Source organism: Phyllobates terribilis, unplaced genomic scaffold (genome assembly GCF_046119375.1).
Source record: "Phyllobates terribilis strain yellow unplaced genomic scaffold, ASM4611937v1 Scaffold_3__8_contigs__length_932513732, whole genome shotgun sequence".
NCBI classification, from domain to species: Eukaryota; Metazoa; Chordata; class Amphibia; order Anura; family Dendrobatidae; genus Phyllobates; species Phyllobates terribilis.
In genome coordinates, this window is record NW_027362763.1 from 373318909 (window position 1) to 373390997 (window position 72089).

The 72089-nt window shown below is 43.3% G+C and overlaps 1 protein-coding gene across 1 annotated transcript; it reads right to left on the reverse strand.

Moving 5' to 3' along the window:
• Window positions 1-4075: 4075 nt before the first annotated feature.
• LOC141259433 (glutathione S-transferase 3-like) lies at window positions 4076-28767 on the reverse strand. Its single transcript, XM_073675399.1, has 7 exons — window positions 28664-28767; window positions 21789-21886; window positions 19890-19941; window positions 11132-11264; window positions 7592-7733; window positions 5469-5594; window positions 4076-4440 (listed from the first exon to the last, which is right to left on the reverse strand). The coding sequence occupies exons 2-7, from the start codon at window positions 21873-21875 to the stop codon at window positions 4318-4320; spliced, it is 663 nt and encodes a 220-aa protein (XP_073531500.1). The 5' UTR covers window positions 21876-21886; window positions 28664-28767; the 3' UTR covers window positions 4076-4317.
• Between the last annotated feature and the right edge of the window lie 43322 nt (window positions 28768-72089).

The following is a 72089-nucleotide window of genomic DNA, read 5'->3' on the forward strand; positions in this document are numbered from 1 at the left end:
GATGGAAGGAAAAGTTGTCAAAGCTACACCTTCCTATAAAACCAATGTAGTTGCTATAGAACAAGGACCCGTCATCCACCCCAGTCTCACTCTTATAGCAAAGTGCACTTTTACCACAATGGCTTAGACTTGGAAACTGATCAATATGAATCTGCTCTTTACTTTCCTGGTGCAATACCAAAATATACATGGGACACACAGCACATGTCAAAGAGCATACTTAGCTGGCAGGCCTAGGCCTACTTTTTTTTCAATGTGTAGGATTGCTTTTTAATGCAAGGGACACAACCTCTTAGCGAATACCTCTAACACACTGTAGACTCCAGACAAGATCTGAACAGAGCTCAAATTCTGTCTTTGAGAACAAAGACCAGGTGAATGCTCATCTTACTGACTCTCATAGCATGGCTGATTGAGCGATGATAAATACAGTTTCATCTCTAGGATTGCAAATGGCACAATGCCAGATACACATTTTCAGGGCAGTTATGAGATCGAATAAAGTGTGTACATTATGCAGTCAATCCTACTGATCTAATTCACATTGGAATTTAGTACAATTGTATCGTTTGCAGAAATGCGCTAAAAAGCTCTATTTTAATCTTATTGTAAGATGAGGCGGTGCGGTTTGTTTGATTGAAATTTGTAACCCTCGTTTCTCATAATATGCCAGAATTTTGGGCACCACTTTACAGGATAAAGTGGTGTCATGTGCAGCAATTTTTGTTAGTAGTACTATCCTGCATGAACTGTTACAGTACCTTTATGTGCCAGCTTTATTTTAGTATCAATATTAAAACATTCATAGAGCACATAATCTGGGTCAGGGACAAGAGTACAATGTCCCCCCCTAAGTAAATGAACCTTAAGGACTGACTGTAATTAGGAAGTGGAGTACTCCAAACCAGGAGAGGAACAGTCAGAGAAAAGGTCTAATAGAAACAAGTCACCAATTCTGCATTTATCACCCACTCCTGGTTTTGGCTCCCACTCCTGATAAACAATACTGACCAAATACTGGATAGTTGGGCCGTGGCCTAATAATCATACTCTTTCACCTATGGTTCATGGCCACTTGGCTTCTATAATGCTGTGTCTTGCACATTGTTTAAAAAGGCGAAATTCTCTTGGGTGTTGGATTGTATATTGGATTCTTGATGCTCCCCACTTCCTTTCCTCCTTGGTAGACCCATATGTATATAATGGTAATTCCTTTTTAAAGTAGATTTTTTCAATTAACTGTTTTAAATGACTGCCATTTTGATATATATATCGCTGTGTAAAAAGGCAGGCAAAGCTTATAAGTTGTAGTAATGGACACATGGTGATGGGAAGATCCTGACCCAGACACATACGGTCAGAATATAGCTTTTTAGGCCCCTTTCACGTATGTCTGAGTGTCCGCATTCAGTAGGCATATATGCATGAAAATTATGCACAACAGCACACATTGACACTGTCAGCACCATTATAGTCAACGGGCTCGTCGGTGCATACATCCAAATCCCGTTTTGTGGGGAGTTCAGATGGAAGCCCCAACAGGACAACTGAATGCAGGTAAGAACACAATGAAAAGGGAAAGGGCCTTATTCTAGCTTGGACATGTGAAATGCACCACTCTGGGTGACGTCACTTATGTGGTGGACCTATTAAGATGTAGTATTCAAAGGGCAGAGCGAGATGAAGCGTTGCACATGCCGACAGGCCTGTCGGGATACGGACATTAGAGAGACATTGTACTATAGTTGAACCAGCTGGGAGCCTGAAACAACAGACTACAAGTCCCTCCAAACTGAGAAGACTACTTTATCCCATTCAGTAAAGTTAACCTGCTTATCCTATTGTTATTGTCTAGGTCCCTGTTCTGATCCTGCAATACTCTGTCACTGTGCCTTTAGGAGTTTGACAAGTCATTCATGTGTATATGCCCAAACAGGACATAAGGCTGTAATAGACGGGGGGTCCTCTCGCAGGAGTCGCTTCTGTTTGCCAGATGACCTAGCTTGTCTGGGGTTTATACAGACATTCCACTGCGTTGAATGAGTTCTTTATAAATTACACTGACAAACAAAAACTATTTTAAAATGTTTCAATAGCACTCAGTCCTCCTGCTGGGTGGTACAGTATGTGCTCATGATCTTGGGGGTAATCTGGCATTCTTTGAGTCGCAGACACTTGAAAGAGGAATCCTGTGAATTTTATTTAATTTATTTTTAAAAGGGGTTGTTCGGTCACCATATTGAAGACTTATTCATGGGATACATTGCTAAAGGGAACTTGTCACGACCTAGTTACTATAATCACGGCCCCCATTGGTTTGTTAGTGCTGCAATGTGCATCACTAACAAGCTGTTTTCATGAAAATTGGTGGTAGTATAATGATTTTATGATGTTTTATATACTTTGTCCTACCAGCTTGTATTCAGTCTTTAGAATCACACCCCTAAGATTCAGTCATGGGCGGGCGCCGCATTCAGTCAGTGCTGGCGCTGCCCATGACATTTGAATACTGCTCCTCGCAAGTGCTAGGTTTGTGGGGCGCATGCACATTTGCACACGTCGGGCCGCTGGTCCGGCGTGTGCGCACTGAGGCTGTGTGATTACCAGCTTCAGTGCGCACATGCTGTGACCTGTGGCTCCCGGCGTGTGCGCAATGTATCGTGCGGTCACAGCGTGTGAGCACTGAAGCTGGTAATCACAACCTCAGTGCACACGCACCAAACCAGTGGCCCAACGTGTGCAAATGCAAATGCGCCCCACAAACGTCGCACTTGACAGGAGCAGTATTCAAATGTCATGGGCGGCGACAGCACTGACAATGTGGCGCCCACCCTTGACAATCTGAGAATCACACCCCTATGACTGAATATGAGCAGGTAGGATAAAGTACATAAAATGTTAGAAAAGCATCATAATACCACCAATTTTCATGAAAACAGCTTGTTAGTGATGCAATGTGCATCACTAACAAAGAAACGGGGCCAGTGTACATAGCAATTAGGAGCAATTAAATATGAGATTGTGGGGGGTCTGACAGTTAGATCAGCTGTTATTTGCTCCACCAGCAGTGGGACATAAACACATAACGGTTAAAGAGCATAGCTCCTTTTGATGTAGCAAATCACCTCCTATTCAAAGTGATAGCTCCTATATATTAAATAGGACTAGGTTCTGGAGTGCAATTTCAAGCATTTACATCCAATGGCCTCTGGAGGAAACAGCTGATCGGTAGGGTGTTAGTTGCCTGGCCCCTATTGCTCTATTGATGACCCACCCTATGGATAAGATCTAAATGGTGACTGGACAATGCCTGTAATAATTACTCTTGACTAAAAGTACAGTATCTGTTGTGTTACTTAAAAAAAAAAAAATGTGAAGTGTTTTTTCCACCATGGCCATTTATGTGATATTTACACCTATTTCTGCAACCCCTCTGGAGATGTGGCTGCCACATCAACATGGAGGACATGCACGCAGCTCTCTTCTCTTCATGGGAGAACCCATTCAACAGATGTGGGTGACTCAGATTGAACATATGCATCTGTAAATCTCTGAATAATGCAGGTTCCAAGGGAGACTAGACCTTTAAATTATACAATAAGGTCTTGTTTGTTTTGATTGTTCAGTTCATCCATCATGGCTGGTAATAGGTCTTCAGTTCACAATCTCACATATGAAAACAAAATTGCATCAAAGTTTCATCCAGAAAACTCAGGACAGTTTCTCACTTCACATCCATATGCACTGTTTTGTTTTACAGCAGCAGTTAATTTACAAGACCATTTACAGTTTCCTATGTTACAGAATTGCAATGCATCTGTAAAAAAAAAAAAAACACTGATGCGATACGATGGCACAGTATGGTATCAGATTTTTTTTTATATATTTTTTTTTTTTTGCACACCCATGGATTTGAATGAGTTTCAGCCAGATATGGCTTACACATTCTCTAATATAATTTCTGAATCCTATACCATTTTTCTACTCTACAGTGTAAGACATGTATAGATTGCATTGTAGAAATGGACAAATCATGATAATGGAATTTTATACTGAAAAACCATACAAACTACAATTTTTTTTTAATCAATTCTTTACTTGAAGGACTGATGGAGTACATTACATAATCCGATATTGCAGAGGGCAACATGTAAGAAGAAATAGCGATAAGTAATGTACATTAACAATAGCTTCTAAAAAGTAACAAACAGAAAATGTGGCTGCCCGAGATTGATCACGTGAAAAGACTTCCAGGGTGTAAACATAAAGTTCACATGGAGTAAGTCACAAGTTTTCATGCAACTGAACTGTAAGTCATTAACTGAAGACAAGTTCCTTTACGGTCTTTACATAGGTGGAATCAGCCGTTGGTTTCTTCTTACTTCCTGGCTCCAAGAATTTCTTTATATTTGGGATTTCACAGGTTCTCTTTTTAAAAGCCTGAATAACGAATACATAAATACATTAGAATTGCAACATTAAACCAAAGCTTCTGCACAACCAAATGCAGGCATGTTTGGAGCAGCCTGAAAAATATTAGCAAACTACAGCAGTAATATGTGTACACTGTGGCTGAAGGAACTGTATGGATGAGATGAGGACCATGATACTTGGAATTCTGACTGTAGAAGCACATTAAAAGGAATCAGTAAAAATTGCCCTAGGCAAGTAGAGATGTTAAGCAGCAGAGCCTTTGTCTCCACTGTCAATCATGAGCGTGGGAAGTAAAGATGAGCCGAGGACTGCAAGTGCACTGAACCGCCACCTGTGCACTTGCATAGCCAATTTGTATAGGAATGTAAAAGAATTTTCATAGCAATAGAAAATCAAGCAAAAAAAAAAAAATAATAATAATCTTGAAAAGAAAAAAAAAAATTAACTGCAGTACCTCTGCTTGCCTAGGGAAAACATTAGACGGATTCCATTTAATAAGGAGGTGAATCTACCGCTCAGCGGTTCGTTGGACTGTTAGGCTGTGTGCCCACTATGCGTTCAAGCGTTTTTGCTGCGGAATTTCCGCAGCATAAAAGTTTGTAAAATACTTGGTAATCCGTGCCCCATGATTCCCAATGAAAATCTGCATGTTCTGTGCCCATGCTGTGGAATTTTCCGCAGCGGATTTTTCTTGCGGAAAAATCCGCAGCATGTCCATTATTTGTGCGTTTCTGCATGTGGATTTGAGGTCCCAATGCATTTGAAAAAACGCAAGTCAAATCAGCATGTAAAAACGCGTCAAAAACGCGTGTAAAATCCGCAAGCATTTTTTTACTGCCAAGAACATGCAGAAACTTTCTGCTTCAATTCTGCATCGTGGGCACATACTCTTATGGGGGATTTCTCATGAGAGAGACTTTCCTACAATTTTCCTTGAAATAACATGAACTGAACATGATTGCTTCTCAATTCATTGCATTCTTTTTTTACATTATCTTATAAAATAGTTGTCTTTCATTCTGTTACACACTTACCTGTAAATTAGGAAAGTTCTGCAGGATGTCAGGATGAAAGTCTTCCAGTGATAAAATGGTATCCAATACATAAACATCTGCACAGCTGAGCTTGTTTCCAACTAAGAATTCCTTATCTTCGAGAGCCTAAAATATCAAGAGTCTAATGGTACATTTCCTTACAGATTATCTGTCAGTAGTCTGTGGCTGGACTTTTTATTTGAGAAAAGCATAGGCAGCCTCAAACTGGTGATTTTTAAAACTATCACCTATTAGCAAAAGTGGTCACAAGGGACCCTAATGCCCTCCTAAAGGAACAGACTTTCTAGCAAGTGTTGGGTCCAAACTTCCAGGTTGTGTGGTCCCTGCATGTAGGCTGGTATCCCACAACCCTTCGGTGCCTTCCTTGCTGTGAAACATGAATATCACACTTTGTACTAACCCAGCACTGCAATAAACTTGACTAAACGGTTACCTTATAAGAAGGTAGCATCACTAGAGCAGTTACAGTTTGGTAAATGCAAAGAGCCATCTCGCGCTTTCACAGTAAGGAAGGCCACACATGCTTGCGGGATCATGCTCTGCCTGTTGGAATCCCACAAACCGTGAAGTTCATACAAGACTTGTTACAAAGTCCAAGGCCTTTAGGACCCTGGTGACCACATCTGCAAATATGTGAGAAAATTCACCAGTCTGGGGCTGTTCACTCTTCCTAATTTGAGTAGTTATCATCTAGCTTCAAATTTTAAAGAGGTTGTCCATTACTCTGAATCCCTATGTGTCCTCTCAGTAAAGAGCAAGTAGACTCCACTCCAGTGCCACAATTGTTCCAGCAGTGTGTCTCCCAGGGTTCCCGTATGTCACAAGACCCTGGGGAAAGCCATTGCCAACACTGCTGAACAGCACCAGCACTGGAGGGGCGTATAAGTGTTATTATTTTACTGGGCGAAAACAGGGATTCAAGAGTTGGACGAGTAGTGGACAACCCTTTTAATTCTATCATACCCATTCTTGTAACAGTGCACAGAAATTTTTAATGTAGCTCCAGACAAAGTTGGTTACAACTTTGTCTTACATAAAGATTAGTGATGCGCGAACATGCTCGGATAAGGCGTTATTGGGTGCACGCTTGAGTACTAACCGAGTATGTTCGGCTTGCTCGTCAAATATGTTCGCATTGCCGCGGCTGTTAGGCAGCCGCAACACATGCAAAGATTGCCTAACAGCCTTAAGACATGGCGACGTGAACATATTATCTGAGCACGCTGAAGATATTTGGTTAGCACCCAACACCTTATCCGAGCAAGTTTACGCATCACTAATAAAGATGTGATTCTTCTCGTCTCCAATGAGAAATCAGAGAACAGCTATATAATCCATTTAGATTGGAGACCAGATTTCACAATGCAAACTGCATACATTAAGTGGATCTCTTAATCCTGATTATGCTGGTGTACTTACTTCATTCATGTCAGAATGGCTGTATAATCCTTATTGAAAGTCTAAACTCAGTCTCCATCCACCAGACCTTTTTAACAGTTCCTCCATCCTGCTGATGATCACATACTGCTCAGGACAAGCTGCAGCTGTCAATCAGGCTAGATGGGTGTAAACTGAATTTATTTAGGCTCATGAGCTCTTTCACTCCTGAGCTGGAATCATAAAATGGTAATTTTAATTTCAGGATTACAAAAGAGATTGCCATAATTTTTTAATTACAGTAAGTACAGGCATACAAGATCTATTGAATAATGTATGCAAGTTATATTGTCAAATCTGGGGAAGAGCCACTTTAAAGGCTTAACCCAAGACTTCGATGTTTTTCCCCCCAAAGCCAATTAACCGGTAATAAATGAGTAAAAGACGCTTCCAGCACCCTTCCACTGTTCACCACCAGTCCCTGACAGCCATGTGTATTGACTTAACCTCAATAACGTTGTGTCCAAAGTCATCACAGAGTCACTGCTGGCCTTATTGATGCAACATACCAGGGCAGCTTTACAGATTTCGATTGGTCTTTTGAGGAATGTCTAAATCATGCCCAAGCACTTTAAAAAAACTGACATCGACATGAAGGACAATGGGGTCCACAGGTCCTATAATAAAGTGTTAATAAAACTGGTAAAAAAAAGTGACTTTCTTACTTTACTGAACACGGGAAAGTATCTTTTATGTGCTCGGTCCTTCATTAGATTTACTTGTTTTTCCTTATCACAATCGGAGAGGAAGAAGTAGGACAAGACCAGTGTCATTAGATCAGTAGCTCCATCAACATACATGTCAATACTGGAAGGCAAGAAAGGGGAAACGATCTGTATATTATATAGATAAATATTCACATTACATAGTGGAGACATACAACTGCCCTCAATATGCACCAAGTTATATCCATATTTTTGGCACTTGAAACTTCAGATCCATCATTGTCATGGTGAAGACTCAACTAAGCATCACCACATTAACTGTGCAAGTGATTAATATGATGTAAAGGTAATTGAATTAAAAAAAAAAAAAAAAAAACACTTTAGTTAGTGAATGTTAAACGTGTGAAATACATTTCCTATGCCTTGTTTGGAGGCCGAGATAGGATCACATTTCCAATGCCTGAGGAGAAGATCTAATGATAGTAGGTCTTGCAAATGTCCTGTCGTGTAGAGATTTTGGCCCCAATTCATCAAGACCGGCGGCATCCAGAAGTCCTTGGTGCTCGATTCATTAAAGATGCACTCCCATTAAGTTTTTTATTCATTAAGTGTGTGTGCGCATGTAATATAGTGTGGTGTATTAATATATTCACCTACTGCTGCTCTATCTGGTGAGGTCACCTGAATTGCGACTAGCCGGCTCACTATGCGTGAGCTGGAAGGCTCTGTACAACGAATGCCTATGGTGCCTTGTTCTGATGCTCCATAGACTTGCATTGTATAAGCCACTTCTGGGTCACGCAGAGCGCAGCCGCAACGTCACTGAGAAGAGTAGAATGGACACCGGAGAGCAGCGTTAGGTGAATATGTATGTAACATACTCACTACATTACATGCACATACACGCATTTAATGAAAAAAAACGAACTTGGGAGTGCTTCATTAATAAATCGAGCACGTCTGATGTCCGTGATTTTTTTTTTTTTCTAAAAAAAAAAAAACCTGTCCTGGTGTCATGAGTGCTTTGGATCAGATTTTCATCAGTGTTTCAGTTTAACAGTGATTGTCATGCATGAAAATTTTTTTTACAAAGCTTCTCCTATCCATTACAATGTTACTCTTGAATAGCACATGCATTGAACACAGATCCATGTGCGGTCTGTGATTTTCACAGATCCATAGCCTTGTACAGGTAATTTTGATCTGAGATGCCAATCCAAGACGGACACACGGTCCGCAAAAACATTGGACATGTGAACAGCTCCAGAGACTAACAGGTATGTGTTCAGTCTGAAAACCACAGACGTCTGGATGAGGCCTAAGGGAATGGCATTAGGTATTAGCATTGCCCTTGATGCATATGACAGGACATTTTTTGCTCTCATCAAAATATCATCGTAAACTACAGTACTTCGTGCAGAGGCATATAATGAAAAGTGGCCACAGGGCTTATTACAATGGGGTGCTATAATATATGTCTATGCAGTGGCAGAGTTTTCCATTGGCAGCACAAGCCAGAAAAAGAAGGGTGAAACACTGAGTGAACCAAGCCGTGTGTATATATCGGGACCGCCAAGTATTTGATGATTGATCCACCTCATCTCCATACCAACGATGCAACAGAAGAGAATCCAGAAGAATCACTGCTGGCTTTGTCACATAACCTCAAGCAATGTCCACATGGAATTAAAGTATTAAGTGGTGGATTGACAGTTTTATTGCCTCGAAGGTTATGTTCACACCATGGTTTTTTCAGCTTTTTTATGCAAATATTCAGCTGCGTTTTACAGCAAAGTCTATGAGATTCCAGAAATCTCATGCACACATCATGGTTTGTTTGTTTTTTAATCAGGATTTTGTGGTTTGCATGTTTTTTTTGCAAAATAGAGCGTGTCACTTCTTTCAGCATTTTCACCCATTGGAAGTAATGGGTGGTGAAAAAAAACACACCAAAAACAAATGTTTCAGCGTTTTTGTGGCAAAACCAGAATAAGATTTGTTTGTCCACTGAACTATATGTACATGCATAAAAGACAAAAGGACAGTGAAAAAAAACGCACCAAAAAACAAGCAAAATCCTGAACAATCTCCTGGCAAGAGATCAGGTTTTGCTGCAGAAAAAAAAATTTAAAAAAATGAAAAAACGTGTGAACACAGCCTAACAGTGTCTTTAGCGTTTGTTTTTTTGAGGAGGTGGAATGTATGCGTGTGCCTTTAGGGATGATAGGGCTGCCTAAGGCCAGTTTCACACGTCTGTATATTTACGGTACCGGAGATATCCATGTCCCGTGTGTCCATGTGTGTCACACGTGTGGCAACCATGTGCCGCATCAGGATCACACGGAGCGGCGCCTGGGAATCAGCGCTACAGTTAGCGCTGTTGCCGGGTGCTGAACACTGCCCTCATCATGGTTCCTGCCGGTGCTGCAATTAGCACCAGCAGGGACCAAGATGAGGGTAGTAGTGTCTGCTCCTGCAGTATCCACAAGTAAAAATATGAATAAAATAAAATCCATATACTCATCTCTCCAAGGTGTCCCCCGCTGTAATCCTCTGACCACTGATGTAGAGGAGCTGGGGAGAATGAGCCGCTGCAGCGTGCAGGGACTGAGAACGGAGCTCAGAAGCAGTGTCCTGTCACTCCCTGAGTGCACCTCATTCTCCCTGGCTCTGCGGCGTCAGAGGATTACAGAGGGGAATATCTCTGGACAGGTGAGTATATGGATTTTATTAGTTTATTCTTATTTTTACAGGTGGACACTGTGGGAGAAGACTACCACTACCCTCATCATTGTCCCTGCAGGTGCTGATCGCAGTGCTGTCCAGGAACTATGATGAGGGCAGGGTTCAGCACCCGGCGCTTGGGAACAGCGCTAACTGTAGTGCTGATTCCCAGGTGCCGGTCCGTGTCACACTGATGACATATGGATGTCATCAGTGTGGGACGTTTTGCGTACAGTGTATCCGCAAAAAAAAAAAAAAAAAAAGTGGACATGTCAGCGTGTGGCACATATGTACACGGTCTGTGGAAACACTGACATGTGCACAGACCAATTCATTTGAATAGGTATGCGTGTGTCAGTGTCTCCAATACGTGTGGAAACTGGTCACCACACATACTGGAAACATGGACATGTGAAAGAGCCCTTAAAAGGGGAATATAAGTGTGGAAGTTATTCGACATCTTTGAGATTGGGGAAGTTTATCCCCAATCACTGGGAGTCTGACTACTGGGCCACCCCCCACCGATCCTGCCCATGTGAATGAAGTGGGGATAACAGTCAACCTTGACAATACCGCTTTAAACCTGACAAGGGGGAACTAGCTGGCACAATAAAGGGTTAATTTTGAAATAAATGGAAATAATAATGGATCAAACTATTAGGGCACAAGGAAACTGTCAGGGGGGAGGAATTGGGTGGAATACGACTGGCACTACAGGCTTAGAATATTGTCCACAGTAAATATCAGCCTCAATACAGAGATGATCATGTATAAGAAAAGGCAACCATCCAAGAGTTAGGAGGTGAATGTACTCACTAGGCTCGCTCTTTCAGGTCACTTCCAAACAGGTTATACTTTCCTGCTATGTAATTCAGAATGGCTTTAGTTTGGGTAAGTTTCAACCCATCTATTTCCAGCATTGGTATTTGGCCAAACATCAGATCTCCAGCTAAAAGGAAAAAAAAGGAATGCATTAGTATTCGCTTAGGAAAGAACAAGAGAGTAACCAGCAGGAGGGACATCTAGATATTGTGGCTCCCAAAAGGAGTGATCTACACACTAATAAGAATTTGCAATGTCATTGTACTGTGTATATTCTGATGCCGATTTCTGAGGCTTAAGGCATGTGCACACAGTAGTCTTTCAGACAAATTCCACCTGAAAACAGCAAGAGAGGGAAAAAAAAAAAACATACCAGAATATGTTTTTGAATTTTTTTTAATCGCTTCAGACTTAACGCCACAAAGCAGTTAAAAGAAGTGGCCAGTTCATTCTTCTGGTGGCTTCTGCTTGATGGCCACTCACTATTACGAGGGAAAAAAAAAAAAAAAGCTGCAAAAGCACCGCAAAAAAGGTCAGAAAAGACACCAAGAAAAACACCGCCAGTGTTCCTTTTGGAGGAAAAACTCAGCAGGTACGCTGGAATTTATAAGACACCATGTGCACATAGCCCAATGCCACAATCAGTATTTCACCTAGTATCTGTGAGGCCAAACCCAGGAGTGGGACAGAGGAAAAGTATAACAGAAACACGTCACCACTTCTGTATTTATCACCCGCTCCTGGTTTTGGCTTACAAATACTGAACGTTTACACAGGTCCAGAGCTGAGTCTCTACCACCGATCCAGATTGTTTGTATGCCAAAGCCAGGAGTGGATGTTAGAGAAAAACTAGATTTGAAACACTGACACCTGTTCTGTGTTTTGTCTCACTCCTGGTTGGCATACAAGTAAATGATCAAAAATACTGATGTGTGAATGAGGCCTTATTGTCAGCAGCCAATCAATGAGCTTGTGATGCAACTCTGGCAGTGCCACCCAGCTCGGGTATGGGCGGCAGCACTGCGGACATGGTATCAGCGCTGCAGACAACAGACACTGGGAGCAGCGGTGGAGGCTCAGTGCTGGACTCCTGGAAGAAGAGTAAAGTACAGTTTGATTTTTAAAAACAAATTACATCTGAAGATGAGTTTCCATTCTCCCCCCAAACCACAGAACCCCTTTAAATGAATAATAAGAGGCATCTTTTAGTGTCATTGCATTTAATAAAAAAAAGTTCTTCGTGGCTTTACAATCAAAATTAAAACACTATCCAGAGCAAAAAAAGCTAATACAATAGATTAATAAACTGTCACCAACACTAAATGAGACTAGCACAGGGCTTCTAATATAGCAAACTTCCAGATAGTCACCATGCCGAGATGCTGCAATGTGGAGTGAGCGTCTGCACACCTGTCTGATATTTCAGGAGAGCTTCTTCCTCAACCATTAAAGATCGGTAAGGAAAGGAAAACCCCAAAATATTGACTGAGATTCTGTGCTACACGCTGTATGTGATTGGGCTCCTAGGTTGCTTATTCTGGAAGGGTCCTTGTGCTCACCCCTACAATGCAGTGAATTCACGACTTGCTCCTTGTGACGTGATTGTTGGGAGCTGCTTTACACCCAACTGCCTGCAGCCATCAAACAGCTAACAAATCAGAACGTGTTCACATGAATACAACTCCCATCTGGAATAGCAAGAAATATCCAGAGGCCAGCAAAGCAATTTACCAGTTATGTATGATTAAAGGATCCTATACATTAGAACTCTTTCACACGTCAGTGTCTCCAGTACGTGTGGTTGTACACACATACACACGCAGACCCATTTAAATTAATGGGTCTGCACATCTCAGTGTTTCCACAGACAGTGTGTCTGTGGGCAAAACACGCTGACATGTCCGTTTTTTTACCCACTGCACAGGTCGCAAAACATTCCACACTGATGACATCCATGTGACATGTCCCAGTGTCTGGGAATTCGTGGTACAATTAGAGCTGTTCCCATGTGGCGGGTGCTGAACGCTGCCCTTATCATTGTCCCTTGCCAGCGCTGCGATCAGCACCAGCAGGGGACCATGATGAATGTAGTAGTCTGCTCCTGCTGAGCTCAGTGAGTGACAGGACACCGCTTGCTGCAGGAGTCATTCTCCCCGGCTCCTTGGTGTGAGTGGTCGCATGGATTACAGAGGGGGACACTTAGGACAGGCGAGTAAGGATTTATTTTATTTTTACAGTTGGAGAAAGCAGGAGCAGACTACTACTATCATGGTCCCCTGCTGGTGCTGATAGCAGCGCAGGCAGGGGACTATGAGGGCAGCATTCAGCACTAACTGTACCGCTGATTTCCAAGCGCCAGTACGTGTTATCCTGATGCGGCACACGGTTGCCATATAGGTGCACACAAATATCTGGACTTGTGAAGGAGGCCTTTTAGTAGGTGCAGGGCCAGAAAGGGTGATGAATGACTACGATTGGTAAGGTTATTTGTGCATGGCTCCCACTAACCCTATTCTTGGCTTATGACAGGTTTCAGAGGAGTATAAAAACAGAATTAAAAATAACTTTAAAAAATCCCACATGTTTTGGGGGTTCTGTTTAGCGTTCATTATGAGGGAAAATTGACCCAGCAAAATTGTTCTGCATGTCAGTACAATGAATGATAAAAAAAAATAAAAGTAGTGAAAAAATAAATAAGTTTCTCGTGCTGACATTTTCTAAGACCCATTTTTTATTTTTTTGGTCAATGGGGGCTCTGCCAGCTTATTATTCGTATGGCGAGCTGAGGTTTTTATTGACACCATTTTGGGGAAGATACGTTTTGATACGTTTATTGCACTTTTTTTCCAGTGTGGGGTGAACAAAACACACACACCCCACCTTTTTTATTCTTCCAGACACGAGAAAAGCAAGTGACGTTTTGACCTTTCCGGTCTTTATCAAGGAATGGACGCCACAAGACCTCTGAAGGTGTCCTGTGATGTCTGGCACTAAATATTAGCTGCAGATCCTATAAGCCCTGTAAGATGCGAGGTGGGGCCTCCATGGATTAGGCAGCTTGGTTTTTGTTTTTTGCACATTCCACTGACACTCAGATTTCATTTGGTCGCATTCCAACAGCCTGCAGCTGTGATGAAGCTATTGAGAAACAGCCACAAAGCAGAACATGTTCACATGAAGACAATTCCCCATCTTGAATAGCAGGAAACACCCATCTGACCCTACATAATGAAGACCGCAAAGTCATCTAAAATCTGCACAATTGTAGTTATAAAAAAAAAAAAAAAAAAAGTAATGTCGGGTGCAGACAGTTGTATTGTACGATCTGTATATGATCAATGTCTGGACTGACGACAGGACTCTTGACCCAAACTAGCAGCCTCTTAGGCACATCTAGGTTGTAATTTGGCTCGAGGTGCCAACAGCTAGTCTAGGCACTGGTGTCCATATGTGGACCATGAAATGCGGCCTTCTGAACCCGGGCGAAAATGTAGGTTTGTTTCCAGTTTTATGTAAAGATTTAAAGAGTTTATTTTCTAGGTGAAGGTCAGAATGCAATACCACCTTGTTTCCTTTTTTACAGAATGACACAAATCCCTTTACAAAACCAACATGTGCAACTTTGTAAAATAATTCTTCACCCAGTAGAAGCCAGGCAATTTGTACAGGTCTTATTAGAACTCAAATTCTGCTATTGAGAACTTCCAGGGATAGAGCCAGGCAGCCACCAGGGCTTTCCAGGGATGGAGCCAGGCAGCCAAGGGGGCTTACAGTTCTTATGGTCAACTGTTCTATCACTTCCAATCAACCGAGTTATTACAATCCTCAGGAATAAAAGTGTATTGTAAGGTGCCTATGAGGCAGTTAGGAGACCCACAGTTGGTCTGGGCTTTGCAGTCTGTATATGGACTGTGGAATATGTTCTTGTGAATTTAGCCCCAGTGCTATTTTTTTGATTGCCGTGACTGAAATGGTTTCCATCTCCTTTCAGTTATGATCAATTCTGATTTTTCATAAGAAAATGATATGGACGCTTGGAACTCCCATATGTGTGAGACAAATTAAGTTTCCTTTTTCCTGATCCAAGTCTGGTGCTGTTATGGTTTGCTCTGAAGGAGTGAGTATTACTGCACCTCTATTTAAAAGGAGCAGAACCCTTGCCTGGGTTTTATTTCTTTATAGAACGCAGTAGAAATCCCGACAGCAGTGATATCATTGTCATCTTTCCACAGCATTTCTTATGAATACATACGTATGAAGAACCTAGCCAAATATATGGGATGAACTACTTTATAAATCTCAAAATACAAAGTTCACAGTTGTAAAGGGAAAAAAAACTGCAGCTGTTAAAGTTAGTCAGGGTTAACCAATTTCAGTATAAACCATTCCAGCTATGTTGACCATAAAATGTAGAGACTTACCAGGTTTATTAACAGAAAAAAGGTATGTGCAGCAATACTGTAAAATGATACTTTTTTTCCTGTGGCAAAAACGCAGTATGTGAACAAGCCCAAAACATTTCACATGGGTAAAGCAGTAGTCATTGCACTGCAGTAACGCATCATCCAACATAAAGGGCCTGGTGGTCCTTTAACATTTGTATGGACGTACAATAAATTTACAATAAGATTTTAGATAAAAAATGCAAAGTACACCAATTTTATGTATACAAGGTAAAAATATAGGAGCAGATTCATCAAGAGGTGTAACACATGATCACGGTACACTAGTCGTGATTGAGTAGAAGAGACACCAAATTCATTAAGAGGCACACTCCACTATGAGTTTGGGGCTTTTTCTGAGTGGCGCCTCCATAGGCATTGCCTGAAATGTAACTACAGTCTTTAACCACTTCGCACCAGAGCCTGTTTTTGCCTTCGTGACCAGGCCAATTTTTTCAATTCTGACCACTGTCACTTTATGAGGTAATTACTCTGGAATGCTTCAACGTATTCCCCTGATTGTTTTTTCATGACATATTGTACTTCATGATAGTGGTAAAATTTCTTCGATATAACTTGCGTTTATTTGTGAAAAAAAATCGGAAATTTGGCAAAAATTTTGAAAATTTTGCAATTTTCAAAATTTGAATTTTCATGCCCTTAAATCAGAGAGATGTCACACAAAATAGTTAATAAATAACATTTCCCACATGTCTACTTTACATCAGCACAATTTTGGAACCAAAATGGTTTTTTGTTAGGGAGCTATAAGGGTTAAAAGTTGACCAGCGATTTCTCATTTTTCCAACAAAATTTACAAAAACATTTCTTTTTAGGGACCACAAAACATTTGAAGTCACTTTGAGAGGTCTTTATGACAGAAAATACCCAAAAGTGACACCATTCTAAAAACTGCGCCCCTCAAGATGCTCAAAACCACATTCAAGAACTTTATTAACCCTTCAGGTGCTTCACAGGAATTTTTGGAATGTGGAAGAAAAAAAATTAACATTTAACTTTTTTCACAAAAATGTTACTTTAGACCCAATTTTTTTTATTTTCACAGGGGTAACAGGAAAAAATGGACCCCAAATTTTTTTGTGCAATTTCTCTTGAGCGTGCTGATACCCCATATGTGAGGGAAAGCCACTGTTTGGGCGCACTGCAGGGTTCGGAAGGGAAGGAGCGCAATTAGACTTTTTGAATGTAAAATTTGTTTGAATAATTAGCGGACGCCATGTTGCGTTTGGAGAGCTCCTGATGTGCCTAAACAGTGGAAACCCCCCACAAGTGACACCATTTTGGAAACTAGACCCCTTAGAGAACTTATCTAGATGTGTGGTGAGCACCTTGCACCCCCAGCTGCTTCACAGAAGTTTATAATATTGAGCCGTGAAAATAAAATTTTCACATTTTTCCCATAAAAAAATGTTTTTCATACCCTTATGATAATGCAAAATTAGGGAAACAGGATAAATTGCACCATGAAATTTGTTGTACAATTTCTCCTGAGTACGCCGATACCCCATATGTGGGGGAAAACCACTGCTTTGGTGTACGGCAGGGTTCGGAAGAGAAAGGAGCGCTATGTTGGCTGGGATAGGTGGCAGACACCATGTCACATTTGAAGAGTCGCTGACATGCCGAAACAGCAGAAACCCCCACAAGTGACCCCATTTTGTAAACTACACCTCTCAAGGAATTCATCTAGGGAATTAGTGAGTATTTAATTTTTAAATTTATACCATTGGGCAGTGAAAAAAGCATAATTATATTTTACCACAAAAAAATGTTTTACCCTCAGATTTTACATTTTCACACAGGGCAATGGGTAAAAATGGTGCCGAAATGTGTCACACAATTTCTTCTAAAAGTGTCAATACCCCATATGTCGCTGTATCGTACTGCTTAGCCATACGGTGAGATCTGGGGGGGGGACAGAGTGCTATTTGACAATTGGAGAACAAATTATTGTAGAATAGGCATTTGGATTTGGGAGCACAAAATTTTCTGAATTTCTTTTGGGGGGCAAGGGTCATTTTGCTTTTCCAGAGCCTTTCTGCTACCAGTAACTTGGAAGTCCCTTATATTTTTAACAGATGACGGACCTGAGTGGGGACTAGCTTTTTTGAGGACTGAGTTGAAGCTTTTATTGGGAACATTTTACATAACATTTATCCGGCGCTCTAGGCTGAGCACTTACATCGGTGTTTCCATCTAAATTTCCAAGTGATGTAATTCAGATGAAACCCCTGCAGGATCCATTCACTGTAATGAGGCAGCAGAGTTACTCTGGACACCGTCTGGCCTCTGTTTAGCGGTGTCCTTTTTTTCAGAAGTGCACAAAACTGGCCAACCGCACTTTTATGCACGCCTAAAACAAATGACACCGTGGGATCCCAGGCTAGATGGCGTCCACAGTGGCCTATATCTGCCTCATTACAGGGAATCTTCCGTCATGGGTTCTGGCTGAATCACGTATTTCAGAGATTTACACGGAAACTCTGGTGTAAGTGCTCAGCGCAGAGCACAGGATAAATGTGGGCAGAGCCTTACTGGGATCTTTGGGGACATAAACAAATCAGTAGCAGGTGAAGAATAGGTTTTATTTATTTTTTACGCCGTTCCTAGTGTGATATAACTGATTAGATTACTTTATTCTTCGGGTCGGTGCGATTACAGAGATACCAGATTTATATCGGGTTTTTATGACTGACAGCTGTCACACACTAAAAGACGCTTTTTTTTTGCAAAATCTAGTTTTTGCATCACCATATTTTGAGAGCTATAATTTTTCCATATTTCGGCTGACAGTCATGTGACTGCTTGTTTTTTGCGGGACGAGTTGACATTTTTATTGGTACCATTTTTGGGTATGTGACATTTTTTGATCGCTTTCTATTCCGTTTTTTGGGAGGTAAAATTAACAAAAACAAACTTCAGGAATTGTTTTTTGAGGGTTTTTTTTATGCCGTTCTGCGTGTGGTAAAAGTGATCAGGCAGCGTTATTCTTCGGGTCAGTACGTTTACAGCGATACTACACTTACTGTATTTTTTTTTATGTTTTGGCGCTTTTACACAATAAAACAATTTTATAGAAAAAAATATTTTTTTTGCATTGCTTTATTCTGAGCGCTATAGCTTTTTTATTTTTCGGCTGATGGAACTGTATGGCGGCATTTTTTTTGCGTAACAAGATGACGTTTTCAGCGGTACCATTTTTATTTCTATTTTGTTTTTGATCGCATTTTTTTCCACTTTTTGTTTGGCGATATGATGAAAAAGCATTTTTTGCTCCGTTTTTTATTTATTTTTATTACGGTGTGCACAGAAGGAGTTAATTAGTGTGACAGTTTTATAGCTCGGGTTGTTTCGGACGCGGCGATACCAAATGTGTACTTTTTTTGGTTTTGTAAAAATATACGGATTTATTGGTTTAATATTTTATTTATTTATATTTATGTTGTGATTTTTTTTTAATAGTCTAAAAAAAATTTTTTTTACATTTTTTCTTAGTCCCTGTATGGGACATTAATTTTTATTTTTCTGATCACTGATCTCATGTAATGTAATAGACATGTATTACATTACATTACATTACATGAGATCTTCCCTGACTGTTTCAGTCAGAGTCTCCTGTCTGGCTACAGCTGCTGCTGAGCCAGACAGGACACCATATATGGCAGAGCTGGAGGCGGTCATGTGACCTCCAGCTGCCATAGCAACCCCAGGTCCTGGAAGGACTCGGAGGTCTTCGGAGAGGTAAGTTGACGACCCCCTCTCCTCCTGCTGTCTCCTATATGCTGCGATCACTATAGATCGCAGCATATAGAAGACAGCTAAGGGTTAACATCACTGGGACCTGATCTAATCAGGTCCCGATGATGTTCCCTGTCAGAGCTAACGCTCTGCACCGGAATCGCAGCGCTTGCAGGACCCTGGGGGTCCTGAGCGCTGCGAGACCACCCACCGTTTTTAAACGTCGGCGCTGCACAGAGCCCAGCAAGCGCCGACGTTTATCTACAGTGGGCGGTCGGGAACCGGTTAATTGTAGTAGCATTTCTCATGTAAAAAAACTGACACTTCATGAAAATCATGGGTGCCAAAGAACACGCCCTGTCTAGTCTCCTCCTCAACACCATACAAATTGGCGGAGCTGATGCAAGACGCTGCATTAAGCAAATTTTTGCAACTTTTCAAACCTTTTTACACCACTTATGTGGCATAAGAGCTTTGCTGAAATGGCCCCATAATGTTCCATTTACACTTTTATGATCTGTATCATGATACTGGAAAACAAAATACTTTACATTGAACCAGCTTGTTATATTCCTCCTTTGTTCTGTAAAATTTCTCGTCAAACTGTCAAAACAAAAGACAACGTATAATAGCAATTAGTTTCTTTATGGGTCTGTTCAACACAAGAGATTTTTTAGTTGGGATTTTAAGTGAATTCACTTCAAGACCCCTATGAAACATGTTTCAAACACTCTTTAATGGGAAATCCATAATGCTGCTCATACAGCAAGATTTTTGTAAGCTTTTTTCCAATATGCCCATCCTTTGATGCAGGTTCCTTGTGGAATCCACTTAAAACTTGATATTGTCAAGTCGAAAAGCTACAACAAAAATCATGCGAGAAAAGCCATCAAAAACCTCATTGAGACCGGGAGTGGATTTCTCTTAAACTATGCCGGATTTATAGGTCTCAAAAAATAAAATAAATAAAGCTGTGTGAATATATCCCAAATCTACGTTAGCAAGCAAAAACCTTCCAAGGGTATGTGCACACGACATTTTTTTCAGGAATTCTGTATTCCAAAAGAGTGTTAAAATAAAAAAAAATGCACTGCAATGTAAAGTGACTAGCAATGCACATTTCCTTTTTCTTATGCTTCTGTTAACCGCTTCAGATTTTTAAAAACAGGAATCAACTAAAAGTCAGCAATTCATTCACTTCAAAATCAGGAGTGGAGCAATCAGAGGAAAAGTATAATAGAAACAGTCACCACTTCTGTATTTATCACCCACTCCTGGTTTTGGCTTATAAATACTGATTAAATACTCAACATGTAAATGTGGACTTAGGGCAATGTTTCCCAAATCCCAGTCCTCAAGGCCCCCAAAACGTCATGTTTCCAGGATTTCCTTAGTATTGCACAGGTGATTGAATTATTATTAAGGCATCAAACTGCCACAGGGTCTCACCTGTGCAATACTAAGGAAATCCTGAAACCATGATGTGTTGGGGGCCGTGAGGATGGGGTTTGGGAAACACTACTTTAGTGTGTGCATACAACGTCTGAATTTTTCCATGAGGAAGACTTAAGAAAACGCATTTCTTTTTCATGGAGGAATTTTATCTAGCGGGGTTTTTTTGGTAGTTTCCTGAGCAATTTTTCAACTTTTGTGACTGCCTTTTTTGGATATTAGAAAAACTCCTATATATCAACTTATTTAATAGCATTTCCAATTTTTTTTTTTTTTTTTTTTTTTTTTTAACGACATTCAATAATCAACTAACATTTCTTTTTTCTTTATTACAACTAACATTTTTCAAGTAAAAATCCTCAAAGAATTCCAGGCATCTTTTGAGTCTTCCTATTGACTTCTATTATAAAAGTATGGAGTATATCTTCAGAAGACGCATGAAGAACGATCAGCTTGCCTCTTTTACCATTTGGCGTCTTTGGAAATCTCAAGTTGTTAAGAGACGCTCATAATACTGAACGCATTTACAGCTAATTGCCTTTACATAGAAACCCATATGTTCATTGTTTTGAGCATTTACCTCATGTTAGGCCACAGCCCCACTATCAGTATGTGGTCAGTATTTTTTCCTCCGGAGTGGGTGATAAATGCAGAATTGGTGACTTGTTTCTATTATACCTTTTTTCTGTTCCTCTCCTGGTTTTGGCTCCAACTCCTGAGAAAAAATACTGACCGAATACTGACATGTCAATTCTTTACGCAGCTGCGCTTTCGCGCTGCGTAAAATCACACAGTGTCTGAACGGCATGTCAAGGTATAGAAATGCATGTATTTCTGAGCATGGCAATCATACTTGATACTGAATGAATTGAGAGGTTTATTCATCATTTGCATATCATTAACATGTCTATCCATCCTGTGATTTCCATAATTCTATGACTCTTCCTTCTTGGTGTTATATACTCCTCAACATTGAAATGGTCAGTTCTGTTACAAACCTCTACACCAGCTGCCGCTAACAGCCACCTGATAGCTTCCGCTCTTCCACGTCCACAAAAGTAATGAAGTAATGGTTTATCAGCCATGATTAATTGTTCTAAAATGAAAACAAAAATAAAAGATAGAGGCAAGGATGAGATGTGGAGAATAGTCAGAACACAGCTGAAAAATTATATTAATATACATATATACAAGTTTTTTTAAATAAGTGTTATAGATGCTTGACAAGGTCTATTGTAATAAAACCAATTATATAGTATTTGGGGAGCATTTGATGTTGCAGATCCTCTGCACCCATTAAGTAAATAAGGTTACTTCTTTTTTATAATGTGTTCCCGCCACAGAAATGCACTAGAAACACCTGTGCATTTTTTTACCTGCGGCCTTTACACATCTAACGCAAGTCTATGGGAAAAATCTGCACGTACTTGCAAGAGAGATTGACATGTGGATTTGAAGCCCGTGCTGCAGGTCAGTTTACACTGAGTAAAATATTATATATATATATATATATATATATATATATATATATATATATATATATATATATATATATATATATATATATATATATATATATATATATATATATATATATATATATATATATATATCTCTATATCTCTATCTATATATCTGGCCAAAAGTATTGGCACCCCTGCAATTCTGTCAGATAATACTCAGTTTCTTCCTGAAAATGATTGCCATCACAAATTCTTTGGTATTATTATCTACATTTAATTTGTCTTCAATGAAAAAAAAAAAACACAAAAAGAATTGTCCTAAAGCCAAATTGGATATAATTCCACACCAAACCTAAAAAAGGGGGTGGACAAAAGTATTGACATCCTTGGAAAAATCATGTGATGCTTCTCTAATTTGTGTAATTAACAGCACCTGTAACTTACCTGTGGCACCTAACAAGTGTTGGCAATAACTAAATCACACTTGCAGCCAGTTAACATGGATTAAAGTTGACTCAACCTCTGTCCTGTGTCCTTGTGTGTACCACATTGAGCATGGAGAAAAGAAAGAAGACCAAAGAACTGTCTGAGGACTTGAGAAACCAAATTGTGAGGAAGCATGAGCAATCTCAAGGCTACAAGTCCATCTCCAAAGACCTGAATGTTCCTGTGTCTTCCGTGCGCAGTGTCATCAAGAAGTTTAAAGCCCATGGCACTGTGGCTAACCTCCCTAGATGTGGACGGAAAAGAAAAATTGACGAGAGATTTCAACGCAAGATTGTGCGGATGGTGGATAAAGAACCTCGACTAACATCCAAACAAGTTCAAGCTGCCCTGCAGTCCGAGGGTACAACAGTGTCAACCCGTACTATCCGTCGGCGTCTGAATGAAAAGGGACTGTATGGTAGGATACCCAAGAAGACCCCACTTCTTACCCCGAGACACAAAAAAGCCAGGCTGGAGTTTGCCAAAACTTACCTGAGAAAGCCTAAAACATTTTGGAAGAATGTTCTCTGGTCAGATGAGACAAAGGTAGAGCTTTTTGGGAAAAAGCAACAACATAGAGTGTACAGGAAAAAAAAAGAGGCATTCAAAGAAAAGAACACGGTCCCTACAGTCAAACATGGCAGAGGTTCCCTGATGTTTTGGGGATGCTTTGCGGCCTCTGGCACTGGACTGCTTGACCGTGTGCATGGCGTTATGAAGTCTGAAGACTACCAACAAATTTTGCAGCATAATGTAGGGCCCAGTGTGAGAAAGCTGGGTCTCCCTCAGAGGTCATGGGTCTTCCAGCTGAACAATGACCCAAAACACACTTCCAAAAGCACTATAAAATGGTTTGAGAGAAAGCACTGGAGACTTCTAAGGTGGCCAGCAATGAGTCCAGACCTGAATCCCATAGAACACCTGTGGAGAGATCTCAAAATGGCAGTTTGGAGAAGGCACCCTTCAAATATCAGGGACCTGGAGCAGTTTGCCAAAGAAGAATGCTCTGCTGGAATTGTAGACCATTGTAAGAAACTCATTGATGGTTAATGGAAGCGGTTGTTCGCAGTTATTTTGGCTAAAGGTTGTGCAACCAAGTATTAGGCTGAGGGTGCCAATACTTTTGTCCGGCCCTTTTTTGGAGTTGTGTGAAATGATCAATGATTTGATTTTTGCTTCATTCTCTTTTGTGTTTTTTTCCTTGCAAGCAAATTAAATGAAGATAATAATACCAAAGAATTTGTGATTGCAATCATTTTCAGGAAGAAACTGAGTATTATGGGACAGAATTGCAGGGGTGCCAACACTTTTGGCCACCACTGTATGCACACACACAGTGGGCAGGAGATTTCTATAAATCCCATCCACTTCCCTGTAACTGTAAGATGCTGCATTTTTGATGAAGCAAAAATTCACCAATAACTCATCGTGCGCACACAGCCTAAGGGACGGGATTGTGTTGCGGTACAGACAGATGTAAGGATAAATAAATGTGCAGCAGATTTGTTGCTGAATTTTCTATGACTGAAAATCAGTTCCAATAATCAGAATGGTTGTTTTGTTGGTGCAGTCACAATGCGTGATGTGAATTTTAAGATTCTGCTAATAGTTACCATACATGAACCGTTCAATAAAAAACTAAAGTTACTATTTATCGTAGTAGATAGTAAACAATTGGTGTCACCCTGGAATATTCAGTATACGCCTTAAAAAATTGCAAGTCACTATACACTGGCAGTTAGATATGGTTTTGGCTATCAATATGCAGACAATCGGACAAACCTAAACATACATATCACATACATACACATTACAACTGGACTTCGAGACCTTACATAGTATGTCAGTTATATACGGTTTTGGTCATCAGCATGAGCGCAGCATCCGGTCTGCTGTCTACTTAGACAAATAGTAATAAGCTGGCAGCAGAGCGGCACGGCTGCTGCCGGCTTATTACTATTCATCTATACAGGCAACAGAGTGGACGCTGTGCTCATCACACAGGGCGCTGGGGTAGACTACACTGGGGGTGAGACCATGCATAAAAGGGGATTAAAGACAAACTTACTAAAGATCACAGATGATTCAGTTTAGCTGGAGGGGAGGAGCTCCAATGCCCGTTCAGCGAACTTGACCCCTTGTTATAGAATATATACCTCCCGGCAATGAGTACTGACCCATCCTCGGCTGGGTCTTTTATGTCGAAGGGGGGGGGACCCCCCACACACCCCCTGTGATGACATCACATGGGCTGGGCTCCAGTCTTCATATTTTTATTAAAATCTCTAACTTCCAGGATAACTTATCGCTGGTTGATCGCAGAAGCTTGCAAGTGACGCCATATTCTTTATTACGAATTTACCTTTCCTCAGAGACTACACATGACATAGCTGTGGTCAGTTATTCTGGTACTTTTGCGCCACAGCTCACCGGAGGGGCTCACCGCTACGGAAAACTAGGCGTATTGTTTCTTAGCTAACCCTGCCGCTAAAAATATGTGTCCCATTCTTATTGGAATCATAGAACTTCCATATTTCATATCTGTGCCAGCAAGACTGCAGGCTTCTGTGGAGCCAACAGGGATGCCCTGGGGCGAGAATTCTTTTGAAGCCAGGACTACATCCTTCTCACCTAGGTGTATATTTATCACATGCCAGTGCCACTAGAAAATAAAATACACTTGTATGTTAATTGGGTTTGCCACCTCATGTGTGTGCTGCAATTTGCATATTAACGCGCATTGGGGCTGCTGGTTAAGCTGGTCCACATGGGTTCATGGTGGATAAGGTGGTTTCGCCTAACTAGGACTGTCTCTCTCCTTATTACACCTTGTAGCACACTATGTATATGTTGATATATGTGACTCTTCCTATCAGAAATATAAAGGTGTTACATACTTGGCAGATGTATTTGATCTATACTAATTTGGGGTCTTTGATTGTATGCACTTACACCTCATTACTTGTTCCATAATCGGTTTAGATGTGGTGGATGCATACAGTGGTGACAGTTTGATTATCCACTGGTATCTTAGCCAGTGTTGCCATGTGTGAATAGAGTGACATCAGTTACTTTAACAACTCCTTTACATATACTAAGGACACCACCCACGCCCGTTATACTTTAGTGGTCTTCGCCTGTTTTAACTTTTTTATATCGATGTTATGAATTTTGCCTGTTCTGTTGTACTTCAATAAATTTTGGTAATTTAAATATAAATGGACTACGACTCAGTCTCTTGTAGGAAATATACAAATGCTGGAGAGCGTCCAAGTGGGTTACCTACTATAGCCTTTATTTTTGGGCATTTGGCTATAATGTACTAACAAATATATAAATGTATGTGTATCGGATGAAATTGACTAGGTATAGAAAGATGTACTGATAGAGAATTATCAGGTATATAGAAATGTATATTTTTTATGTACCAGTACAATATGCTTGGAAAGGAATATTAGTTAGATATTTAGGCAGAGAAAAATCCTGATACTTGGTAGTGCAGTCCGTGGCTCAATGCTAAAGCTTCTGTCTGCCGTAGTACAGGTTGGGAGTCTGAGATCTGGTGAGCCTTGACCTCCACTCCATCAAACCAGGAAAAAAAAAAAAGAAAAAAGGACTGCAGGCCAGGTTCCCCCATTCACAATCAGTGTTTCTCCTCACAAATGCTCTTCTAGATGACTGGAGCAAAAATTCCAGCCAATATTCCAAAATCTTATAAAAATTAGAGTGGGAGCTGTTAAACTGCAAAGAGGACTACCTCCATATTAATTCCTATGGATTAAAGGGTTTGCCAATTCTAAAAATACAAGTCTGCAGTCACTATGTAATTGCAGACATGTGAATCCTCACATCGAGAGTACTGCACGCTGTCAGGATTCAGACCACAATCAGACCAGATGGGCGTGCCCAGCACGGCCTAGCTCAATGCAAGTGTACTGAGCGAGGTCGGAAACAGTTTAGTTGGATTGTGGCCGAGTATGTATATCATATACTTGCGGTCACATGATCGCTCACGCTGCTGGAAAATCAACACAGCGTGCACTTCTTGAGATGTGAGGATTCCCAAGTCTGCAGTCACACAGATAGTTTTAGACAGGACAAAACCTTTAACAATTAGATGTCAACAGCTCCTGCAGGTGTATGTATGGGTCACAATACCTTTATCTATATAATGTGTATAGAATGTATATAGTATTTTAATGGATTATTAGACATAGAAGTTATTGAAATAGGAATCCACATTAGCAATAAATTCACTTTGCCAATGGAAGTTTGAGATAGTTGATACAACTGACTTTCACCATTCATGGTTTATAAATTCAGTTCAGAGTAGCTCAGAAGACAATTAGAACCATTCAATTTCATAGCCAGACACAATGCCCATCAACAGGGTGTGGCCGACGCCACAGTGAAAGTCACAGGTTAGTCTTGTGTATACACAAACATCTTGGCAGCTTCCCTGAGAACAGTAGACATGTGCGTGCTTATAGCTATGGATGAGGTGGACTGGTGAGGTGACGAGTGTGAGGTCAGAACCCCTTTACATCTGCTCACTGCATGGCTACTTCACTCTGCTACAGTAAAATGGCCAAGTTGTAGAAAGTTTTTACACCTCCTGTGAGAAATATGAAAATGGTCTAGAAAAGGGGCATTGATTAAAAGAGCCACACAATTTAGTTGTGCCAAATATATAATGCCATCCTGATAAATTTGGCACAGTTTGGGCCTATTTCAAAACATATAAAGCTCAGACGCCTATGACAATGAGACTGGATAGACATGCTTCATTCATATCTCTGCTAATACTGGACATTTGTTATTCCCAGGATAGGAGTCCATACCCACAGGATAGCAGATGCCTTACTGATTGCTGGGACCTCCAGCAGTCCTGAAAACTAGGCCAGCCATGAATGGCATTGAGCATGCCATTTCCCCCTCCATTTGTGAAGGTGGTCTACATGATCCTGGGTCCAAAGCCCTTTTCTGGGGATCAAAGCGGTTAGACCCCCAGCTATCAGTAAATGATCCCTTATATGGATTTGGGGTAATATACTATTTTGGGAATAACTCTTTAATCCCAACCGTAGTATAGCATATCCCATAAGTATTACACATACTCTTACATAATTACTACACAAGATCCACAACATCACTTTTCGGTTCTTTATCTTTTAGGAACATATGAGAGGATCTGTCATGATTATCACTGCTTCCTAATCTCCTCTGGTCTGTACAGAGGGACGCCCCAGAATACACACCGATCACGCCTTTCGTTGGATGTGTATATAGGCCCCTAGAGCGCCATTTAAAAAAAAAAACACGCAGAATAGAAAACAGGAGTTTACCTGTAGAGGGGAATCCCTGCTGAACGGCCTGTGGGATACCTGAGCCCATACAGTACTTGTGGCAGAGGATTTACCCCTGGTTAGGAATTGCTTTCTCTATAGCAGTGAGTTACATAGACAATCTGTACTGTTTGCTGCCATTACATGTGGGGCTGGGGACACAGGCGTTAGGGCCTCCTGGAACACTATGTATTGGAGGCAATTCCTGGGGGTCCTCAGGTACCATGTATTAGGAGTTACTGTTCATGCAGTTTGCTGGTAGAGAATCTTCCATGTTAGAGCAGACTCTCAGCTACACACTATACACTGATGCTTTGGAAAGTGAAGCAGAAGGAATAGCATCTATAGCAATCCCTAAGCTCGGCTGTCAGGATCTCAGAGGAGGGAGACCTGCAGGTCAGTGTTTGTACCCTGTTGCGCTGGCACTTTCCTAACAATGCACCATCACATGCACGGCTCCATACAACCAGCACTGTACGAGCACACTGCATCTCTGCACAGCCGAGCACAAGCAGCCCCAGCACCACATGCAGCCCAACGTCTCCGTATGGGGGGCGTCCACAGCAGAGGATCACTCACCTCCACCAGTGCCGCTCACCAGATCAAGAAAGAAGCAGAGGAGCAGCGCAGCAGAGTATAAGAGGGGCGGGGTCCTCTTAACCAATCAGGTAACTTGGCTGCCTAAAGATTTGCATAGGTGTTCTGCACATATTTTCTGCATTATTAAAATTACTGTGAGAACAGAGCAGTATCATTCAGGGGCAGACACTGACAGCTTGGGGCTCCTGTGTAAGAAATGTGCGTTGGGCCCCACTCATATATTATAGATATATATATATATATATATATATATATATATATATATATATATATATATATATATATATATATATATATATATACACATACACACACACATCTATATCTATATGTATATATATATATACAGTTATATGAAAAAGTTTGGGCACCCCTATTAATCTTAAGCTTAATGTTTTATAAAAATTGGTGTTTTTGCAACAGCTATTTCAGTTTGATATATGTAATAACTGTTGGACACAGTAATGTTTCTGCCTTGAAATGAGGTTTATTGTACTAACAGAAAATGTGCAATCTGCATTCAAACAAAATTTGACAGGTGCATAAGTATGGGCACCTCACCAGAAAAGTGACATTAATATTTAGTAGATCCTCCTTTTGCAAAAATAACAGCCTCTAGTCGCTTCCTGTAGCTTTTAATGAGTTCCTGGATCCTGGATGAAGGTATTTTTGACCATTCCTCTTTACAAAACAATTCCAGTTCAGTTAAGTTTGATGGTCGCCGAGCATGGACAGCCCTCTTCAAAGGATCCCACAGATGTTCAATGATATTCAGGTCTGGGGACTGGGATGGCCATTCCAGAACATTGTAATTGTTCCTCTGCATGGATGCCTGAGTAGATTTGGAGCGGTGTTTTGGATCATTGTCTTGCTGAAAGATCCATCCCCTGCGTAACTTCAACTTTATCACTGATTCTTGAACATTATTGTCAAGAATCTGCTGATACTGAGTGGAATCCATGCGTCCCTCAACTTTAACAAGATTCCCGGTGCCAGCATTGGCCACACAGCCCCAAAGCATGATGGAACCTCCACCAAATTTTACTGTGGGTAGCAAGTGTTTTTCTTGGAATGCTGTGTTTTTTGCCGTCATGCATAATGCCTTTTTGTATGACCAAACAACTCAATCTTGGTTTCATCAGTCCACAGGACCTTCTTCCAAAAAGAAATTGGCTTCTCCAAATGTGCTTTTGCATACCTCAGCCGACTCTGTTTGTGGCGTGCTTGCAGAAACGGTTTCTTTCGCATCACTCTCCCATACAGCTTTTCCTTGTGCAAAGTGCGTTGTATAGTTGACCGATGCACAGTGACACCATCTGCAGCAAGTTGATGCTGCAGCTCTCTGGAGGTGGTCTGAGGATTGTCCTTGACTGATCTCACCATTCTTCTTCTCTGCCTTTCTGATGTTTTTCTTGGCCTACCACTTCTGGCCTTAACAAGAACTGTCCCTGTGTTCTTCCATTTCCTTACTATGTTCCTCACAGTGGAAACTGACAGGTTAAATCTCTGAGACAGCTTTTTGTATCCTTCCCCTGAACAACTATTTTGAATAATCTTTGTTTTCCAATCATTTGACAGTTGTTTTGAGGAGCCCATGATGCCACTCTTCAGAGGAGATTCAAACAGGAGAACAACTTGCAAGTGGCCACTTTAAGTAGCTTTTCTCATGATCGCATACACCTGGCTATGAAGTTCAAAGCTCATTGAGGTTACAAAACCAAAAAAGTGCTTTAGTAAATCAGTAAAAAGTAGGTAGGAGTATTTAAAACAAGAAAATGATAAGGGTGCCCATACTTATGCACCTGTCAAATTTTGTTTGAATGCAGATTGTACATTTTCTGTTAGTACAATAAACCTCATTTCAAGGCAGAAACATTACTGTGTCCAGCAGTTATTACATATATCAAACTGAAATAGCTGTTGCAAAAACACCAATTTTTATAAAACATTAAGCTTAAGATTAATAGGGGTGCCCAAACTTTTTCATATAACTGTATATACACACACACACCTTACATAGCCTCCTTTAGTATGTATATTGTCGTCCCTTATTACACAGTGCCCTCTCTTGTTATGTACAGCACCGTCCTTTACATATCGGATTATCTATAGCGCCCTGTTCTTTATTACATAGCATCCTCTCTTGTTAGATAAATATAATGCATTGACGGCTGAAGGAGCATGGCAAAGCTTCTTTTCTGATGGAGGAGCTGATGGACTGGTCTTCTGGTCACCGGCTGCTCCATTAGCCGTCATTTTATATCTAACAAGAGAGGACTATGTAATAAAAGAGGGCTCTGTGACTGACAAAAATAACAAGAGTACGCGATGTAAGGGACAGCACTGTACATAACAGCAGAGGCAGCTATATAATAAGAGACGACACCATATATAACTAGAGAGGATGGTACGTAATAATGGAGGGTGTTCTACATAATAAAAGAGGAAACTATAACTTATAACAACACTATACATAATAAGTGAATACACTATATACTAAAGGGACTGTGCTATACATAAGGCTACATTCCTGCATCTGTGTGCAGTGTCGGTGTGCTGCCCGCTTTTCTGATCCTCAAAAGCGGATCAGAACAGGAGATTCTGTGACCCTCATGGATCTCATTCTCAGATCTGTGATTTTCACAAATGTGTGAATGGACCTAGAAAACTCTACGAGTCTGTGTGCCGTCCAATAAAAAAAAAAAAAATGGCAGCACACGGACATTTCACACAAATGTGAGAATGCAGCCTAATGGATTTTACAGACATTATCACTCCAAGCCACACAGTGCAGATACAGAATAATATTTAAAACTTACCACTGACGTTTTGTCTGATTAGAGTCGGTTTCTGCTGCTTCTTCTTCTCCATCTGGTCAGACCTTCATGTCGACATCTCCCAGCCATGAGTAGTCTTGGCATGATGATCACTGCAGCCCTAAAAACAACAAGGTCACATATATTGTATATATACACACACGTGTCTCCCCCACATTGCGACCCGAATACAGATATGTACCCCACCATTAATATACTATTAGCCAAGCACCAATCAAAATATATCCATCATTGTCCTCTCCCCCACCTTCATCATTGTTTCCCCCCACCCCCATCATAGTTCTCCTCATCCCAATTATTGCTCTCCCCACCTTCATCATTGCTCTCCCCCACCTTCATCATTGCTCTCCCCCACATCCATCATTGTTTTCCCTCATCCCCATCATTGTCTTCTCCCCCACCTTCATCATTATTGTTCTCCCTCATCTCCATCATCACCTCCCCATCTCCATCATTCTGCAATGATAATCCGCAGCGGAAATTTCCGCAGCATGTGCATAGCACATGCGGATTATCATTGGGGCACCATGGGGCACGTATTACCAAGCGTTTTCACTGCCGAAATTCCACGGCAGAAATGCTTGAAAAAATGCATAGTGGGCACGCAGCCTTATGGGAGTGGGGTGGAACGATTGAAGAAAGAGGATCATGGACTGTGGCTACATGCTATACTGGCTGGAGATATGAAATCTGTGGGCCAACCAAAAGTTGGGAGACAGGGAGTATGGCCTTATGCAAAGCCAGTGGAACTACTGAACCCACATTGGGAATTTGAGGACTGAGAGAACTGTTTTTTTTTGGCCATTTACCTGGAATTGCTTATTACCATGGCTGTGATCAATAAAATATTGTTGCATCGTTAATCTGCCTAGGTGATTACTTACAACCCACAACCTCGGATCTTTACAGATGGTAAAATTCTGACAGTGTTTTAAAAAAAAAAAAAAAAAAAAATCAACTGCCACCAATTCCTTCCTGCGGTATGAATCAGCTCACCCTGGCCATACTAAGCGAGGGTTGCCGTACAGCCAATTCCTTAGGTTGAGGAAAAACAACAACAGTGATGAAGGTTTTAAAAAAACAAGCAGAAATAATGAAAACCGATTTTTTGAATAGGAGGTACCCCAATAAATTATTAGAGCAGGCCCTCTATAAGGCGTCTGTCTCCCCTAAAAAAAAAATCAGCCTCCTGGACAGCAAAAGATAAGGAAGGATAATTCAGATAGGTTCATTTTTTCATTTAAGCATACTAACCTTCATAATGTGATCCAGGCAGCAATAAGGAAAAACTGGCATATGTTAGAGCAGGATAGGGTTCTACAGGAAAAGGCAAAACAATAAACCCCTGTTCGCATATAAAAGATGCCATAATCTTTCTGATTTACTTGTAAAACAAAAAAAAACAAAAAAAAAAAACACACAACACTCACCTCTCCGTCCATTCCCAGCAGCATCGTCGTTGCCGACAACTTTCTTTCTGACATGGCTTGATGACATCAATATGCTGCGCACACCCGTGCATGCCTGTATCAGTGAGAAAGAGCCAGGTGGGGAAGCAAAGGACGGCTTCCCTCAGCTCCGCTCCGCTGCCATTTTCTACTGTCGGCAGCGGAGCTGGATGGATTGCTCCCTGCCCACCATATATGATGATGGCAATCTGGCCATGGTCCCCCTGGAGCCTCAGGCTCCGAGAAGCTGGACAGATTGCCCTCAGTATTAGTCGCCCTGCAAGGGCCCCCCTCCACCTCCTGGCCCCAGTGCAGCTGCACTGGTGGTATGTCCACCCCTGGTATCATTAATGAAGTACTAATGGCATTACAGTGAGTACAGAGCAGTATCATTACTGGAGTACTAATATTATTACAGTGAGAAGAGAGCGAGCAGAATCATTACTGGAGTACTAATATAATTACTGGGAGAACAGAGCAGTATCATTACTGCTCTGTACTTATGTAATGATATTAGTATTCCAGTATCATTAATGAAGTACTAATATCATTACAGTGAGTACAGAGCAGTATCATTACTGGAGTACTAATATCATTACAGTGAGAACAGAGCAGTATCATTAATGAAGTACTAATACCATTACACTGAGTAGAGAGCAGTACCATTACTGGAAAACTAATATTGTTACAGTGAGAACAGAGCAGTATCATTAATGAAGTACTAATATTCCAGTGAGAACAGAGCAGTATCATTGCTGGAGTACTAATATAATTACAGTGAGTACAGAGCAGTATCATTACTGGAGTACTAATATCATTACAGTGAGAACAGAGCAGTATCATTAATGAAGTACTAATACCATTACACTGAGTAGAGAGCAGTACCATTACTGGAAAACTAATATTGTTACAGTGAGAACAGAGCAGTATCATTACTAAAGTACTAATATTCCAGTGAGAACAGAGCAGTATCATTGCTGGAGTACTAATATAATTACAGTGAGTACAGAGCAGTATCATTACTGGAGTACTAATATCATTACAGTGAGAACAGAGCAGTATCATTAATGAAGTACTAATATCATTACAGTGAGAACAGAGCAGTATCATTACTGGAGTACTAATATCATTACAGTGAGAACAGAGCAGTATCATTACTGGAGTACTAATATCATTACAGCGAGTATAATGCAGTATCGTTACTGGAGTAATTGTTTTGATGCAGATTTACTTACAGAAAATCTGCAGTATAATGATACAGTACTAGTTTAACAAATGTCATCTACACTTTGTAGATACTTCCTACTTGTTAATTGACCTAATTTATAACAAGGAGAAAAATGGAGCCTTCATTAGCTTAGGCTGTGTGCCCACAAATGCGTTTTTTAAGCGTTTCCACAGCGGTAAAAACGCTGCAGAAATGCATGGTAGAAGGTCTGCCATGTTCCCCAATGATAATCTGCATGTGCTGTGCACATGCTGCGGAAATTTCCGCTGCGGATTATCATTGCGGAAAAATCCACAGCACTACCAATTATTTTGCGGAAGTGCTGCGTTTTCACCGCCATTGACTTGCATTGGAATGCATGGATTAGGCATCACTGCATGTGTAGATGCGCATTCCACACGTTCCAATGTGCGGATGGTACCCGGGTGTGGAGGACAGGAGACTCTCCTCCGGACCCAGGTACCATAGAAACTGTAAAAAAATAAATAAATAAAATAAAAATGTTGTTATATTTACCTTCTGATGGCCCCCGCTGCGCTCGTCCTCCCATGCCGGCAAATCGTGATGGACTGAAGGACCTGTGACGGGTCACGCGACGCTGACGTCGGCAGGTCCTTCAGTGTACCGCGATCTGCCGGCAGCCAGGACGGAGCGAAGCAAGACTGCACGGGCCATCGGAAGGTAAGTATAGATTTATTTTTGACATTCTCTCAGGTCACACTATATAAATCTGTGCTGTTTGCATGGATTTATATAGTGTGACCAAGTTGACAAGCACTTTCCAAGTGATGCTAAAATCGCTTGGAAAGCGCTTTACAACCTGCATGCGGAAATGTCAGTGAAGAACGCTTCACATCCGCATGTCCCTGGCAGGAAAACGCATGTACAATCCGCATGCGTTTTTTCTGCCAGGGAGATGCAGAAACGCTCAGGAAAAATCCAGAGCATTTCTGCATCGTGGGCACATAGCCTTAGAACGATTATTTAAATTTTATTACATATAAAGATTAAAATCAGTAACAAAAAACACCCATATAGCATTTATGCACAAAAAAAGTGATCAACACAGACCTCAAGCTGTGAGTAACCAATGGCGCCAATTACAATGTGGTATCATGAATAGTGACTATGCCACGAGGGCATTCCTATACATACTGATAGTATCTAATGAGTCCATAAGTTAAACCCTGAGCCAAAGGGAAGGTATAGTACCTAGTACATCTTGGTAGTTATCAAAAGGCTCAAGGGAGAATACATATTAAATAATTGGACTCATGAACATACACAGCAGTTGGAGATGGACGCCAATGAGACCGTCAACCTGGTGAGAAGATTCCCCACGTCCCCTACACACGTTTCGTTTGTATAAATGACTGCTTCATCATGGGGGAATATGCACCTATACCTTCCAGGACCTTCTTATACCATGTGATGAGTCACATGGTGTAGCCTCAGCCAATGGGGAAATATGCACCTATACCTTCCAGGACCTTCTTACACCATGTGATGAGTCACATGGTGTAGCCTCAGCCAATGGGGAAATATGCACCTATACCTTCCAGGACCTTCTTACACCATGTGATGAGTCACATGGTGTAGCCTCAGCCAATGGGTGATGGTTCTAACGGCGCATGTGCGCCCACTCATCCGAGCTACCGCCCCCCCACAGGCGTCACGTACCGTGTGCATGCGCGGGAGCCGGGATGCATGACAGGGCTCCCGGTCATGCGCACAGCCCTGTACAACACCGCAAGGGACACAGCGCCGGACAAGAGGTGGGCGCATGCGCACCGCATCACAGATGCCACAGGTGGGCAAGGGCAATCACATAAATCCCACCCCTAAGAACAAATACAGCAAATAGATGTGCAAATACATATAAATATATATATATATTACAAACAATTTAGAGGGTCGCACAAAGGATTCTCCTGGTGATTCGTCCCATTAATGTAGATACATTGTCTTAACACAAGGAGCAGCAGTTTTCCCTAAGGTGATGGCCCCAAAGCAACTCTGTATTGGCTTTCAAAAGGAAGATCACTGTCAGGTAAGAATAGAGAAATAAACAATGAATGACAAATAACACATAAAGATAATAAAAAAATATCTTTATATAAATTAAAAAATAAGGAGCAGAAAAAAACAACCAGGGGAGATAGGGATAGGAAAGGCACAAAACTGACAGTCTCATTGAGACCATGCGGTACCATTGAACCCAGGATTGTGATCCATCGAGTCTCCTTTTGGACCAATATCTTTTTCAGGTTGCCTCCTCTAATGCCACCATGCACAACATCAATGCCTTTAATGGCCTAGGTCTTTGCATTACAGTTGTGGAACTGTATAAGATGTCGTGGCAAAGTTTTTAATATAGAGGGATCGGCCACTGTGCTGGCAGAAGCAATATCGCGAACATGTTCCCTAGTCCTCACCCTCAACTCTCTGGATGTCAAGCCCACATATACCTTTGGGCAGCCACACGTGGCATAGTATACCACGTGGGTCGTGCTGCAGGAATTATATTGGTTAATGTTAAATTGGTGCATTCGATCAACAGAGCTGAAGGTGGTGGCACGAGATATATTAGCACATGCCGCACAGTGGCCACATGGAAAGCAGCCTTCTAGAGGGCGTCTAGCACCGAAAGGATTGGGGGTATGGGGAGCATAATGGCTCAGAGTTAGAATATCCTTGGAGTCATCATTGGGGTGGCTCCAAGGCTTTCCGCCAAACAAGGTTCCATCATGAGGATCGGCCAATGTTTTTTCATGGCCGCCCTCATGGTGTCCCATTCGTGGTTAAATGTGGAGATGAACCTGATCTTCTGATCAGATCCACGTCCACCAACTCTGGGTCGGAGTAATTGGCCACGAGTAGTATTTTTGGCCCTATTATAGCCGACCCTCACATTCCTATGGCTATATCCCCTCTGTGAGTACAGAGCAGTATCATTACTGGTGTACTAATATCATTACAGCGAGTATAATGCAGTATCGTTACTGGAGTAATTGTTTTGATGCAGATTTACTTACAGAAAATGTGCAGTGTAATAATACAGTACTAGTTTAACAAATGTCATCTACACTTTGCCGATACTTCCTACTTGTTAATTGACCTACAGTGAGGATTTGTAACCCTCTCTGCTGGCAATTTTTGTTTTTGAATTTTCATATTTTCCTCTTCTTCTTACAAGAGACATAACTGTATGAGGGCTTGTTTTTTACAGGACAAGTTGTATGCTTGAATAACATCATTCACTTTCATGTGTAGTGTAATAAAAAGTAGGAATATAATACCAAGTTGGTTGAAATTAACAAAAATGCAATTTAGCCATTATGTCTATGGCATTTTTTTGTTATGTTCCATTTTTTTTTTACTAATTTAGTGGCTAAAACGTTCTGAACTTTGGAAATAAAATTCAATTTTTGGGAGCAGTGAGTTGAGCATTTTGATTTCTTTCTTTATGTTATTTACCTTATTAAAGGTTATTATTTTTTAATCAGCAGGCACCATGTTATAGAGCAGTAGGAGCTGAGTAGATTGATATATGGCTTAGGTAGAAAATATTCTGTGCTATAATCATTTAATCTTCTGCTCTTTCTGGGATTTTGGGTCCAGTGGGCTGTCCTATCTGATTCAAAAAGACCTAAATAAACTGGAACAGTGGGCAGTAACTAACAGAATGTTTTTTTAACAGGGAAAAATGCAAAGTACTACATCTGGGCAATAAAAATGAAAAAAGCATATACAAAATGGGAGGAATAGAGCTAAGCAACAGTACATGTGAAAAAGACTTAGGTATACAGGGCTGGCCAAAAGTATTGGCACCCCTGCAATTCTGTCCCATAATACTCAGTTTCTTCCTGAAAATGATTGCAATCACAAATTCTTTGGTATTATTCTCTTCATTTAATTTGCTTGCAAGGAAAAAACACAAAAGAGAAAGAAGCAAAAATCAAATCATTGATCATTTCACACAAAACTCCAAAAAAGGGCCGGACAAAAGTATTGGCACCCTCAGCCTAATACTTGGTTGCACAACCTTTAGCCAAAATAACTGCGAACAACCACTTCCGGTAACCATCAATGAGTTTCTTACAATGCTCTGCTGGAATTGTAGACCATTCTTCTTTGGCAAACTGCTCCAGGTCCCTGATATTTGAAGGGTGCCTTCTCCAAACTGCCATTTTGAGATCTCTCCACAGGTGTTCTATGGGATTCAGGTCTGGATTCATTGCTGGCCACCTTAGAAGTCTCCAGTGCTTTCTCTCAAACCATTTTATAGTGCTTTTGGAAGTGTGTTTTGGGTCATTGTCCTGCTGGAAGACCCATGACCTCTGAGGGAGACCCAGCTTTCTCACACTGGGCCTTACATTATGCTGCAAAATTTGTTGGTAGTCTTCAGACTTCATAATGCCATGCACACGGTCAAGCAGTCCAGTGCCAGAGGCAGCAAAGCAACCCCAAAACATCAGGGAACCTCTGCCATGTTTGACTGTAGGGACCGTGTTCTTTTCTTTGAATGCCTCTTTTTTTTTCCTGTACACTCTATGTTAATGCTTTTTCCCAAAAAGCTCTACTTTTGTCTCATCTGACCAGAGAACATTCTTCCAAAACATTTTAGGCTTTCTCAGGTAAGTTTTGGCAAACTCCAGCCTGGCTTTTTTATGTCTCGGGGTAAGAAGTGGGGTCTTCCTGGGTATTCTACCATACAGTTCCTTTTCATTCAGACGCCGACGGATAGTACGGGTTGACACTGTTGTACCCTCGGACTGCAGGGCAGCTTGAACTTGTTTGGATGTTAGTCGAGGTTCTTTATCCACCATCCGCACAATCTTGTGTTGAAATCTCTCGTCAATTTTTCTTTTCCGTCCACATCTAGGGAGGTTAGCCACAGTGCCATGGGCTTTAAACTTCTTGATGACACTGCGCACGGAAGACACAGGAACATTCAGGTCTTTGGAGATGGACTTGTAGCCATGAGATTGCTCATGCTTCCTCACAATTTGGTTTCTCAAGTCCTCAGACAGTTCTTTGGTCTTCTTTCTTTTCTCCATGCTCAATGTGGTACACACAAGGACACAGGACAAAGGTTGAGTCAACTTTAATCCATGTTAACTGGCTGCAAGTGTGATTTAGTTATTGCCAACACCTATTAGGTGCCACAGGTAAGTTACAGGTGCTGTTAATTACACGAATTAGAGAAGCATCACATGATTTTTCAAAGGGTGCCAATACTTTTGTCCACCCCCTTTTTTAGGTTTGGTGTGGAATTATATCCAATTTGGCTTTAGGACAATTCTTTTTGTGTTTTTTTCATTGAAGACAAATTAAATGAAGAGAATAATACCAAAGAATTTGTAATTGCAATCATTTTCAGGAAGAAACTGAGTATTATCTGACAGAATTGAGGGGTGCCAATACTTTTGTCCAGCACTGTACCAATAGATCACAGACTCAACATGAGTCAACAGTGTGATGCAGCAGCAAAAAAGGCAAATAAAATTCTGGGATGTATTAACAGAAGCATACAGTCTAGATCACGTGAAGTCATTATCACACTTTACTCCTCTTTGAGAACAGAAAAGAGAACAGCCGAACATACGGTCCTTAGATCAAATTGAGGAACAATTGAACAGGTTTTGAAGATTAAATGAATTACCTTTAATTAGAGAAATGGTACACTATACAAGAAAAATACGTGCGCAGCACACAAGATTGGATAAAAAAATTAATTACATTCTTAATATTTCATTTTTGCATGTCAACCATATCAAATGAATTCAATCCCATTAATATATGAAGTTTATATAAAAAAAGTGTAAAACAGTTCCACCACCCTTCCACACTCCAGGATTCTTTTAGGGAAAGAGGTAGTATATATTGTTTATTAAGAATCCGGACCTGTGTAACCAAACATGGAAGAAAAAAAGGGGGGGGGGGGGTGGAATGGGGGGAAAAAAACAGATGACTGCGACACACACAATTGATTAAATATAGAGTTATTTATTCATCGCGTTGTATATATACTATCAAGTGTGTGCAGCACCAAAAAAAAAACAATCACATACACATTAGAGCTAACAATCCCTGGTGGGACCAAACACAACTATATATAAGGGATTGAACAAAATCACATCAATTCATAATGCAATGACATACCTAAGGTAGCAAAGGTACCGCATAGCGTACACCCCGACACGCGTTTCGGAACACCGTCCTTCGTCATGAGTCAACAGTGTGATGCAGCAGCAAAAAAGGAAAATACAATTCTGGAATGTATTAACAGAAGCATACAGTCTAGATCACGTGAAGTCATTATCGCACTTTACTCCTCTTTGGTCAGACCTCATCTGGAATACTGTGTCCAGTTTGGGGCACCACATTTTAAAAAAGACATCGACAAACTGGAGCAAGTTCAGAGAAGAGCGACCAGAATGGTGACCGGTCTGCAAACCATGTCCTATGAGGAACGGTTACAGGATTTGGGAATGTTTAGCTTGCAAAAAAGAAGACTGAGAGGAGACTTAATAGCTGTCTACAAATATCTCAAGGGCTGTCACATTGTAGAAGGATCATCTTTATTCTCATTTGCACAGGGAAAAACTAGAAGCTATGGGATGAAACTGAATGGGAGAAGACACAGATTAGATATTAGAAAAAACTTTTTGACAGTTAGGGTGATCAATGAGTGGAACAGGCTGACACGAGAGGTGGTGACTTCCCCTTCAATGGACGTCTTCAAAGAGAGGCTGGACAGATATCTGTCTGAGATGATTTAGTGAATCCTGCTTTGAGCAGGGGGTTGGACCAGATGACCCAAGAGGTCCCTTCCAACTCTACCATTCTATGATTCTATGATTCTATGGTGCCTGCAGATTGGATGGCATTTTCATGCTGACAGATTTACTTTAACCTATTTTATATTTCAATATATCAGACTTTTAAAGGGGTTGTTCAATACTCGGACATTCCATCATGTAATATAATAACAGTCTGTATTCCCCTCCGATGTTGGCGCTTGATCTCCCGGGGCTCGCATGGCGTTGTTATGTCAGGTAAGCTCTGCAGCTGATGACCTGATTTACTCTCACTTTCTTTGGATGAAACTGACAATGTTATACCCCTAAACAAGATAGTTATACTACATAAAATAGTTAATAAATAACATTTACCACATGTCTACTTTGTATCAGCATAATTTTTGAAACATAATTTTTCGTTACATACTTACAATTTATCAGCAATTTCTCTTTTTTCAAGAAAATTTACAAAACCAATTTTTTTTAGGGTCCACATCACATACATAGTTATTTTGAGGAGCCTATGTGACAGAAAATACCCCAAAGTGACACCATTCTAAACACTGCACCCCTCAAAGTGCTCAAAACCACATTCAAGTGTTACGGATTCGAGTGGTGGAACTTCTGTGCTGCGGTGCAAGGAGGGACCAGAGGGGCGCGACTAAGTATCTACTCGGCCCGACCAAGGTCGCACGGTGGCTCAGTTGACTCCGTGAACCAGGGAGGAACCGAGCAGAGGGACCAGGTGCCACTCTGGGACCTACCTTGTATGAGAGCAGGTGACTCCCATGGGTCAGAAGGCAGGAACTGACCGGTACAGCGGATGAGCACGGCAGGCAGGCTGATGGGTGGTCCGAGTAGACAAGCAGGCTGACTCGGCTGATAGCCAGACGGGTGCTCTGGGTAAGCAGGCAGGCGGGCACAACACGTAACTGGCATGTGCTTCCAGGTAAGCGGGCTGGCGGGCACGGCAGGTAACAGGCAGGTGCTTCCTGGTAAGAAGGCTGGCAGGCACGGCAGGTAACAGGCAGGTGCTTCCAGGTAAGCAGGCTGGCGGGCAGGGCAGGTAACAGGCTGGTGCTTCCAGGTAAGCAGGCGGGCAGAGCCCATAGACAGACTGTCGGGCTGGAAAGTAGTCAGACTGGCGGACAGGACTGAAGATCAGACTGGCGGACAGGACTGAAGATCAGACTGGCGGACAGGACTGACTCGCAGAGGACCTGAGGGCTGAAGCAAAGTAAGTATTACAGAGCAACAACCTTGCACGGGCACCTCCATATTGGAGGAGGTGCCTTTTATAGAGGAAAGTCCTCCGGCCATGGGCCGGGGACTTTTTAGGACGGCGCGCGCGGCCCCTTTAAGAGAGAGGGAGTGCGCGTGCCCTAAGCACAGAGCCAGAGAAGCTGCGTGCACCAGCAGCAGCAGCAGGGAGGCCGGAAGATGACGGAGCAGGACCGCAGTGGTAAGGGGAACGGCGTCTCTGCCTGGCAGGGGGCAGAGACGCCGATGCTACATCAAGCAATTAAACATTAACAATAATTAACATTAAAGCAATGTGGAAGGAAAAAATGAAGGATAACAGGAGAAAATGGACCCCAAAATTTGTTGTGCAATTTCTTCTGAGTACGCCGATACCCCATATACGGCGAAAAACTGCTGTTTGGGCACACGGCAGGGCTTGGAAGGGAAGGAGCACCATTTGACTTTTCTAGCACAAAATTAGCTGGAATAGATAACGAACGCCATGTCGCACTTGCAGAGCCCCTGGTTTGCCTATACAGTAGAAACCCCCCAAAAGTGACCCCATTTTGGAAACTACAGCCCACAAGGAATTTATCTAGATGTGTGGTGAGCACCTTGAACGCACAGGTGCTTCACAGAATGTGATAACACTGAGTCGTGAAAATGAAGATTAAGATTTTCCCACAAAAATGTTGCTTTAGCCCCAAATTTTTAATTTTCACAACGGTAATAGGAGAAAACGGACCACCTAATTTGTTTTGCAATTTCTCCTGAGTATGCTGACACCCTGATGCTTCACAGAATGTGATAATGTTGAGCAGTGAAAATAAGAAAATTAAGTTTTTCCCACAAAAATGTTGCTTTAGCCCTACATTTTTCATTTTCACAAGGGTAAACAGGAGAAAAGGAATGGTTCAATTTCTTACAAAATTTCTCCTGAGAACGTCAATACACCATATGTGGTTAAAAACTACTTTTGAGGCACAGGACGAAGCTGAAAAGGGAAGGTGCCATGCCAGACTGGCAGAGCCACTGAGGTGCCAGAAGAGCAGAACCCTCACAAAAGTGACCCCATTTTACAAACAAAACCCACAAACCTACAAAAAAAACAACAGATTTTATCTTTTCACACTGGGAAATCGGTAAAAATGGCACCAAATTTGTCACACAATTTCTGCTGAAGGTGGCAATACTCCATATATGTCTGTACAGTACTGCTTAGCCACACAGCGAGACTTGGGAGGGAAGGAAGGTTATTTGACTCTTGGAGCACAGACTTTCCTAGAATAATATGCAGACTCCATATACAGAGCTCCTACGTGCTAGAAGAGCAGAATCCCCCCTCAAGTGACCCCATTGGGAAAATACACCCCTCTGGGAATTTATCTACAGGTGTAAGTTAGATTTTGACTTCATAGGTGTTTTCCAGAAACAAACAGCAATAGATGTTGCTGAGTGAAAATTGCAAATCTGGCGTAGTAGTACCCAGTACGTTGTAGTGCCCACATTGTCGTGCCCGTACATTGTGCCAAGCACATGTGACGCACCCCTCGGCCTACTTGGTGTAGCATTGCGCACGCGGGGACTACCCGGAGCCGAGCCTGTTGGGGGTAGTAGTCTCGTGGCGGTGACCCGGTCCGTGCCCAGGGAGTCAGACTAAGTGGCGGTATATTAGCAGTAGATGTAGGACGACTACGCCACCCGTTGAATGCAGCTATGGAGCTGCCGCTGCAGGGCAGACCGCTGAGGCCGGTGGTAGGATAGTGCAGCGTAGATGGTATAACCCCCAACGGGAGGGGTATGGCCTCAGGGCAGCCGACGTGGATGATGGGGGTAGCAGGAACCACTCAGAGACGATGCGGTGTAGTTCAGGGTCTTTACTGGTGACAAAGATAGACCCTCCCGGAGTACTGGCTAGCGGTCGGGGCCTGGTCAGTCCTTGAGCAGATGGGATCCCCCTTGGCCAGGCGGAGTTGTAGGCCTCCCCAACTAATTATACTCTTCTGGCTTCCTTGCTAGAGGCGGGTAAAGGTAGCCCACGTCCCTGAGTGTACCGTGTGGTGCTCACCCGTATGGCCGGTGACTCGGGGCCTTCTAGTGGCTTCCGCTCCACGACGGCGGTGCTGGTCCCACGCGTGTGACCGTGCCTTCGGGTTTCTTGGCCAGAGGACCTGAAATCCCCTGCCGGGCGGTTTCTGCTGCTGGGTCTGGGTTAATCCCCACAGCCTCGGACTCCGGGTCCGGTGGTAACTCTTCAATCAGGGCGAGCTCTTCAGCTGCCAGCCCCTGATTCCTTTTAGCACTGCTCCCACAGAGCTCCTGATCTCTCTTTCCTATAGCTGCTTCTCTTCTTCTCAACTCTTCTTCTCTCTAACCCTGCCTCAGCCCCAGCTTTATATAGGGGAAGTTCTTCCCCTCCCAGGACTGGGCAGGAGGTGTGGCATGCATAGGATTCCTGACCAAGAGACCTCCCACCTGCTCTCAGACATAACATTGCTATTACTGTGGAGACCAGACCCCTGGGGTGCCACATTCCCCCCTAGTGAAAGTTAGTACTCCGGGACTAAACATATTTTTGTAACATAACAAATTACAAACAGAAACAACGCAATAAAGATAAACATTAGGATGGTCACGGCGTGTCCGCAACCGGGTGTAACTTTTGAGGAAAACAAGGGTGTCCATTTCACCAACACAGGGAGACGTAACCAGGTAGGGGTCTGTCCTGCCCCGAGTCCTTAACAGTCTTTCAGTCCGTCCTGGGTTACGCTCCAACTATATACACAAAGGATTCCCGGTAAATCCACCAAAGACTCCTATAAATAACTAGAAACACATAATTATACACAAGCAACAATAAACAGGTAAACATTAATAAAATAACTTGAACATTTAGATCCTTCACCGTATGGGCAGCTGGCCTCTAGTGACCCTAGTGGACCTACGGAGCTGGCTGACTGGTCCTGAGCTACAGGGTATAGGAGCTGTCAAGGGTAAACTGGGCAGCCGTCTACGGACTCTATGGCTCACTAGGGGTATGGCAGGCTCACTATAAGCAGAGGGTTGATTCTCCTGGTCTGCTTGTGTGGGGTCTTCTGCCTCCTGGACCGGCTGTTCTTCCAGCTCCACCTGTTTCTCCGTAGGCACTTGGGATGCTGGTTGGAGGAAGGTGAGGACGGGTACCACAACAGCACCATTGACTTGGGTCCAAGACCGAGGGAAGTCTCCGAGCACAGTACTAACCATATCTTCCCTTTCCTCTACGGGTCGAGGGTCCTCTTGTTCCTCTTCAGGGTTCCGTAGCTGTTCAGGACACTTCTTCAGGTGATCCCGGGATACAATGGCTGTGGTTTCCCCTCCGTCTTTACTGATTGTACAGATCTTTGGGTTGTCGTTACTTGAGGGCAGTACGGTGTACGGGTCCTTCTCCCATTGGTCGTCCAACTTGTGGAGCCGTCTTTTCCTCTTCAAGACCTGCTCTCCGGGCACCAGGGGAACAGCAGGAGCATACTGGTTGTAAGTTTTCTCTTGTCTTTCCCTAGCTTGACAGAGACTTCGCTCCACGCTCTCCTGTACTTTCCGGTACTGCTGCTGCCTCTCTGTGTCCCAGTCTGCTTCTGGTGAAGTGTCCTCGGGTGTCAGGACTCCCATCTCCAGATCAACAGGAAGCTTACCAGGTCTTGCCCTCATTAGGTAAGCCGGGGTACAGTTGGTGGAACCTACAGGGATGTGGTTGTATAGGTCCACCAGGTCGGGCAGCTTTTCAGGCCACAGACTACGTTCTTCCAGGGGCAATGTTTTCAGAAGATCTATCACCACCTGGTTCATTTTCTCACAAAGTCCATTAGTCTGCGGGTGATAGGGTGTTGTTCTTATCTTCCGGCAGCCATACAGGGTGCAGAACTCCTGGAAGACTTCCGCTTCAAAGGCAGGCCCCTGGTCCGTCAGCACCTGCTCCGGGTATCCGTGCGGACGGCAGAAGTGCTGCTGGAAGGCTCTAGCTGCTGTTTGAGCCGTTAAGTCCTTGACGGGGACGACAACCAAGAACCAGGAGTAGTGATCCACGATGGTTAACGCGTAGACGTAGCCACTTCTGCTTGGGGTCAGTTTTACATGATCCAAGGCTACCAGTTCCAACGGCTGTCTGGTGATGATGGACTGCAGGGGAGTCTTCTGGCTGGCACGGTCCCTCCTTCTTAGGTTGCATGGGCCACAGTCTCTGCACCACCTCTCGATGGTTCCTCTCATGCCTACCCAATGGAACCGCCCGCGCAGCAGGAACTCCAGCTTCTTCCATCCGAAGTGCCCAGCTCCATCGTGGTATGCCTCCATCACCATAGCTGCGTCTCTTCTTGGTACCACTACTTGCCAGATTAGTTCATGCGTCCGGGAGTTAACCATTCTGCGGCACAACTTTCCCTTATAAAGGAACAGTCGACTCTTCTCAGCCCACAGTTGCTTGGCTTCCTCCGGAGCGTCTGGGTCAAGGCGTGCATCTGGCCGAGTCAGCATCTCCTTTACCAGACGGACGGCAGGGTCACTGTCTTGCGTCTCCACCCAGTTGTAATGAGGTAAGGGATTGAACGTAGCGGTTTGCTTACTTCTTACACGGTGGGAATACTGGATAGTCCCATGACGGTGGAACGCGGGGAACTCAACTTCTTCCAGTTCTTCTGAATCTTCCCCTACGTCCGGTAGGTTTGGCATCCTGGACAGGGCGTCTGCGTTGGTATTGGAGCGTCCTGCCCGGTATTTGATTGTAAACTCATAGTTGGACAAGCGGGCCATCCATCTCTGCTCTAGGGCACCGAGTCTTGCAGTGTCCAGGTGTGTCAACGGGTTGTTATCCGTGTACACGGTGAACCGGGAAGAAGCGAGGTAGTGCTTAAAGCGTTCGGTGACTGCCCACACCACTGCCAGGAACTCTAGCTTAAATGAGCTGTAATTCTCAGGGTTTCTTTCGGTGGGTCGCAGTTTTCGGCTGGCGTAAGCAATTACCCTTTCTTTCCCCTGCTGGATCTGGGATAGTACGGCTCCTAGCCCGATGTTACTGGCGTCGGTGTAGAGGATAAAGGGCTGGCTATAATCAGGGTACGCCAGGATTTCATCCCCCGTGAGGGCCATCTTCAGCTGGCGGAAGGACTCTTCTTCCAGCTTCTCCCATCTGAAGGGTGGCTTCTGGTTCTTGGCCTTCCTGGACTGGCCTATCAGGAGGTCCTGCATAGGAGCTGCCTTTTTGGTGAAACCGGGAATGAACCTTCGGTAGTAGCCTACCAACCCGAGGAACTGCCTCACTTCCTTTACGCTGGAGGGGCTTGGCCATTCCTTAATTGCGGTGATCTTATCAGGGTCGGGAGCCACTCCGTCAGCACTCACCACGTGTCCCAGGTACTGCACCTTTGGCTTCAGGAGGTGACACTTGGAAGGTTTCACCTTTAGGCCGTAACTTGCCAGAGCTTCAAACACTTCCGCCAGGTGCTTCAGGTGGTCCTCGTAGGTCTTGGAGTAGACGATGACATCGTCCAGGTATAACAGGACCGTCTCAAAGTTCCGGTGTCCCAGACAGCACTCCATCAATCGCTGGAAGGTTCCTGGTGCGTTGCAGAGTCCAAACGGCATGCAGGTAAACTCGCTAAGTCCCATCGGGGTGGTGAATGCGGTCTTCTCCCGATCCGCCTCTGCTACAGGAACCTGCCAGTACCCGCTAGTGAGATCCAAGGTGGAGAAGAAGTTAGCAGATTTTAAAGCAGCCAAAGACTCCTCTATTCTTGGTAAGGGGTACGCATCTTTGTGTGTGATACGGTTAATTTTCCGGTAATCTACACACATTCTCATGGTGTTGTCTTTCTTTTTGACCAAGACTAGTGGAGCTGCCCAGGGGCTACAGCTATCCCTGATTACCCCAGCCTCCTTCATGTCTCTAAGCATCCCCTTGGCGTGTTGGTAGTGTGCAGGGGGTACGGGCCGATACCTCTCTTTTATGGGAGGATGGTCTCCCGTGGGGATGTGGTGCTCTACCCCCTTGACTCGCCCGAAGTCTAATGGGTGTTTACTAAACACTCTCTCGTACTCTTGAACCACCCGGTAGACTCCCTGTTTCTGGTGGGAGGGAGTGGAGTCAGTACCCAAATGTAGTTGCTGACACCAATCCTCCATTATTTTCGTAGAGCCGTTACCTTCCTCCGGGTGAGATGGAGGCAAGGGTTCCACAGACTGTATAGAATTTTGGTTGATAGTATATAATTTGGCTAGCGTAGCATACCGGGGCAGGTATACTTCCCTTTTCCCAATATTTATTATGCGAACGGGTACCCTCCCATGGCGTACATCAACTACACCCCGTGCTGTCAAAATGGTGGGCCTACTGTCTGAGTAGACTGGTTCTACCATGGCCTGGTAATCTCTACCTCTCAGACCAATAGCTGCCCGGCACCAAATCATCATTTCACTTTTCGGGGGCATGGCAATAGGGAAAGGGTCACACATTCTTACGCTACCAATCTCACCACCGGAGAGTTCCACCTGTTGCCGTCGCATCAGTGCCCGGATCTCTTTCTGGAGCACTCGCTGCTGGCCGGAGCTGGCGTTCTTGGCAACCTGCTGTAAAATGAAAATCACCTCTGCAAGACAATTTTCAATCACATTAGTTCCTAGAGTTATCTTTGGGTGACTCTCGCGCTTGTCAATGTCCACAATGATCAGTCCCTGTGCTGCCAGTTCGACTCTACCGATTTTAATGGTCATTTCTTTAAATCCGATCTGCGGCACGGGTTGACCATTGCTGGCAATGATACTCAAGTCGTCGTCAGGGTAGCGGGTTATATCCGAGTCATTCCAGTACTGCTTGAAGAGCACGTACGGGATGGTGGTGACCTGTGACCCGGTGTCCAGTAGGGCACTCATAGGAATGCCATCCAGTACCACAGGCAAGACTGGACGTCCTCCCACATATTTGTCGCGCCAGTTCGATGGGCCTGGTGATCTTTTTCCTGGGGGTTGGCCCTCTACCCCAGGTTGTGCCAGTTTAAAGGACAGTACCTTGCCATATGTCCGGGTTGATTGCAGCGGCTGCAGATGGGTTGTCCGTCCTCGTTGTATCGGTCGCTGGGTCTTCCTCTGGCCGGTGGGGTCCTCCTTGGTCGACGCCACGGGATGTCCTCCGGTCCGGATGCCAGCTGGATCTTCCCTGCAGTGGAAACCTGCAAAGACTGCACAGTTCGGGTTAGCACAGCAACGCTTTTAGCTAGCTCTTGGACCTGATGGTGCAGGTCTGGAGCCGGGTCATTGTTCAAAGCCTGCGCATCAGCCCCCACAGGCCCTGCCGACAAGGGTGCCGCCTCCTGGTGGTAAGTGATTGCTGGGCGCCTGTGGGTCACAACGCCACCCGGTGCCGGTTCTCGGAGCACCCGGATGGCTCTGTCCTTGAACTGTGCAAAGTCCAGATGAGGATCCTGTAAGGCTATGGCCCGCAACTGGGTTCGGTGGACATTGCAATATAGTCCCTCTATAAATTGTTCGGTCAACAGCCTGTCCTCGTTTCCCACGCTGTCGGGGTCGGTCTGCTTAATGGCTCTCAGGGCCTCTTGTAGGTTTAGTGCATAGTCCCTTATACTCTCATGTGCTCGCTGCTTGCACCCATAGAATTTAAGCTTAATCTCGGCTGAGGTGCGGGTATCAAAGGTGTCCCTCAGCCGGGTTAGTATCCCCGCGACAGTCCTCCTCCCAGGTGGCCAGGACTTTACCTCCCTTTGGGCTGCCCCGGTTAGTTGGGCCACCAGGATGCTCACTTTTTGCTCTTCTGTGAGGGGGTACACCTGGAAGAGGCTATCCAGCTTTTCTCTAAAGTCATTCAGGGTATGTGACTCCCCTGAGTATTGGGGTAGCCAAGCTGCTCCCGGGATATAGGGCATGGTAAAAGGCATGACTGCAGCAGCGCTGGCGCTGGCGGGGGTTGAGGCAGTGAAGCTCTCCTCCGTATCCGACATCTTTCTCCCCCCCTAGTGGACCGTGGCCTACCTTGCGATGATCCTCTTCCGTAGGCCGCGGCTCCGCAGTGGATCGTCAGGGTTGAGGACCTTCCGTCGCGCTCCTGTGACGTCGGCGTCTGCTGGGCTCCTTCCAGGACCTTACGCAACGTCCGGACGTGAGGCGGGGTTTCAGTTCTCGCGCGCTTTCGGAGTCCACGCCCCTCTTCTTCCCGCGCGGCGTCTTCAAGATGGCGTCCAACGGCGGGAAAACTCCACGGAAGGCGGGAAGAAGGCAGAAGATGGCGCCGGATGGCGGGAAAACTTTGCGGATGGCGGGAAGAAAGTAGAAGATGGCGCCGGATGGCGGGAAACCTCCACGGATGGCGGGAATCTTCACCACTGGTAAGTTTGAACAGTCTTTTTCAGGCACGCAGTACCCGGTGGTTGCGGGCACGTAATCCTGCCGACTACGCCAAAAGTTGACGCACCCCTGGGCCTACTTGGTGTAGCGTTGCGCACGCGGGGACTACCCGGAGCCGAGCCTGTTGGGGGTAGTAGTCTCGTGGCGGTGACCCGGTCCGTGCCCAGGGAGTCAGACTAAGTGGCGGTATATTAGCAGTAGATGTAGGACGACTACGCCACCCGTTGAATGCAGCTATGGAGCTGCCGCTGCAGGGCAGACCGCTGAGGCCGGTGGTAGGATAGTGCAGCGTAGATGGTATAACCCCCAACGGGAGGGGTATGGCCTCAGGGCAGCCGACGTGGATGATGAGGGTAGCAGGAACCACTCAGAGACGATGCGGTGTAGTTCAGGGTCTTTACTGGTGACAAAGATAGACCCTGCCGGAGTACTGGCTAGCGGTCGGGGCCTGGTCAGTCCTTGAGCAGATGGGATCCCCCTTGGCCAGGCGGAGTTGTAGGCCTCCCCAACTAATTGTACTCTTCTGGCTTCCTTGCTAGAGGCGGGTAAAGGTAGCCCACGTCCCTGAGTGTACCGTGTGGTGCTCACCCGTATGGCCGGTGACTCGGGGCCTTCTAGTGGCTTCCGCTCCACGACGGCGGTGCTGGTCCCACGCGTGTGACCGTGCCTTCGGGTTTCTTGGCCAGAGGACCTGAAATCCCCTGCCGGGCGGTTTCTGCTGCTGGGTCTGGGTTAATCCCCACAGCCTCGGACTCCGGGTCCGGTGGTAACTCTTCAATCAGGGCGAGCTCTTCAGCTGCCAGCCCCTGATTCCTTTTAGCACTGCTCCCACAGAGCTCCTGATCTCTCTTTCCTATAGCTGCTTCTCTTCTTCTCAACTCTTCTTCTCTCTAACCCTGCCTCAGCCCCAGCTTTATATAGGGGAAGTTCTTCCCCTCCCAGGACTGGGCAGGAGGTGTGGCATGCATAGGATTCCTGACCAAGAGACCTCCCACCTGCTCTCAGACATAACATTGCTATTACTGTGGAGACCAGACCCCTGGGGTGCCACACATGCATCTGGAGTCACGCACCCCGTGAACTAAGCAGGCTCTCATCGCTACAGTACTGACAAACGTGAATGCTAAATAAGGTATACGCACTTTGTGTGACTTAGAAGAGGGAGCATTTGGATTTGGGAGTGCAAAATTTCTTTTGGAGTGCAAGGAGCCATTTCACTTTTCCAGAGACTTTGTGCTACAAATAACGTGGAAGCCTGCTATATTTCCATTAACAGATGATGGACCTGAGTGGGGGACTTGCTTTTTTAGTGGATTGAGTTGAAGTTTTTATTTGGAACATTTTACATAACGTTTGGGATCACATTTACCCGGCGCTCTACGCTTTGCACTTACATCAGGGTTTCCATCTAAATCTCCAAATGACGTGATTCAGATAAAACCCCCTTGGGATCCAATCACTATAATGAGGCAGCAGAGTTACTCTGGACTCTGTCTGGCCTTTGTTCAGCATTTGTTCATTCTTTTCAGAGGTGCATAAAAATATGGCCAATCGCACTTTTATGCACGCTTAAAAAGACGGACACCGCCGGATCACAGGCCAGACAGAGTCCAAAGTCCCCTGGTATGGCCAGTGCCTGAACATTGTCCCCTGATCCTTGTGCTGCCCGTCCTGTCCCCAAAGTCCCCTGGTCCCGGTGCACCCATTATCTGAATCTCCGTGTCAGTACTGTTCTGCAGTGATCCTGAACTGAACCTATTAGTCTGAACTAGTCTGTGTTGGCTAACCTGATCCCTGGGGTCAGCTGCTGTAGTACCGTCATCTGCCTAGGAGTGGTACCTGGGAGCTACCTGTAGCCCACCCTCTTTCGACCATCTGAAACTGCAGTGAACACCAGGTAGCTGCTTAGCTACGCCACTACCTAGGCAGACCCGGCCCTGTGGTACAGTGGGTCCACTAATCCACATACGCTACCAGGTGGCATAACACAGACTTTCCCATTATGACACAAAAACTAATATTCAATAAAATATAACATTTATTAATGATATAAAATCAAATAGATAAAATAAAAGGAAAAATTACACAAAAAAAGACCAGACAAAGGGAGGTCAGCAATATTAGACAATAGCAAAATATCATACATATGACACAATATATACCATAAATAGTATAAAACAGGGGACTGAGCGGTTTAATGTAACCCACTAAGTAAAAAGACTAAATAAATGCATAAATATTAAGGGGTATAGAGATGATTAAAGTAAAGTGCATAGTGCTAAATCAACAACTCTATAGGGACCTATGTGCTAATGAGTAATGGTGAAGTCAAAATGATGATAATAATATAAATGATATCCTCGTCAAAGCTATTGGCAAAACGTGGGTTGGATCTGTCCAGCCACGTGGGGGTCAGTATTATTTATTGATATGAGTTACTTTTTGCACATATGTTTATGTATACCATATTAATTGATGTTGCTATATTCATTTCTGATAACAGGGGCATAATATTGATCATATCATCACTTTGACTTCACCATTACTCATTAGCACATAGGTCCCTATAGAGTTGTTGATTTAGCACTATGGGAGATAAATGAAATTATAATCACACTTCTTCTCCTGTCATTGGAACTCTTGTCTCCATGTTGTCAGGCAGCAGCTCTAGCTAGGAGCCACAGCTCATAATGTTAACCATAGGAGAAATGGGTAATCCTGAGCTGTATTGCAGGCAGTGGACCCAGAAGCAGATTCTACATATACATTGTATACAGTAGTGTATTTCTTTGTTCTAGTATACTGAGGTGAAGAAAGAGTCAGATTTTTTTTGTTCTTATAAAACTACTAAAAATAATAAAAAGCAATTACAAAAATGTGATTTCTGCGCAGCCGCACAGGGGCCCAAGAGGTAAGGGGGCTCATTTCCACCCGCAAAACAGGCTGAATGGTGCATTATGAGGAGTTATTGGACTGCAAAGGGCCCATATACTGTTCTCGCACAGGGGCCCTTTTCTGCCTGTTTTCCGCCAATGGCGTATTTGTTAACTGCCGTGTGCCGCTGCCAGAAATGTACTAGTCAGTGACTGGAGTAGATTTCTGGAGTAAGTTATGACATTAAAGTGACGTAACTTTTCATGAATTTGACATACGGTGTTGCCACTCCCCGTCCACGTTACACCTATATTGGCATAGCTGACTGGCCAAATGTCGTATATTTTTTTAGACAACTTCTAATGATAAGCAAAAATATTGTGATTTAATAAGGTTTTTTATACCAGAATATTGGTGTAAACACCTTAATGAATTGGGCGCATTGTTTTTCGGAATTTCCCTACACAGTGCTCGGCGGAGAGCACTGTTTGAACCCTAGCCTAAGTTTTCAAAAGTAGGATTGTAGGAACAATATGGCTGACTATATAAAGATCTCTTAAATAATTTGATCCTAAGGATAGGCCATCGATAAAGGGTCCCCTTTTATATCAGCCACCTATACACTACATCTAGTAGTCTACAAAGGTGTGCATTGTTAGAGCACTCTTAGTGCAGGCGTCATTTAAATATAACTTTTATTATTTTTTTAATTGATACCGTTGATAAACCCATGACATGATTTACAAAGGGAATACAAATTTGTTACAAGGGCACAGTATCCCTCTTACAGTAGATGAAGTATGGCCACTGTATTTCATGTGGGTGTTATGTCAGCTGCTACCTCTTTTCAGAAAACTACAACACCCAGAGGTTATTATTTTAATCCCTGGGTGGATTATGCATCCTAGCGTAGTAACCAAATATATATCTCCATGGGAAGCCTGAGCTCCACTATCCCACAGGTATTGTAGTTAGTTGAATAAAGGGAGCAGCTGATATAGCAACCACATAAAAATAAAATGCCAATCACGTTCATACAATGATCACATATTTACAGCCAGTAAATAGCTAAATCTGGAGCTGTATTTGTATTTCCATTGGTGCAGATCATAGTTTTCATTGTTGTTTCTACTATTTGTGTCTCCTTTTATTTTTTGGTGCTTTGTTCATATGACTCAGATACCTTGCTCTCCTGCCCTGGGCATCTCGAAGGACTCATGCGCAAAAAATGGCCTAAGATTCATCAGTGTTCTGGATCTGATTTTCGTCATTGTTTGGTCAAGGTATTAGTTTTTGCCATCAGTAATTTTCACAAATAAAAAAATAAATGAATAATTTGTGAAGCTTCTCCTATTCATTACAATGGTATTCTTGTGCCGTCTGTGATTTTCATGCACACATAGCCCCGATTCATCAAGAGCAGCGATTTTCTCTCTCCGGTCTTGATGAGAAGGCATTGTGGAGCCAGACACTCCTGATTCAAGTAGAGGTGGATGCATATCTATGAATCAGGAGTGTCTGATGAGTTGCGTGCGCCTCTATGCTACGCCAGAAATCTTACTCCAGTCAGGAACTGGAATGAGACTTCTGGCTTAGGGAATGCCGCAGCTCTTCATGAATTAGACGAGCTGTGGCGTTACACCCCCATTCCTTCCCAGCTCTGCCCATTTTGTCAGAACTGAGAGAAACTGACGTGAAAATGACAAAGGTTGCAAAGTTTTGCAACTGTTCAAAGCTTTTATGCCACTTTTTTGGTGGAAAATCTTTTATGAATCAGGCCCATAGTCTTCTGTGGGTAAAAATGATCCATGACTCTGATCGGACACGTTTCCTTGATTTTTTTTCGGTTGAGAAAAAGCAGGGGAATGAGATTAGCACCCTATACTTTAATGAGTACCTGTTCTATCCATGCAAATCACAGATAGAACATCTGTACATGTACTTTCCTTGGTTTTTCAGAGATACAACACAAACACATCATGTGTATGGGTATGTTTATGTCTGTTTTTTCCTAGACTGTCCCCCCAAAAAAAGAAACATGTCCATTTTTAATCCGATTTGTATATCAAACTCGCCCCTTTAAAAAAAAACATGCCATCTGTGTGTCATCCAAGTGAGTTCGTTTTTCATGGTTTAACAGGCAGGAAAAACTTGGACATTGTTTTTTTTGCATACAAGAAAAATGGAGGCCACAGTATTCCTCTTACAGCAGATACATTTTCACTGGTAAAAACGGACACACGAACGAGTGAATGAAAATTGGATCCAGCACATGGAAAGAAAAATAAGAAAAAGTCGGGAAAATAACACACTTTTTTCAACCAGTAGCTATTGTAAAAAAAATGTAAAAAAAGATAAGGAAGCTGAAGCCACTTTAAATCAAACACATCTTTATTAGTATACATAGACAATTCATCAAAAACTATTAAAAGAACAGGAGAAACATGTAGAGAAAACTACACTCACTGGTAATACCACAACCTTTCCAAAGAGGTAGACTGAGCAGGTACAGCCGATTCACATCGGATATGTATCTACTTCAAAAAAAGATCCAAAATAAGGTTTTATATAGAGAAAGCCCCTGTATATATAGCGACTCTAAATGCATTTAGAAACAAGAGGACATTGAGTCAGATGCTATAGAAAATGAAAAAATGTACTTTATTTCATTCATAATAAAATCACACATAGATAATTCATCAAGACAAATAAGAACGAAATATAGGTAAAAGGGGGGCACAACAACTGGTACGATGCAACGATGAGGCAAGAACCCATAACGGGAATCACATAGCGTCTCCTATAATTATGGTAAATATATTACTATGTAAACAGGTGAAGTAAATACACTATATCAATATATGACCATATATATAGGGTAAGGTTTATAATAAAAGATGATCATTATCCACACATTGGCAAGTGTAATAAGATGTATGACATTACCTTGTTACACATAAATCACTAATGTCTGTACACATAGATCATCATAAATCTGGGCATACATCAAATGTGGTACCATGAGGGGATAGGTAAATCAAATAGGTACAAACTAACTACCCATGATCCAGAGACTGGAGATAATGTGGATTCCCAATCCCCTACGCACGTTTCGCTCAAATGGCTTCTTTGGGGGGCGTGTTTACATAGTAATATACTTACCATAATTATAGGAGACGCTATGTGATTCCCGTTATGGGTTCTTGCCTCATCGTTGCATCGTACCAGTTGTTGTGCCCCCCTTTTACCTATATTTCGTTCTTATTTGTCTTGATGAATTATCTATGTGTGATTTTATTATAAATGAAATAAAGTACATTTTTACATTTTCTATAGCATCTGATTTATATATATACATTCAAGTAGGACATTATCCTAAACTAAGTATAAAGACATCAGCTGTGAAAATAGTTATGAAATTTTTCAAAATGTGAAATGGTCAAAGATATATAAAACAAAGCTCCAGTAGGTTTAAAATGCCACAAGGCTAAAGTGCATATAGTTTAAGGGGACCTATAGTCCTGCAGAATCTCAGATAATAATATCAATAAGGTGCAGCTTACTATGTCATACGTGACTTAATCATGCAATTCATCATGGTAACTGATCATAAATACATAGTCATAGTGATTGATCACAAAAAAAGTTAGGTACAGTGCTTAAATAGTAACTAATCATATTGGCTCAGATCCACAAGAAAGAGTGCTGTGCAAAAAAGTGCATAGTGCAAATATAGATACACAGTATAATGTTATCACAATGTTCAAATATATATATATATATATATATATATATATATATATATATATATATATATATATATATATATATAAAATCACATTGTTATTTGAACATTGTGATAACATTATACTATGCTATTTGGGCGAGGTGTGGCAACAAACTGCTGACATGTGGTTTGGCCACAAATCAGCAAAGTATTCTATGCATGTTAAAGAAGCACTCTCATCATTTGTTTTTCAGTAAATCTGTATATATGTGCATGTAATGTAGTGTGTGTGTTAATATACTCACCTACCGCTGCTTGCTCTGGGATCCAGCGCCGTTCTGCTCCTCTTTTTAGTGACATCACTGCTCTGCAGACTCTCCGGGTCACACTGCACTCTGCACAGTCTATGAAGAACAATGATCTGATGTTTTATCAGATTATTATTATTATTTATATAGCACCATTGATTCCATGGTGCTGTACATAAGGAGGGGTTACATACCAAATACAGATATCACTTACAGTAAATGACTAACAATGATAGACAGGTACGGAGGGAAGAGGACCCTGCCCTTGCGGGCTTGCATTGTACAGGAACGGGGAAGGAGACAGTAGGTTGGGGGGTTGCGGTAGATCCGGTGTTGTTGAGGTGGCAGCAAGCAAGGTCATGGCAGGCTGTAAGCGTTCTTGAAGAGATGGGTTTTCAGGTTCCGTCTGAAAGATCCAAGTGTGGCGGATAATCGGACGTGTTGAGGCACAGAATTCAATAGGATGGGGAATATTCGGGAAAAATCTTGGAGGCGATTGAGTGAGGAACGAATACGGGTGGAGTAGAGAAGGAGGTCTTGGGAGGACCGGAGATTACGTAAGGGAATATATCGGGAGGTTAGTTCAGAGATGTACGGAGGAGAGAGGTTATATAGCACTCAGACCAATGTTATGCTATGGGGCAGTGCAGCTCTGTGATTTTTTTCTCATGCTGATTCCGATCGTACTCACCCATACAATTCTATGGGTGTGTGGAAAACATTGGACTGCACTCGGATGTGAGTGTGAGAGAACCCTAAGGCTGGAGTCACACTAGCATATAAAAATCGATCCAATGTTGATCCAGAAAAGTAGGACGAGTGTCATATGAGTATCATGTGAGCATCATGCAAGAACAATGCAATTTTTCTCACCTAGCATCCATATGACATGCGAATGCAATCTTTATGCGTTTTTAACATCAGCTTTTACATACTGTAATTCTCTGTCATTTAAAGCTAGTTTACAAACTAATAAAGCAGATATAGACAGAATAGATAGATATAATGAATAGGATATATGTCCTGTAGATATTTAATGTCCCTAGTCCCCTACATATAATAAACTAGCACCCTTTAGCACTAAGTCTATTAGTATCAGCTCACAGCTGTCTGCTTAGCCTTTACTGGTTATTAAAAAGGGAGGTCCCCCCTATTTTTAACAACCAACAAAGGCTAAGGAGACATAACTTTACTTTAAAAGGGTATTCCTATCTTGTAAAGTTATGGCATATTGTTAAGATTGGCGGGTCAAACCTCTGAGACCCCCAGAGATCATGCTGTGATGGGGAAACAGGACTGATTACATTTTATTGCTGTTTAATGAGCTGAAGAATCATTTAATATTAATCATGCTCATTATCATATTGTAACAGGGCTTTGTAATGCAAATGTTGCATATACAAAAAGTATCATTCGGGCAACAGCTATCGCGCTCAACTCAACTCATATTTTATGAGTCCATTTTGACTAATTATGAATGATTTTGCTTACGATCACAAATTGTTCTCTTTTGTTTTATCCTTTTATGTTACATTTCAGCAAAAAGCAGAAACAATGTGGAGGGTCAATGTACAAACTGCACCCATAGGCGTGTACATAAGGGTGTGTAGTAATGCAGGTAATGTGCTTTAGAAAGGCTTCTTCTACATACATGCTATAGTCTATGAAGTAATATTAGGAAATGTCCAAATTTCAAAAATATAATTACCTTTCCTTAAATATAAAACACATCAGTTTATACATACACTAGCCTAAAAAATAACATACACCAACATATTTGGTATCCATGCAATCAGAAAAATTACAGAATCTAGGCGCAAATAAGTATAAATTTTAAATATTTAAAAATGATCACACATGAAATTGAAGAAAACTGCTTTTTCTCTTCCACTTTTTTTAGCCATTTTTGTAAGATTTAGAAAAAAAATGACAGTAGCTATTACCAAGGAAAGCCCTATTCCTCCTGGAAAAAAGAAAACAATAACAAATTCATGGAAACACATGCTATTTCTACAAAGATATAATCTGTTAAATGTAGGCATAACAAAATTGCCCTTCATGCCATGTCCATTTTCCGGTAGTATTTCCTATCCTTCTTCCAAAAACCATAACTTTTTATTGTTTTATTTTTTTGTCAATATAGCCGTATGAGGACTTGTTTTTTGCAGGACAAGTTGTACTTTTGAATGACATCATTCATTTTGCACTGGACAGCAGGAAAAAATTCCAACCGGGTTGAAATTGCAAAAAAAAGTGCAGTTTCACAATTTTTTTTTTATTTATCGTGTTCACTATACAGTAAAACTGACCAGGTAATTTGATTCTCTAGGTGAATACACGTACGCAGACACCAAATATACACAGATTTTTTTCTATTTATGTGGTGAAAAAAATGTGGAAACTTGTAGAAAAAAAAAAATTCTTGTGTTGCCATTTTCCAAGACTCGTAATGTTTTCCTTTTACGGGATATGGGTAATGGCTTATTTTTGGCACCCTGAGTAGAAGTTTTTACTGATACCATTTTGGGGTAGATACAATGATGTTTTGACTGCCTCTTATTGCATTTTATTGCAATGTTGTGGCGGCTAAAAAAAACTATTTCTGGAAGTTCAATTGTCTTTCTCATTACTCTGTTTAATGATCGGATTAATTTATTTTACATTTTGATAGATTGGACTTTTACGAATGCAGCGATACCAAATATGTGCATTCTTTTAATTGTTTTATTTTTAATGGGGCAAAGGGGGAGTGATCTGAACTTTTGTGTTTTTATTTTATTTTTTATATATTTTTAAAAACTTTCTTTTACTTTTACTGAATTTAATAGTAAGGGGACTTGAAGCTGCAATCAACTGATCGCTTGTGCTATACACAGCAGTGCATCAGAACTGTTATGTATAGAGAAAATCACAATCTCATATGAATGCCAGCTAAACACTGGCTTTCACAGAAGGATCATACTGACAGGCGCAGGTTGTGACAGAGTGTCCCCCCCCAGCCTGTTTTCATAGACTATACTGTAATCAGGCCTGCATTAGCATTTTCTGTCCTGCATCTAGTGGGTGCCTGTGTGTCTTTGTTACTCTCTGTAGGTGGCTACTCCTAAATACACAAGTCTGCAGACCATCTGGAGCCTGGAGTTCTAGTAGATTCTTCATTCTTTGAGTTACCTATAGAAAATGTTTAAGGGGGTGGGGTGTGAGTATCTCTGCCCAACCAGATGGCTGATCCCAAGGGATGTAAAATGCTAAGCCACATGTTTGGTTAGTTAGTTGGTGCTGTGCTGTGTGAAGGGCTAGGATCTGTTGCTGAGGCCAGATGCTGGTGCCGTGTATGGGCTATTGGAGATAAGTTTGATTATTGGAGATTGGAGATCAGTTGCCACATGGGATTATGATGTCTTGCCACCCTACTGGATTTGATGACTTAGTCTAAGACTGTTGTTGCATTATCCTTGGCGTCGGATTACCCGGTGGCGCCCCTGGATTTGTCCTTTTTAGTGTGGCCACCTTGAAGACTACAAGGAACCACATCTTTGCTTGATGTTATATTCTCCCAGTCTCAATAAAGGTTGCTGGATTGTTCATCGGCCTGCTGTCTCTGCCTGCTCTGTCTCACAACCCGTCACAGACTGGTTGGCAGCGGAGGGCTCAGAGCAGAGGGAATGGATTACAGCGGCCCAGCAACGAATGGAGCCAGAGCCTCAGGACTGTGGGGAACCTACAAACAAAGGCCCGTGAAATAGGGGCCAGTTGCAAACGAATGTCCAAAGAGCAACTAATTGGAATTTTGGAAGGAGCCATCCTTCAAGATGCCACTGGAGATGGATTCCCAGAGCAATTGGAGGAAAGACGGGACCAGGAGGTAAATACTCGGAAAAGTCAGTGGGTTGTGTGGTATGAGGAGGAGATGGCATTGCTTGGGGACGAAGCCACCATAGAAGATAAACGGGAGGCCATTTGCAGAGCCCAAAAAAGACAGCTCGCTGTGGAAGCAGTTAGAAGCCCCAGGCAGACATTAATCAAAACACCCACCATGAGGGACTTTAAGCCATTTAATGAGGCTTCAGGGGACACTGAGGGATTCTTACAAGACTTTGAACATCAATGTCAGTTAATGGAAGTTCAAGAAATGGAGCGGGTCAGACATCTGGTGAGGCTCTTAGAGGGTGGAGCTGTGAAAGCGTGTCGAGCTATGGACCCTCATTAGAACCGTGAGTATGAGGACATTAAAGAAACTATCTTGGAACATTATTCGGTTACTCCAGACACTTACAGGACTCAGTTCCGCTCGTTGGCCTGTAATGGGGAAGGCTCTTTTAAAATGTATGCCCATAAGATCAAACATGCATGTCATCGCTGGCTGGAGGGAGAGGGTGCCTTAACTTGGGAGACCATCCTCCAGATCCTTCTCAAAGAAAAGTTCTTTGTTAAATGCCCTGCTGAGATCAGGTAATGGGTGCGTGAAAGAAAACCAGCGACAATAGAGCAAGCTGCCACTTTAGCTGATGAGGTTCTCACCTTCAAGCCCCAGTGGAAAAAGCTACTGGAGGATGAAAAAAAGCTACCAACACCCCACCACCAGTGGTCCCTTGTCCTTCAGTCCCTAAGGTTGGCTGTCCCACTAGACCACCACCTCATGTTGATACCCATGTGAATCACCTTCCAGCTAGTCCTACCTCATCCTCTGGAATGCAACAGAGAAAGTAGCAGAGCACAAGTGTTATAGTTATGGACATCCTGGGCATCTGCAGGCCACATGCACAGCCATCCAGTGGAGGAATCGTCCTCAACCCCAACAACCACCTGCACATGGATATCAGCTTCCAGGTTCCCTTACCTCCGTCCCCAGAATGCAAATGGGAAGGAGTGTGACACAGCGCAGATGTTACAGATGTGGGCAGCCTGGGTATCTGCAAGATACCTGCCCTCATGGTCAATCGAGGAATAACCTAACACCAAATCGGTCTACAAATTATTTAAAGCCAAATATCATGGAGGAAGAGGTGTCACCCCTCCAAGTTGACTTGCCTAATGACTCAGACACCCATGTTCGACCATTAGGGGTTCATGGGGTGCGGGCCACAGCCACGAGTTCCTCTAATAATCAGAGAGAGAAAGCATTTACAACAGGTCGGACGAGTTCTTGGGTTTTGTGACTCTGGGGCATTTCTCACCATAGCTGATCCCAGAGTGGTTTGACCGGAGGCAATACACCAAGGACCTGAGATTACCATTGAATTAGCTGGAGGCCAATGGAGGAATATCCCAAAAGCAAATGTAGAACTGGACTTTGGCTTTGGGGTCAAGCAATGTGTGGTTGGGGTGATGAGTGGCCTGCCTGCAGGTATTGTCCTAGGAAATTATGTGGGAGATCTACAGTGCCGTTTTATGGGTGCAGGAAGCAGAATTTAAGTCAAAGAGGTTGCGAAATGGAGCCCGGACCTTCAGCCCTGTGACTTTATTGTATGATATCCAAAAAAGAACCAACACCAAAATGCTGATGGATTGTCCTGACAGGAGGAGAAATGAGTCCCGGCTGCCATGTCTTCGTGTACTTGACAAGCGACCTGTTGAGGTCACTAGTCTGTACACAAATTGAGAGGGGAAGGGGTTGTGACAGAGTGCCCCCCCCAGCCTGTTTTCATAGACTATACTGTAATCAGACCTGCATTAGCATTTTCTGTCCTGCATCTTGTGGGGGCCTTTGTGTCTTTGTTCTTCCCTGTAGGTGGCTACTCTTGAATACTCTACTCAAGTCTGCAGACCAGCTGGAGACTGGAGTTCTAGTAGATTCTTCATTCTTTGAGTTACCTGTAGCAAATGTTTAAGGAGGAAGGGGGGGGGGTGTGGGTATCTCTGCCCAACCAGAGGGTTGATCCCAAGGGATGTAAAACGCTAAGCCACATGTTTGGTTAGTTAGTTGGAACTGTGCTGTGTGAATAGCTAGGATCTGTTGCTGAGGACAGATCCTGGTGCCGTGTATGGGCTATTGGAGATAAATTGGATTATTGGACATTGGAGATCAGTTGCCACATGGGATTATGATGTCTTGCCACCCTACTGGATTTGGGGACTTAGTCTAAGACTTTTGTTGCATTATCCTTGGCGTCGGATTACTGGGTGGCGCCCCCGGATTTGTCCTTTTTTGTGTGGCCACCTTGAAGAATACAAGGAACCATATCTTTGCTTGATATTATATTCTCTCAGTCTTAATAAAGGTTGTTGGATTGTTCATCGGCCTGCTGTCTCTGCCTGCTCCATCTCACACCCCGTCACATGGGGGTCTTCAGCCGACTCCCGGCTGTCATGGCACCTCATCGGCGCTCTGTGATCACATCACGGATGCACAAATGGGAGGGTGGAATGACACGCCCCCCTGATGGCACATGTTAAATGCCGCAGGCGGAGATTGACAGCAGGATTTAACAGGTTAACAGCCATGGGCGGAGCTCCACCTGCGTCTGTCAGAGGCACATGACGGCTGATTAAATCAGCCATCACATGCGCAGAAAGATGCGCAGCCTACGAGCTCACATCACAGTCAAGGAGCTGGCTTATAACGTACCGGAACATCATATGTCAGTAAGGGGTTAAGATCCAGAATTCATACAGGGAAACAAAGTTAAGCAAGGAAAGCTGGGATGTAATTGGTTGCATTGTCCAACAAATACTGAGATCTTTCAGATAATGTCCTATGTGCCAAAATTTTGGCTCGGATTTCTGACAGTGAAAAGTCATGTAATCAGTGGAGAAAACATAGAATAGACATTCTAAAGATGAGCCAAATTTATCAAACAGAAGAGCTGCTGTGGTGCACTTTACTGAAGCTATGGAATCCCATTAAGAGATGTATGTGTACTTGGGTTGGATGGTATACCTGAATGTTAGTACGTGGAAACCAAATCAGAACAATGGAGTGAATTATGTAAATATGATATAATGATTACATAGGTATGATATGTTATAGGTAAGTATGATATCGAGGGTACGGTAGTATAGAAGAATCATATTTAAATATTGGAAATTTCAAAAGGGGAACAGCGGCTAAATTTGGTAAACAATGGGGTAATAGGAACAGATGCACTAGAGTGGTTTACGTGGGATTGGTGAGAGACGTGGTTTTCATCTTTTCCTTTTCCAAAATCATTTTTATTAGAGTTTGTCAATGATACAAAATAGCAAAATAACATCATAAGAGCAGAAAACAAGAGCACAAAATCAAACATAAGCCCCCAATATAGATACATCCACAAAATGCAGTACAGCCATCAATCATGTATATCAAATGAATCTAGTAGTGTCCTGAAAGATATCGAATGAAGGTTCCTCCGCTATCACCACAAGCAATAAAACCACTTCTATATCTGTTAGATCCCCAGAGTACCATTCAAGTCTTCTAGTAGATACCAGTTGGAATTTTTAAATGGGAGGACCGTATAAACCAACTCGTCCGGGGTCAGATGCAAAATTATGAAGGCACTCCATGGATTAAAAAAAAATTCTGTCAAGATATCCTTGTTTCTCTCAGCTTCCATCCTCTCAGTAACAATGCTGAAAAACAACATGTTGACTAAGTCTGAGATCTTGGGGCATGCCCCACTCAGCCAGTCCCTTAAAATAAGTTTCTTAGCTGTTATAGCTATAATGTGCAATAATCTAGCTTCTTTTCCTCTCCAAATTTTTTCCGCCGGGAAGTGTAACAGCCATGTCAAGGGATCGTGACCTATGTCATTGTTATAAATATCTCGTGTTGCCATAATAACTCGTCTCCAAAAACCCTGAATAGCTGTACAAGTCCACAGGCCATGAATCATATCTGTCTTAGGGGTGTCACATTTTGGGCAACTTTGTAACCTATCAGGTGCTTGTGGTGTTGGTGGTATGGTAAAGCCATATATCGCTCTATACATGATACGGAATTGCATGTCCCTCCACTTTTCATTAGGTATATACTTTCTTACCAATTCCCAGCCTTTAAGTATTTTGTCCTCCAGATCTTCAGTTTGAATCAGTCTCTCCCAACCTTTAAATCCTTTATCTATGCCCTCAAATGAGGTTATGTCTTTCAATCGTTTGTATAAGTAAGAGATTTTTATAACTGCCATATCTGTGTCAACTAGCGTATCCCATACATTCGTAACGCATTGCTTCGAGACGTCCTTCTGCTGGTTTAAGACATGGAACTGTAGTTGTCCATATTGCATCAACTGCATGGCCGATAGACCGTACTTCTCTAGCACTTCCGACCAACGTAACCATCTTTTCTCAGTCACATATAACAGGTCACCCATCCTCTGAATGCCCCTAACTCTCCATTCCTTGAATAGAATGTTCTCCCTTCCAATTTTAAAGCCGACATGGGTCCAGGGATTCAAATATTTCGAAACCCTCCACGCCAACTTAAATTTCTTTCGGACCGCCTTCTAGCACATCGCTGTGTCTCTGTATATCAATGAGTGTTTCAAAGACTGTGGGATGTCAGACCAAGAGGCATGAAGGAGACTAACATAGTTCCACCTCATCTTCATAGTTAGAGTGTTTACTAGATTTCTTTACCCAGTCTAGTACATGTCGGGAAAGACGAGCCAAATTATATCCCCTAATATCTGGGAGTCCTAACCCCACCCCTGTCTTTGGGAAGCGTCAGTGTATCAGTTCTTATTCTCGCTCTCTTTCCTCTCCATAAGAATCTCGTGAATGATAAATTGAGTCGTTTGATGTCTGTATATCGGAGGAGAAGAGGGATCGTCTGTAGTGGGTACAGCAGTCTCGCAAAACTAATCATCTTTATCAGATGACACCTCCCCAATAGAGATAATGGGAGGTTTTTCCACCCCTCCAACTCTTTCTCTATGTTCGCAATTAACGGGCCAAAGTTCAGAGAATATACAGAGCTCGCAGACCTCCCCAGATAAACCCCTAGATATTTTATGTGGTCAAGTCTAACCTTAATACCTCCTATCCGGTCCACCCACCTCTCATGATGGATGTTACGACCTGACTCACCCAGTCTGAGCAGCTCACATTTAGATTTGTTTAGTTTGAAGCCTGAAAAGAAGCCATAGATTTCAAGCTGTGCAAGCGGGTTGCCCATATCTCTTTCCGGTCTATTTAAAAATAATATTATGTGGTCAGCAAATAAAGCTGATCAGACACTTCTTTGCCCTACTCGTAGTCCTTCAAATGCATCGCCATCATTGAGGAATCGAGAAAGAGGTTCAATTGCCAGGTTGAAAAGCAGAAGAGACAAGGGACATCCCTGGCGTGTTCCCTTCTCCAAGGGGAAGGCTGCGGACAGAAAGCCCGGGGTGTTCACCTTCGCTCTTGGGTTAAAGAACAGTGTTTTTAGAAAGGTCCTAAAGGACCCGAGAAAGCCAAAGCCATCCATAGCCATATCGAGCCATGCCCAACTTACATTGTCAAACGCTTTTTCGGCGTCCAACAATAGTAAAGCCGGTGGATCATTCCTGCATAACCTCCCCCTTCCCACCTCGTCCAGGATCAAAATAGCCTTCCTAATATTACCCACTGCCGACCTTCCCTTTATAAACCCCGATTGTTGGCTCCCGATAAGCCGTGGCATAATTTGTGCCAGACGGTCTGCCATAATCTTGGACAGAATCTTGAGATCCTGATTGATTAGTGAAATGGGTCTATAACTGGAAAGATCGGTTGCTACCCTTTCTCCTTTCGGCAAAAGTTTAATATATGCCATATTGGTTTGATCAGACAGGCGCTCACCCCTCAAGATGTTATTAAAGTAAGGGACCATGCAGGTGGCAACTTTATCATTAAGTGCTTTATAATATTCCCCGGTGAACCCGTCAGGACCCGGAGCCTTGTGGGAACCCAGGTTTTTTTATCATCTCCAGGACCTCTTCTTGGGTTATTTCTCTATTTAACCCCTCTACAGTACTTCTCCCTCTAAGTTTGGTAATTTTACTTTTTTCAACCAGTCCTCCCCTCCCTCTCTTGGCCCTAGATTGTCTTTGTATAATTCTGAATAGTATTTTCCCAGTAGATTGTTTATCCCCCTTGGAGTGGATTCTAAAGTACCATCCTTCTTTTTCAAAGATGTTATTGCCGTATGCGGCCTCTTTCCTCTGGCTAAATTGGCTAAAATTTTTCCCGCTTTATCGCTGTATCTATATAAATCGACCTCCCATTGGGCTTTCCAAAATAGCTATTTTTTCTTGGCCGAAGAGTCAAATTCTCGTTTAGCTGTCACCCACTGGGATTTCAAGTCCAACGTTTTTAGATTTTTGAATTGAGTGTACGCCTTCCTGACGGCCTCGCTAGCAGTTTTAAACTGCTCATTGGCCTTACTTTTCTGTGTCTTTGTGTAGGCTAGGATTTTACCTCTCATTACGGCCTTACTCGTCTCCCAAAATAACCGTGGATCAGACCTGTGAGCTTCATTGTCTAATGAGAATTCAGTCCACCATTCCCCTAATAATTTGTAAAAATTCCCGTCTCGTCTAAGATATGACGGGAAGCGCCACAGATAATCTGTCCCTCTTGGCGATGAATCTGTCAATTGTAGGGTGACTGGATTGTGGTCTGAAATAACCATGTCTTCTATGGTCACATCTTCTACTTTATCTATCAGCAGCCCTCCCCGAGTAAGAACATGTCTATACGTGACCACGAATTATGCGGGTGAGAGTAATGTGTGAATTCATGATCTAGGGGATGATACATTCTCCACACATCCCCCAAGCATAAGCAGGAAATCAAGTTGTGGAGTAGCCCCGACCCCTCCTGGAACTCATCGTTTTCGGCAACACAGAGTCCATAACGTCCTCCCCTTCTTCTATCTTCTAAGCTAGATACTACTGTATTGAAGTCGCCCCCCAAAATTTTTGTATCCTCTCCATCTTCCAGGACCAACTTTTGAATGTATAAAAAGAAGTTTTTCTGGGCCGAGTTAGGGGCATAAATATTATAGAGACTTAGTCTACCTGACGGACTATCCAGTACCAGGTGTATCAGGCGTCCCCCGTCGTCCCTGACCTCAGAGAGGATTTTGTGTTGGAAGGCCCTGTTGACCAGAATTAGCACGCCTGCTTTCCTCCCTTCCGCCCCAGAGCCATATACCGCCCCTACCCACATTCTATGCATTCTAAACATTTCATATTGGGACAAATGAGTTTCCTGTAACATGGCAATATCAGCGTTAAGTCGCTTCAGATGTCGCAATATCATTGATGTTTTTTCTGGGGATCTTAATCCTTTAACGTTCCAGGTTATAACCTTAACCATGTTCTTTGTTATATAGTGAGATTAGGTGATGGTACTCTCTAACTGGGTAAGCATAATTTGTGGTATAACAGCACATTATAATTTGAGACGACATTTCATTAAGTGGATCATGCTCTGAAAACTCTTTATGCAACAACAGTAAAACCATTCCCATTCCCCCCCTGTAAAAATACCCTCCCCCTCCCCTCAACAGTTATCCCTCTAAATATTCGATGTGAACGAACTTCCATATACTGACAGGTAACCTCCTTTCTCTCCCGCCCAACGGCTTAAGAACAAAGTTTAAAGTGTAGCAACCATCTTTGCATATACATAGCGTCTCTCCTCAACCCCTGTTCCAATCCTCCAAATGCTCAAGAAGTCATCCAATAGTGTAGAATAGAGTCCATGGAGGAAGGAAAAGAGGGAAAAGATAAAAGGGGAAGAAACCCCAAGAAAAAACAGCTTAATGTTACCAGTGAGAGACAGACTTAGCACAAATCTTCACTGTCTTGAATAGGCAAATGACTCTCCCCCTGGGCCGTGGGGCACCCGGAACCGGGCTTCGGTGCAATGTTGGGGGTAGTAGTGGCAACCCGATCCCGTGGCTCAGGGTGGTCAGACCAAATGCTATGGCAGTCTATTTGTAGAGTTATGAATGTCCGACTACGCCACCCGTGGATTGCGGTCAGGGATGACCGCCGCTGCAAGGCAGACCGCTGAGGCTGGTGGTGGTGTGCAGCACAGGGATAGGATAACTCCCCACGGGAAGAGTGTAGCCTCAGGGCAGTGTAATAGAATGCTGGGGGTCGTGGTGCAGGCACAGCATAAATAACACAGAGTCCAATGTTGCAGTCCAGGGTTTTTACTCACAGTTGTTATCCATGTCACTTCTGTCAGCAATGACTGCCCAAGCCGTGCTGCGTCCACCAGGTGAGGGGCTCGGTCAACCCCCAGGCTATTCAGGAGTATGGCACAGGACCCCCTTCTGTCCTTTCTCTGGCCTCTCGTGCCCCACCAGTGACCAAACTTCTGTCCAGCTGCCGCGGATCTATGCGGGCAAACGTTGGCCCCCGTTTCCCGCTATCCTATATGGTGCCTTCCTAGCAGGTTTGGCGGGGGGTCGCACCAATAGATGATCACGACCTCCGGTCTTTGGCTGAGGGATAATTTACCTCCACCAACTTGGGAATCCGGTACCCTTCCACGACCTGACCCTTCACCCGATATCACGCGGGTTTGCAACGGTTACTGTCCGTTCTGCTCTCTCTTAGGGTCCCTTCTGCCTCCTTGTTTCTGGAGCCTTTCTACTCCTCTGTCTCTCCTCTTTCCTTCCTTCTCCTTCTCCTCTCTGGCCCCGGCCTTCTCTCCAGGCCTGCCTTCTGAGCAGAGCTCCTACAGAGCCCCTGCTCCCTGTCACTTCTCCACTGTACTGACTGGACTTCTCCCTGAACTAAGATGGCTCCCACCTTTTATCTGCCTCTCTGTGTGAGCCCAGGTGACCAGCACCCAATGAGCTCCTTCCTATGCTCCAGAAACCGTCCCCTTCTGCTCCTACATCACTGGGTTCTCTCCCCCCTCCCCACTCCAGCCAGGGACATGGTCAGTTGTGCCTGCAATAAATGGGAGCACCATCGAGCTGTCACCCGGAAATGGGGTGAGTGTGTGTATGCAGCTACTGAGCCATGGTCCATACTCCATCCTTACCTGGGAGTGGAATATCACACCTCTGGTTGAGGTGCAATACCCCTGTAGCAACCGAACCCTCGGGGCGCTACACAAAGATTCAGAAGCGATTGAGTGCTGACCTCATGTGGGCCCACTGTAGTTTGTGCCCCCCTTTTCTTTCAAGGACAAGGTTTGGACATCTCCTCCCGATGACTGGGGCAAGATTTCACCATGCCGGGGCCCAGGCGATCGGGAGTCTGCATCACGGCAAGGTCCAGGAGACCCCAACGGTCTAATTTCCTCCGATCTGGGAGATCTGTGATTACTTCTATCCACAGGCTCTCTTTGCGTGAGATGTCTTAGCGCTTCCTGGGGATCACGCTGCACTTTAAGCCTGCCATCAGGGCCTCTATATTTAAGCACTGCAGGGTACAGGAGTTAGAAACGGATGTTCATCTTGTACAGGATGCTACATGCCGGGCTAAAAGCTTTTCTCAACTTGGTAACCGCCACGGAAAAATCTCCAAAAATCAGGATCCTATGCTCTCCAATCAATACTGGACGTCTCATACCCTTAAAGGTGCACAAGATATTTTCTTTGTCTTTATAATCAAGGTAGCGCACAATCACTTGTCTTGGTCTTGACAGGAGGGAGGTGCGGTTCTTGTCACGCATCTGAGACTCAGAATTGTTGATTTTTCTGGAGTCTGGTCTTGTCATTGGAGACATGCCAACTCTGTGGGCCCTTTCCACCTTGCATTTGTGCGAAATCCCTAAGGCACGAGGAATTTCAATTTCACAGATGTCATTTAGTGCCCCATATGGTATAGATTCAGGCAGCCCTATGATTTTCAGGTTGTTGCGTCTCGAGCGGTTCTCCAGATCCTCTAGTTTGTCTTTAGTGTAAGCTGACTGTTGGAGAAGATCAGAGGCTTGGTTCTCCAGTTGTGACACCCTGTCCTCTGAATCAGATAACCTCTGTTGTAAGGTATGGAGTTTGGATTCATGCTGGTCAGATATGATTTGCAAGCCCAGCAGAGCCTCTTTCATCACCTCTCTGATTGTCTCCCTGAGATCTTCTGCTAGGTAGTGTGATGCTTCTGACGCGCCCCCTGGGCCTGTGTTGTGCAGGGGAACCCGGAACCGGGCCTGTTGTAGAATGCTGGGGGTTGTAGTCTCCGTGTGGCGGTGACCCGGTCCGTGCCCAGGGTGGTCAAACCAGTGGCAGTCTTAATGTATAGCAAATGTCCGACTACGCCACCCGTGGATTGCGGTCAGTGGGGACCGCCGCTGCGCTGCCGACCGCTGAGGCTGATGTTGTTTGCGCAGCCGAGTATGGGATAACTCCCCACGGGAGAAGTATTGCCTCAGGGCAGCTAATGTGAGAGATGATGGGAGTGATGGTGTCAGGGTCCCAGTGCTAATGGTGCTGGTGCGGCAAGGAATCACAGAGACGTGAGGTGCAGTTCAGGGTCTTTACTGATGGTACAAGGCAGACCCTCCCGGGAGTACTGGTTAGTATAAGGGGCCTGGTCAGTCTGCGAGCAAGCAGGAGTTCCCCTGGCCAGGTGGAGTTGTAGGCCTCCCCGTTTATCTGCACTCTTCCTGGCTACCTTGCTGTCAGTGGTTACAAGT

Bases quoted from the DNA above. Each gene is read 5' to 3' on its own strand.
- LOC141259433 (XM_073675399.1), bottom strand. From the start codon at position 21,875: ATGGCTGATAAACCATTACTTCATTACTTTTGTGGACGTGGAAGAGCG. The intron at 5,595-7,591 runs GTAAGAAAGTCA...TTGATATTTTAG, and splicing joins ACTTTCCCGTGTTCAGTAAA to GCTCTCGAAGATAAGGAATT. The intron at 4,441-5,468 runs GTAAGTGTGTAA...TTCGTTATTCAG, and splicing joins AGAACTTTCCTAATTTACAG to GCTTTTAAAAAGAGAACCTG.